At 35.9% G+C, this 72,089-nt stretch overlaps 3 protein-coding genes and 3 pseudogenes across 4 annotated transcripts; 3 read left to right on the top strand and 3 right to left on the bottom strand.

Annotated features, from left to right (window-relative positions):
* The first annotated feature begins 23,628 nt into the window (after positions 1-23,628).
* LOC125867361 (uncharacterized) lies at positions 23,629-27,205 on the top strand. Of its 2 annotated transcripts, none has more exons than XM_049547831.1 (10): positions 23,629-23,801; positions 23,874-23,932; positions 24,021-24,081; positions 24,173-24,212; positions 25,603-25,695; positions 25,779-25,825; positions 25,946-26,006; positions 26,186-26,277; positions 26,356-26,574; positions 26,868-27,205. In XM_049547831.1, the coding sequence occupies exons 1-10, from the start codon at positions 23,763-23,765 to the stop codon at positions 27,006-27,008; spliced, it is 852 nt and encodes a 283-aa protein (XP_049403788.1). In that variant the 5' UTR covers positions 23,629-23,762; the 3' UTR covers positions 27,009-27,205. The 2 variants fall into 2 exon arrangements, with proteins under 2 accessions (XP_049403788.1, XP_049403786.1); XM_049547829.1 differs by having other exon boundaries at positions 23,646-23,801; positions 25,770-25,825.
* Positions 27,206-30,916: 3,711 nt separating this feature from the next.
* LOC125868628 (uncharacterized) lies at positions 30,917-32,140 on the top strand. The gene is made up of 3 exons (XM_049549241.1): positions 30,917-31,088; positions 31,338-31,532; positions 31,614-32,140. Exons 1-3 carry the CDS (start codon positions 30,917-30,919, stop codon positions 32,138-32,140), a joined length of 894 nt encoding a protein of 297 aa, XP_049405198.1.
* A 10,057-nt stretch (positions 32,141-42,197) lies between these two features.
* On the top strand, positions 42,198-43,547 carry LOC125868627 (uncharacterized; annotated as a pseudogene).
* A 1,969-nt stretch (positions 43,548-45,516) lies between these two features.
* Positions 45,517-47,034, bottom strand: LOC125868626 (uncharacterized). Its single transcript, XM_049549239.1, has one exon. It carries the CDS (start codon positions 47,032-47,034, stop codon positions 45,517-45,519), a length of 1,518 nt encoding a protein of 505 aa, XP_049405196.1.
* Positions 47,035-59,185: 12,151 nt separating this feature from the next.
* On the bottom strand, positions 59,186-60,861 carry LOC125868152 (cytosolic sulfotransferase 12-like; annotated as a pseudogene).
* A 1,372-nt stretch (positions 60,862-62,233) lies between these two features.
* On the bottom strand, positions 62,234-68,792 carry LOC125868151 (cytosolic sulfotransferase 12-like; annotated as a pseudogene).
* Between the last annotated feature and the right edge of the window lie 3,297 nt (positions 68,793-72,089).

Here is a 72,089-nt window from a genome sequence, read left to right as displayed (position 1 = left end):
TTCAAGAATCAAGAGTCATCATACCTTAATTATTGAAGCCCCATGAAATTGAAGAAGAAATCAGTTGAAAAACCATCTTCTAGCTTGGGCTTCATCAAGGTTTTCAATGGAGTTTTTGAAAGAATCTAATTTGAGAGGGAAGGGTCAATTTGAAGAATGGGGTCTAATTTTAGGTTTTGGGGTTTTAACCAACTTAAAATACCCTAAAATAGGTAGAATAACCATTTATAATAATTTCTCAAAGTACCCAAATTACCCCTCACTTAGTTGGACCTTTTTAAATAAGTCAAACTTGAGTTTTATTTTCGTAGATTTCGTCGGGAAACAAGTTTGCGATGCAGAGGTGTTTCCACATGTTTTCTAGAAATTAAATTCGAGACAGTAGAGTCTACGACATGTCCGCGATGCGGACTAAACTTTTGGCCCTTGGTGGAGCTAGTCCGCGACGCGGACATGCCTCCAAGCACAACTTCAAGCTGCCTTGGTAGCTTGCTTGGCCAAGGCAGGGGTCCTCCTCGGGGACCCTTAGGGTGGCCCCCGGGGCATCTTATCCGAACGTTTTGACCCTAAAATTATTTATTAAGACACTAGGGTCACCTCCACTGATTCTAGACTCCAAACAACACATAAAAACATGAACAACATACTAGAACACACCAACACGTAATAGACTAGTTTCCGAACGTCTTGGTCGTCCCTTGACGTTTGACTCCAAACTCTTTAAAGCTGACTAAAAAGGTTATTCTTCATTATTTTAACAAGTTATTAATGCATAAAACTCATGTGAGGCTCTACTTTATCCTACTTCATTTTGAGGGTTGTTACTATATCCCCACTTAGGAACATTCGTCCTCGAATGACACTTAAAACACTTCGGAGGACTCAATGACCCAACTAGCAGCTCACAATACACAACATACAACATCAACATAAGAGCACGCATTAAGGAGGAACATCAACTCCACAAAAAAGGCTCAAAACAACTTTGTGCAATTCAAGAAAGTAGCAACACATCTACCAACTCCTTATGCATCAACTTTATTATTTCCCATTTCATTGGAGGAACTTCCTTCTCCAAATCATCACTATGCTTAAATATCTTTACTTCTCATGAGTATAGGAGGAACTACCTTCTCCATAATCAATGAGCATCAAAATATATACTAAGCAATCAACAAGATATTTCTTTAACAAGACAACATCAAGCATGCTCATTACAACTCTCAGGAAGTCAACATCACACAACATCTATGGGTGCAATTTCAACCATGAGAAATAAAGTTCATGAAAACTCAAAATACAACTTAAGCATGAATTTTTCACAAAAATATGCACATACAAGGAAATCATGTCATAATCATCATTCTCATTTCAAACACCAAAGAAACACAACATGCAACTATCTCATTAAAGCAGGTTATGCAACTTTATCATAAGAAATCATTTAAGCATGCACTTCAAATAAACTCATGCACTACCAGCAAGTTGAAACTTTATTCACCGACTCATAATGCATCAACCACATAAGCCTTTCTCATGTTCATAGGAGGAACTACCTTCTCCTAAGCATGACATGATATTTACCCCTTTTATATCATCATAGGGTCCATTATGCAATGGCTTTCAAGTGCACACATAGACATGATCAACATTTCCACTCAGGAGGCAATTAAGTAATTCATACTAGTTGCACCCTAACATGAGGATTATAGATCATCTACTAGTCTTATCATTTAATCATCATACTATCAAAAACATACATGTCATTACCATGTTTAGTTATGTTCAAGGAGGGACTACCTTCTCCTAGTCACACTATACACATATGGCATCATGAACTCATAAGCAAGCATTATACAAAGGTCAATTCATTTAAGGAGAAATTCTCAACTCCTAACCTAAGCTTGATCATACTCTCTTCCTCATGAATTCAAGAGTGCATTCACCATATAAAGATGCATATTGACATGAGAAACATGAATTTTATTACTAAAATTCCATATTTATGTAGCAAGAATCCTTCAAAACATGCATAACATAGTGTCTTCTAAGACACGCATAACATATGGAGATCATGCAACTCATAATCATATGCAAGACTCCAAAACATGAACATGCTACTAGGAACTCTTTGGTCTCAAGCTTGAATAAGAATATAAGGAAAAGATAAGGATATCAACAACCTTACTACTCACTCATCATGCCCCACTTAGGGTAAACCCATCTAAGAGCACATTAAAGTAACCAAGAGAACTATCACTTACCAATTAAGCACAATGTCCCCCTCTTGGGATCAAGTTATGCACACTCCTTTAATCATTACCTCCTTCATCTCTAAGGTAGCAACCATTCTCCACTAAGTCTTCACTATATTCCCTTAGGTGAGGATTTCAAGAATCCAAACAAATCGAGTATCTATACCACTCTGCTTCATATCTATCACCCAAAGTGGTTCTCAACTTAGAGAACTCAAGGAAGTTCAATGTAGAAATATTAAGGGCACTCAAAACCTTACTATCTAGGCACATTATCCCCCACTTGGGGTAAGCTTAATCAACTCTTTATCACATCATACCTTTATCATCACCTTTGGTATAACTTTCCGCTCAACCATGCCTAGGTATTATCTAAACACCCTCTTTGAATGACCATACTTAAGATCACCCTTACAAGACAACTATCCTCTTTAGAGTTGGTCAACATCTATTCTCTTGTCCTTCCCATGAACTAAGGGGTACATGCAACTCTCCAAGTTAACCTTAGAGCAAAACACTATCCCAACTCATGGAACAAAGCCCCTTTTTCCACTCTTAGGGAAAGCCTACACAAGAACTCTGATTCACACAAGGGCAACCATGAAGCATCACTCATAAGAAAAAGCAACTTTCAACTCACACAAGTTACCACATTCCTTCAAAACTCCTCAAATCTTCACCATGACTTTCTACTATCATTACCCATCACCATAAAGCAACTCATCATCCTAAAAAAAGATTTCATTCTTACCATAACGACTCTTACCATACGAGAAGTACACCACCATACAACATTTTCAATGTAATGTTCCCAACCTCATAGGTCACATATAGCCATGATTGGCATCACAATACGATTTCCAAATCTACTCATATAGTCACCACATCACAATAAGCATTAAAACTCACCTTTTCTTCCCTCGATCCTTGCAACATCACCCCTTCCAAGTAATCACATCTAGAAGACCACCAGACAAGGGAAAATAAGAGAGAGAGATCATAGGGAGTTAAGCTTTACGGCACGACACAAGAGTAATGAAGAAAGTGAAACTCCTATCGTCTTATAGCCTCATGCTCATAGATGTGTCGCGACTCAAATGGATGAACAAGACTCTACTAGACGTGGCTCATGAGATGTTGAATCATAAGACCATTTTCATAACCTTATGCTCTGATACCAAGTTTGTAACGACCCGAGAGCACCCTCTAGCCGTTACCGGTGAATTTGACCTCTCTGAGGTCTTATACAAGCCCTTAGCATTCGTCATATCATTTATCCTAGAAAAATAGCGGAAGTTTAAAAAAATTTCATAATATAACAAAAGACTTAAAAGTCACATCATTTAAACCTTTAATACAAAATCAGAGAACTACGTCACAAGGTAACCATCTTAAAACATGACTACAACACAAAAGGGACACAACCCTTACAATACAAAAGAAACTACTATCTAGTACATAGAACTTAAGGAAACTCTTTAACATACAGGTCCATGAATCTTTAAGGACACACCCGAACTTGGGAATTATAAGCCAAGCTCATCACTTCTAGAAAAGGCCATTTAGCCACCACAAACTACACTTGGTGTAAAAGATAAAGAAGAATGGTGTTAGTACAAAAATGCACTAAGTATGATAACCATGCAAAACATGTTTTTAAAGGGACATTTAGTTGGAAACTATGCATCATGCCTTATTAGAGAAACTTCAAGAACATTTAGCACAATAGGAACAATATAAACCACATACATCATCCTACATATGGAAACCATTCATAATAGCACATAGAACACTTATAACATTTTAGGCACATTCAATGCATACAATACATTACCTTCATCTTTATCTTAACTCCTTTCCTCAAACAACCCTTAGGGAATACTTGGTGCAATGTATCACCTTAAGGTTACCAAGGGTGAACTTACATATAGCCTTCATCAATCCAACCACATATATTCATAGAGTCATAAGCACACCATAAGACATAGTCTTCACATAGGAACCATCAGCTAAGACAACCCCCAAGTCAAACTAGTGTAATGTGCAAGTAGCATCCCATAATACTACTCACACCAAGTATTCCTACGAAGCCACCATAGACTAGGTACATCATATTCAACAAGTCATAACATCTTTATTTAGACATAAGACCAACATACTTCATAACATCATATAAGGACTCATTCATTTACTACACCATTAGTCATAACCCATTAAGTTCATATCATAGGTAAACCACCCTCACAACCCCTTAACAACCTCACTTGTGCAATGTACACACGGAGTCCCATACCCCCACATATACTAAGCAAACCCATTAAGAAGTCATAAGTGTAATTCACATGCATAAACATACTTCATGTCTTGACATAAGTAAAGTCAACCTTAACATGCTTTCTTATTAACATACATAGACCATAGTCTTCATTACATAAAGAGACTAATCATAACCTCCCTTAGACTACACTTGTGCAATGCATAAGTAGGGTCCATAGTCCTACCTACACTAAGTAACTCTTCAAGAAAGCATGACTAGAGTTCAAATTCTTATCTTAGTTCATTTTTTAACTTTCGGGAGACATTGACATCACCGACATAGACCATGTGAGCTACATGGAATCCGGTGTTCTAGTCCCACACCTAAAAAGACAGGGTACAACTTGCCAAAGTAGGACCTACATACATAATAGCTATCTAGTGGATCCACTAAGCTAATACCTACGGGGGCTCGTAGTTATGGAACAAGGAGATTTCTACTAGAAAACCTTGACTTTCTAAGCGTGGAGGTTTCCATCTCATGAGACAATATCTATGTTGGGAACCCGGACTTGCTAAACGTGAAGCCTCCACTCTCAGTTTTCATGTTCACTCGGTGCTAATCTCCAACTACCTTTTTAAACATCTTTAAGCCTTTATTTAACACTACTTCATAAATTAGTCTTTAAGGACTTGATCCATCATATCATATAGCTCAAAGGTTTCTAAGATGAGAATGACCTTCCATCATAGAACCTACATTATGTGAGAATGACCTTTCACATAATCATACCATATTCATAACATAGTCTAGTTTAGAGTACAATTGAGGACACCTTTCAAGAGACTCAGTTTCACTAGATTATCATAAACCTTATTCATTCATTCATGTATGTGTACATATGTGAGAAAGCATTTCTCATAAACACCTTTATACAACACAAATTCATACCTTGCTGACATACACTTTGCATGCATAATAAGATGTAAGGGTGCATATAAGAGTTAACCTTTCAATAGACACCATAACACATCATATTCATAGCTATACACATAGAGTCTGTGTGTGCGCATATTGGTCCTCATAGTTACATATTAGCAACAACATTGATATTGAGTGTTCTTCCCTTAAAGGGATCACAACACATTAACAATGTCCCCAATTCATGAGCAATTCACATATAAAGCCCTTAGGGATTCTAGACCACACACCCACTCTTCATCATAGGAGACATGNACACAAATTCATACCTTGCTAATCATACACTTTGCATGCATAATAAGATGTAAGGGTGCATATAAGAGTTAACCTTTCAATAGACACCATAACACATCATATTCATAGCTATACATATAGAGTCTGTGTGTGTGCGCATATTGGTCCTCATAGTTACATATTAGCAACAACATTGATAATGAGTGTTCTTCCCTTAAAAGGATCACAACACATTAACAATGTCCCCAATTCATGAGTAATTCACATATAAAGCCCTTAGGGATTCTAGACCACACACCCACTCTTCATCATAGGAGACATGGACACATTCAACATTGAATAGGTACTCCTAACATGTATATAATCAAACATTTATATAGGGGTCATACAGGTAGGGGTCATTCCACAATAGTACCTAACATAATCAATCATGTAGACCACACCTTATCCCTAAAATTATCATTCACATTATACTCCTCATCATCAACACACTTTAAACATCATGCTAGCATTGAGGATTTCATAGATAACCTTCATAGAACAACTTTATAAACATAGGCATCATAATCATCAATTCACTTCACATCTATTGCCTTCAAGGCCATTATCTCAACATGCATAGATAGACAAGAAGTAAACACCTCCACCATAAGAGGATCAAACCTCACAACATCAATTCTCATACTATAGACTAGAAGTTAGGTCAACTTACCAATTCTCCAAGCCATGATCACCATGGATCAATCCTCAAAAATTCATAATCAATTGCCATAGGTAGCAATAGAAATCAACAATTTAATTCAATAACATAAACATAATCTAAGTACAATTCTATAAACAAAGGAATCAACCCACAACTTTGCCCAAAAGGCCATAATTCTCAACTCGTCAATATACGAACAATTCAATATGAATAAGTATAGACAATCATAATAAACATCAATACAATCTAATCTAAACATAATTTCAGCAATAGAGATCATATTCACAAAGACCCACATCATAGGCAAATTTTTGAGAATTTGGAGATCATGGGTTCTTCAAGAATTCCTTTGAAAATTGTCTTAAAAACATTAATTCCACATTAATTCATCAATAGAATGATTTAGAAAATCGTTTGACAAGGAACCCATGTTTAGATTGAAAATTGGGAATTTTCGTCTTTGAATCACTTTTGAAAATCTTTGATAGAACCCCTTGAATGAGAGGTTATTCAAGAATCAAGAGTCACCATACCTTAAGACCTATGAAATTGAAGAAGAAATCAGTTGAAAACCCATCTTCTAGCTTGAGCTCCATCAAGGTCTTTAATGTAGTTTTTGAGAGAATCTATTTTGAGAGAGAAGGGTCAATTTGAATAGTGGGGTCTAATTTTAGGTTTTGGGGTTTTAATCAGCTTAAAATACCCTAAAATAGGTAGAATAACTGTATATAATAATATCCCAAAGAACCCAAACTACCCCTCACTTAGTTGGACCTTTTTAAATAAGTCAAACTTGAGTTTTATTTGCGCAGATTTTGTCGGGAAACAAGTTCGCGACACGGAGGTGTTCCCATAAGTTTTCTGGAAATTAAATTCGAGATAGTAGAGTCCGCGACGCGGACTAAACTTTTGGCCCTTGGTGGAGCTAGTCAGTGACGCGGACATGCTCCCTCCAAGCACAACTTCAAGCTGCCTTGGCAGCTTGCTTGGCCAAGGCAGGGGTCCTCCTCGGGGACCCTTAGGGTGGCCCCCGGGGCATCGTATCCAAACTTTTTGATCCTAAAAATATTTATTAAGACTCTAGGGTCACCTCGACTGATTTTAGTCTCCAAACAACACATAAAAACATGAAAAACATACTAAGACACACCAACACGTAAAAGATTAGTTTCCGAACGTCTTGGTCATCCCTTGATGTTTGACTTTTAAACTCTTTGAAGCTGACTAAAAAGGCTATTCTTCATTACTTTAACAAGTTATTAATGCATAAAACTCATGTGAGGATCTACTTTATCCTACTTCATTTTGAGGGTTGTTACAGAAGTGAAGTGACCTTTACTTGTTGTAAGTCAATGAAACACCCAAGTGATATTCACATCGTCTCCACTATTGATGTTATTGATAAGGCGGTGGCTAGTGTGAGCCATTTGATGTGTATGAGTGAACCACTTGAAGTCGTGATTGCTAACTATGATGAATTTGAAATTCAAGGTTATGAAGAAGTAGTAGCTGCTCTTTGAGGCATGGGTGTATTCAAAGACTACATTGAAGTTGTAAATTGATCTAAAAATTTGAGAAAGCCCTCCTGCAAAGCCATCAACAGAAGAACCACCAAATCTGGAGTTGAAAGTGCTTCCCTCCCATCTCTATATGCTTTCTTGGGGGCAAATAACTCTTTACCGGTGATCATTGCAGCTGACTTGCTTGAATGGCAAGTAAAATTTCTCCTTGAGGTGTTGAAAAGGCATATAAAGTCTATAGGTTGGACTATCACCGACATAGTAGGCATTCCTCCTGGTATTTGTACTCACAAAATTCGGCTTGATAGTGATTGTAAGTCGAGTGTTGAACATCAACGGAGATTGAACCCACTGATGCAAGAGGTGGTGAAAAAGGAAATAATAAAGTGGTTGGACACAGGTGTGATCTACCCTATTGTGGATAGCAAGTGGGTAACTCTCGTACAATGTGTATCGAAAAAGGAAAGTATCACAATAGTCCCAAATGAAAATGGGGAGCTTGTATCTATGAGACCGGTGACCGGATGGAGAGTATGCATGGATTACCAAAAGCTAAATTTGTGGATTGAAAATGATCACTTTCCCATGCCTTTCATGGATCAAATGCTTGATCGACTCTCAGATAGAGGTTGATATTGCTTTTTGGATGGGTATTCTGGTTATAATCAAATTTCCATTGCTCCAAAAGATCAAGAGAAAACCACCTTCACATGCCCGTGTGGAACTTTTTCCTTTAAAAGGATGTCGTTCAGGTTATGTAATGCTCCAGCAACATTTCAACATTGCATGTTATCTATTTTTGCTGACATGGTGGAGGATTCAATGGAGGTATTTATGGATGACTTCTCGGTTTTGGGTAACACTTTTGAAGCAAGTTTAGCACACTTAGGAAAAGTTCTCCAAAGATGTGTGGAGACAAACTTGGTCCTAAATTGAGAAAAATGTCACTTCATGGTTAAGGAAGGTATAGTTCTTGGTCACAAAGTGTCTCAAAAGGGGCTGGAGGTTAATAAAGCAAAGATTGAAGTGATTGAGAAATTACCACCACCAATTTTGGTGAAGGGTGTTCGTAGTTTCTTGGGACATGCCAGGTTTTACCAGAGGTTCATCAAAGACTTCTCAAATATTGCACATCCTCTATGCAAACTCTTAGAGAAGGAGGTGAAATTCCACTTTGATGATGCTTGCATGGTGGCTTTCAAGTGCTTGAAAGTAAAATTAGTCTCCACCCCGGTCATCATTAGTCCCGATTGGTCAGAATCCTTCGAAGTAATGTGTGATGCAAGCGGTACGACATTGGGTGTTGTATTGGGGTAAAAACGCAATAAACTATTTCACCCTATTTAATAGGCAAGCAAGACTCTAAATAGTTCTCAACGTAACTACACCGTTACTGAACAAGAGTTACTTGCGGTAGTTTATGCATTTGAGAAGTTCTGGGCATACTTACTAAGTACTAAAGTGGTTGTTCACATTGATCATGTTGCACTGCATTATCTAATGGCAAAGAAGGATGTCAATCCAAGAATGATAAGGTGGGTGCTACTATTGCAAGAATTTGACTTTGAGGTCAAAGATAGGAGAGGTTGTGAAAATCATATGGCTGACCACTTATCAAGATTGGAAGGCAAGGAAAATGACAAGCTAGAGATAGACATAAATGATTATTTTCCCGATGAACAGGTATTCACGGTAACTCTCAAACAACCTCCTTGGTATGTTGATTTTGCCAATTACGTAGTGTACGGATTAATGTCGAACGAACTGAACTTCTACCAACAAAAGAGGTTCTTGTTCAATGTTAAAAAGTACTTTTGGGATGAACCATATTTATTCAGAGAGTGTGCAGACCATATCATTAGGAGATGTGTTCCGGAAGAAGAAGCCATAGAAATTCTCCATGCTTGTCATGCTTCACCGGTTGGGGGTCATCATGGTGGTGTGCGTACAGCTGCTAAAGTTCTCTAAAGTGGCTACTACTGGCCGTCCCTCTACAAGGATGCTCATGAGTTTGTTAAGAAGTGCACTCAATGTGAAAAACAAGGTGGAGTGTCCAAAAGACATGAGTTACCTCTTACTCCCATTTTAGAAGTTGAGTTTTTTGATGTTTGGGGAATAGATTTCATGGGCCCATTTGTGAGTTCGTTTGGTAATAAGTATATCTTGGTGGCTGTAAATTATGTTTCTAAATGGATGGAGGTTGTTGCACTTCCAAACAATTAAGGGAAAAGTGTTGTTCAATTCCTTAAATACTTCATCTTTGATAGATTTGGTACTCCTTAGGCTATTATTAGTGATGAAGGATCCCACTTTTGCAACAAGTGGTTCTTAGCCGCATTAAGTAAGTATGGAGTGAAACACAAAGTAGCAACTCTGTATCATCCTCAAACGAGCGGCCAAGTTGAAGTCTCAAACCGGGATATCAAAAGCATATTGGCCAACACAGTAAATACTAACAGGACTAATTGGTCTCGAAAGCTTAATGACGCGTTATGGGTGTATTGCACCGCATATAAAACACCAATCGATATGTCTCCATATCAGCTAGTTTTCGGTAAATCTTGCCATCTGGCAGTTGAAATGGAACACAAAGCATTATGGGCATTGAAAGCTCTAAATCTGGACTGGACCAAGACTTCAAAAGAGAGAGTAGGGCAGCTAAATGAGTTGGACGAATTCAGGTTCAAGGCTTACGAAAGTTTAGCCCTTTATAAGGAAAAGACTACGAAATGGCATGATTCTAAAATCCTTAAGAGGGAATTCAAAGTGGGAGACTGGTGTTACTATACAACTCTCGACTTAGACTCTTTCGAGGAAAGCTCAAGTCCAAATGGTCAGGGCCGTTTAGAGTGACACGAGTGTTCAAAGGTGCCATCGAAGTTGAAGGTCAAGAAGAACCTACATTTAAAGTGAATGGGCAACACTTGAAGTCATACTTCGGCGAGTACCAAGATATTTCTCTGATTGAGGTGGTGTACTTGGAAGATGCTTGAGATTATTTCCACGTTGTGCCACAATGTTAAATAAGGCGCTTCTTGGGAGGCAACCCAAGTGTTAGTGTATTAAATAATGTGTGTTGATTTTGCAGGTGCAGGATATTGTGCGAGAAGAAGATACTATTAGCGGGTTGCCGAACCCGTTCAGCGAGCACAACATAGTCCGCCTTATGGACTTAAAATATGGGGCTGAGATTCTAGAACATTCGGTGGGATACCTTCATCACTCGGCGAATCATCGATGTGCTTAGGCGACCCGATTTTTCTCACCCTTTTACTTCAACGCTGACAATGTAACTCAATGATTGTTCGGCGATGTTCCAAGTCCATTATGCGAATCGCCGACTTGTTCGGCGACCTCCTGCATCTCCGCCGATTTTCCCCTCTCTGAGAGTGTTGCCTACTGGAGCTAAGGGCAATATTCAAATCATTGGGCACACCGTCCAAGCATTTGGCGACTGATTCATTTTCTCGCCAACTGGGCGCCTAGTAAAGATTCCTCGTCAGCTTGCTCTGCATGTTTACATACTAAAATTTTATCTTTATTTGTTAGTTTTTATTTTTATTCTTGTTTTATTTGCGGGAATGTCCGTTCTCTACTCACATTGGGGACAATGTTGAATGCTTTTAGTGGGGGTGTGTACTTGGTCAATGAATTCCTCTGTGTTCTTGGACCCTCTTGGACCCATTTTTGCCACCTCTTGAATGTGCTTAATTGTGGTTGTTCTTGTGCAAATTTGAGTGTTGATTGTGATCAATACCGATGACTTAAATAGTGCTCTCAATCGAACAAAATGAATGTGCGGCTACGATGAGGCCAAATAAAGTTGCATAGGCAATATGTGAGTTTTTGCATCTCGTTGTTACTGGCCGATTATCAAATTGAGTCTCTTGTGATGAACAATGCACACTAGCAAAAGTGTTGAGTCTTGTTTGACATTGGTGCCAATGCCTTGTGTGATGATCTTACCGTGAACCTTGTGTGATGACACCTAGAATTTGCCTCGTTGGTCCGGTTGACTAAGTGATGCAAGCTCTTGAAATGATCTTAGTGATGCAAGCTCTTGAAATGATCTTAGGCAATAATTTTAAAGAGTGAAACAATTTGACATTATACCTCTTTTATGGCCTACCTTGTGCGTGTGTGACCTTGGCTTGAACACCCTTTGATCCTTAGCCTTTCCTTGGAAGAAACTTGATAAAATTGTGACCTTTCTTTATCCCTTCACCCATAATCCTCATGAAGTGTGGTTTGTTTGAATAGCCAACTTAGGCCAAAAGCCTAAGTGGGGGGTGTGGTGAAAAGAGAAGGTAAATCAAGAAGTGCAAAGAAGTCCGCCTTAGACCCATGGTTTTGAGAAAGATGGAACCCCTCCATACAAAAAAAAAAAAAAAAGAGAAAATGAAAAGAAAAATGAAAAAGAAAAAGAATGAAAAAGTTTGAAATAAAGTTGTGAAAGTGCAAAAGAAATGGGGTGTCTGGTATTTTATGGAAAGTGAATAATGGGGTGACTTTCAAGCATGAATGAAAATGTTGAAGAAAAAGAAAAAAAGTGTTGTTCATACCACATTTAATGAGGATAGCAGCCACTGAGCCTAAATGACCATACCTTTAAACTCAGCCTCGTTACAAGCCTTAAAAAGACCTTTTTTATCTTGAGTGAGCGGAAACAAGTGTTGGTTGGAAAATAAAGGCAAACTTATGGGTGGAGGGATGCATGTGTTCATCTTTGTGAGTGTGAGAGTTGTATGTCATTCCGGAACTATAAATTGTTGAACCATTGTGTGTGAATATGAAATTATTCTTTGTGTGAGGGCATTTGAGTACCTTTATTGAGCTTGAGTTTGCATTTGAAAAAAGTATTGTGAGCTTTAGAATCTTTGATAATGGTGAGTCACAACTCGAATCTTTGAGTGCACAATTGATCCTTGCATGAGTAAGTTGAGTCTTTTTGTGTGCATTCATGATTGAGTCTTGTGTAGCATTGGTTGAGACATCCTTTTTGAACTGCCGAACTTGAGTTTTACTTGAGGACAAGCAAAAGTTTAAGTTGGGGGTGTTGATGAGTTCGAGATTTGGACTCATTTAGGGCTTTATTTATATAGATTTAGTGTCCTCAAATGCTTATTTTGGGCCTACAACTGATGTAAAACCATTGATCTTCAAATACATGAATTGAGGAACAAATCTAGGACAGAAATGGGCAATAGAGACAACACGAGTGAAAAAAAAAAGAAGGGAAAAACAAGCCTGATGATCGCCGATGTCACTCGGCGACTCACCAAGTTACCACTTTACCGCCTAAAGTTACAGAACGATGAGGTTTAATTAGGGGTAGCTTCGGCGAGCAACAGTTCCACTCGGCGTGTCGCTGATTGCTTCGGCGATGGATGACCAGGTCGCCAAAAGTACTGATGGAGATCCAGATAAGTGCTGATGGGCGAGATGAAAGGAAAAAAGGTGCATCGCGGAATCACTCGGTGATCCCGATTTGGCTCGCCTAAAATTACAATGGCTAGACTGAGAAGAAGTAAAAAAATGAAGGCTAGATGAAGGAAAATCGGCGAGTTGCAGAACGGTTGGTGAAGCCCGACTTACCTCATTGATTGGTCCCAAACAGCCACACATCAGACTTGCATAAATTGATTTTTTCAAGAGAGAAGGTATTCAGAAACGTGAGGAACAAAAGCTTGAGAGCAAAAACACTACCATTGTAGATTTCCAGTGATTTTAGCAAGGTTTTTCTTGGAGTTTTGTATAGTGAAGATTTTAGTTAATTAACTTTCGAATTTCTTTGACCCAGCTATGGAAAACGTGGCGGGTGTTGATTTTCATATTTTCATCATGATTGGCTAAAACCCTAACCTTGGGGGTTTGACAATGTGACCAATTGTTGCATTCTACTAATTGGGTGTTACCGATTAGTGATTTGTGGTGTTAAGCTGAAGCGGGTCTAAATTATTATGGTGGTTTAACTTCATTATTGCATCTTTGGTGTGATAGATTTCAGAGTTTTGTGCTTGCTCGAGAGAGAAATCCAACGTAGTATTTTGGCATCCTTAATAGTGGGTCTTGACGGTTTTATCTTGAGAAAGTGAAACCTAAGACCTAGCCTTTGTATCTAGCTCGAAAGAGTAGATTTGATAAGAACGTGGGTTGGTTAGCTTATGGATGATGTCGAGCTTCGAGAGAACTCACAGAAATAAAGCAATTGTTCGAGAGAAAATTATTTTACTTATAGTCCATTCTACCCGAAACGAATTAGCAGTATCGGTTAGGATGTACACCCATTAAGTTTGAATTCGGCAGTTGGTTAGTCAATCCCCCGAGTGTTTTCTAGTTATTTGATTGTTTATTGTTAATACTTTGAAGTGTGTTGGTAACGACATCCTGAAAATTTTATTATTAAACTCTTAAGTGTGTGCTGCTCAGCTGCAAAGGTCATCGTCATACTTTCATATTTGAATTCAAAGAAAGTTACTCTTTGTGGGATCGACCCTAACTCAGTTGGTTGGGTTATATACTAACTAACGATCGTTGACACTTAGAATTGGATGAAGTGTCCTTGAAACGTTAATCAGTATCCACTGACAGTAGACAACAAAATTACACAGTCAATTTAGTTTAATAAATATAATAAAGTGTATTCACATATTATTTATATTTAAATAGAAATAATCAAAAGAGTAATATAAGGTAAATTGGACTCTAAAGTAACTATATGGAGTCTGTTTAAAATTCGTACTTGGCTTACTATAAATAAGAACTTCGTATACGGCTTGTCTTCGTGTCATTATTCGTCGTCACACTCTTCTTCAAAACAATTAAAGCAATAGACATACATCATTGCAGCAATTTGAAATAATTACTAGCTCACACAAAAAAATATGAATATTTTTACACATCTTATGAAAATAAACTTTGATCCATTTACCACCATACATAATTTTTTTCCAATTAATTTGTGATGTTGATTGAATGAACTAAATAGAGAACACAATTTCAAGCAATGAAAGAATATATTCAGACACTTGTTCATGTTGGGGGAAAGACTTAATAACTTGTGAATATTTTTTTTAAAAATTAACTAGTTTAGGTTATGAAAAAGAGAAAGATTATAGGTAAAAAGTTATCATATATTTTTTTTGTATGTCTTGGTGATTGTCTATGTTTCTTCAATAATGAATGTGTGTTGCTTCAATGGTGTTCAAGAAGGGTGCGACCAATAACGACAATGAAGACAAGCCGTAAAAGAAGTTATTTTTAGTAAGTCAAGTAAGATTTCTAAACAAATTCCATATAATTAATTTACAGTCGAACTTATCTTATAATACTCTTTTGTTATTTTATTTAAATATTTAAAAAAATCCTAAACAAAGCCAAAAAAAACGGGAAAATCTAGGCTCTACAGTTACTTCTATGGTTTGGTCCTACGAATCGCATGAATTCCTAACGTCCATAGAAATATTCTATCAATCAACATCTTCACTTTAACTTTTGTACTTTTCTACGGGTATTTTCTATGACTCATAGAACTTTAATGAACTATTCCGGACGTTGACATCCTTTGAGAGGGCGCAACGTTGCGGTGACTCNGAAATATTCTATCAATCAACATCTTCACTTTAACTTTTGTACTTTTCTACGGGTATTTTCTATGACTCATAGAACTTTAATGAACTATTCCGAACGTTGACATCCTTTGAGAGGGCACAACGTTGCGGTGACTCAATTTTAAAAGAGTTGAAAAGAATTTTTAACTCTTTCAAAATTGAGTCACCGGGACGCTGCGTCCTCTCAAAGGATGTCATAACAGAATGGCGACTCCATTGGAGATATAGAGGTTCTAACCATTATGAGTTCATTTTTTTCAAATTGAGGAACATTTTCTTTTATCGTGTTATACCTTGTACTTTGCATATTTTGTTGATTATTTGTATATTGTATTTGTTGTTTATTCATTATTAATTTAATTGTATGTATATTGCCATTGCATTTCATGGCATAATTTCCGCCAAATGGCAAATAGACAAAGGCAGTTACGTGGCTTTCCACGACTGTCCTTCAGAAAAGCACCTTCGAATTATTTTGAAGTGATAAACGAATAGTTGGCTTGTGGATATCCAACTTCGTTTATTATACTACACCTCATAGTTTGTCCAACTCGAGTAACCAGGTCTCTTTTCAAAGCCCACTCTTAGTCAGCTAGTGTAGAGCGAAGCCAAAACCTCGTATTTAGAGCATTTGCTTAAGATGACACAACACTCAAGGTACATTTGTATAAGACATGCATTCATTGTTTGTATGTTATGTGATATACTTGTTATACGTGAATATGTTGTATGATAGTCCATTATTTCAAAGTCATTCTTGCTAACCTAGTTTTAGAATATTCAAGTTCAATCTTTATTCAAGTCAGAATCTATTGAAACTACGTTTGACCTGATTCCTGCTTCAATGGGATATGTAGGCGCCACAACGGCTCGGTCATGTCCCCGTAAGCTTTCCATTATTTCAAGATGGAAACTAGGGCAAATTTTTTTGAGGAGGTCTCCAAAAATTTTACAAAGGAGACAGTTGCTACAAGATTGAATACCAAAGGTTGTTAAAGCTGTAACAGGGGTAAATTTTTTAAGGAATGTCCTCAAAAATTTCATCAAGGTTGTACTTAGACTTCAGACTTATCAGGCATCACTCTGAGTTTGTTTGTACCTTTTGCATTAATTTTTTGTACATGAGGTTATATTCATCTTATTTTAAATTCCATTTAAATTATTGTTTTATTTGTCATTTTTTAAGTTTGGGTTGTCCGCCCTTCAATGTGACTCATTCATTTTTCATTTCAATTACTCCCTTCCAAAAATTAAAATAAAATTGTTTGACATTTTTTTTAAGTTGGATTGTCCGCCCTTCAGTGTGACTCATTGGTTTTTGGTTACTTTTTCTTTAAATAATAAAAAATATTTTTTTTTGTTAAATTTGGGTTGCCCGCCCTTTAATGTGGCTCATTGGTTTTTCATTCCGTTTATTTTCTATTAAAAAAATCATTTGTTATTCAAAAAATATTTTTATGTCATATTTAAACAAACTACGCAAACTTGATTCTCATCAATGAGATAGGTAGGCACCCCTAATTGGGTTTGGTATTCTTTATTGAAAAGATTCTTTATTTTTTTTAATTTCTTTTTAAAATGTTATGTAATTTTTGACTTGGTTGGTGCCAACATAGTTCGAGTGTGCATATGAAAATAATTGTTGAATTGGAGAGGATTGACTTTTTGTTAAGCCATGGATTCTTTTGGTACCTCTCATTCATATTTTTGTTACACGGGAAAATATTCTCTTGCATACATTCAAGATTAGGAAAAAATCAGATTCATCGTTTCATGTGCTTTGTATGGTGAGTTTTTGATTAAATTCAATCGTGTAGCTTTGTTGATCTAGAACTTGGCCTAAATATTTGTTGAGGCGAAATCCCGAGTGATGTTTGATTTGAAAAATGATTATAGGCATTCTTTGACCCGTTTAAGCCTTTAAAAGCCTACCAAATGACATTAATCCTTAGTGTGTCCCACTTTGAGACTTAAGTCTTTTGTTTGAACAACCACATTTTAGCCTATACCCTTTCTGAGTGTTTATACGCACTATCCGCCTTTTGGCCTGACTTTCTTGAGCGTACTGAAGACGTGCAAGTTACAAAACAAGATTCAAAGTTCAAATTTGTCAAAGACAAAGGTTACAAATCCCCTGAAAGTCAAGAATACAAAAAAGACTTCAAAGAAAGAAGAAAAAGTTCAAAATTATTCACAAGTTCAAGCAAGTAAAATTTCAACAAAAGAAGAAGAACACTCCAAACAAACATTGAGAAACTTCAAAAATGATGAAAAGGGGAAAAGCTCAAACAAGCAAAGTTTCAAAGAAGTCAAAAAGTGCAAAGAAAAGGGACAATAAAGAGAATCAAATGCTAAAAGCGTAATATTGAAAGCACCAATTTAGTGCAATGCTCAAGAAAGGAATAAGTCACTTTTTATCCCAAATGACTATCCTACCCGTCCCTAAGCCTACATAAGCTAATAACAAGCCCTACATGATTTCATTTCAAATGTTCTCACATTAGTGGAGATATACATGAAGGTCAAACCTATGGTATCACAATTGCATGTGTTGAACATTTTTTCCTGACTGTGAGTGTGTTTTTCCAGATGTTCCCAAATTAAATTACTCTCAATGTGTGCAAATTGGGACTTTCTTTGTAGTGAGGGCACGTGAAACCTAATTTAAGGTCTAGTTCAAAACTTTTGTTTGTAGCAAGATGGATAAATATTGTCGTTACTTGAGTACATTTGAGGTACCACTTGAATCCATAGGAATTACCTCGCAATCAATTTCAGTTGAAATAGAAAGGATTGTGAGAAATTTTTGTACAATACTATTGATGGCGCTAACCAAGTTAAAATATGTTTCATTGTTTATAAAATAAAAACGGGTTGAAACCCACTTTTCAATATTTGTCCATACCAACTTTGTAAACAGTTTCATTGTTGATATTTGTCCAAACCAATTTTGTGGACCATTTCATTGTTGATACTTGTCCAAAGTGACTTTGTAGACCGTTTTGATAGTTAAAATTGTATTTTGGATCGTCATATCCTTCAAAATGCCATCTTTTTATCTTTGGATCATCATATCCTTCAAAATGGCATCTTTTTATTTTAGGTCATCATATCCTTCAAAATGACATCTTTTTAAATTTGGATAGTCATACCTTTCAAAATGACACATTTTAAAGTTGATTTGTTATCTTAGATTGTTTTTATTTTTAAAAAAAAAAGGTTTATCATGCCATTCAAAATGATGTTTTTTAAAAAAAAATAGGTTGTCATCCGTTCAATATGACGCTTTTTATTTTGTTATTCCATTTCAAATTAACATTTGTTTAAAATTATTTTATTCATGATGTTATTAAGTTCAAATTGTCCCATCAGTTAACTACCTTGTTCATATGAGGCCATGTTTGCATATTTTATGTTGCTTTTATGTTACATTTGTTACTAACATTGTTATTGCAGATTTTGTGATACACCATTCATATTCAGTTCAAGATTGGGTTATCATCTCCCTTCAAATGGCATGTTAAGTTCAAGTTGGGTTGTCCGCCTTTCAAAGAGACACGTTGGGTTGTCACCTAGTTCAAAGTGACATATTAAGTTTAAATTGGATCACCTGTCTTTCAAAGAGATACGTTGGGTTGTCACCTCGTTCAAAGTGACATGTTACATTCAAGTTGGATCGTCCACTTTTCAAAGAGACATAATGGGTTGTCATCTCGCTCAAAGTGACATGTTAAGTTCAAATTGGGTCGTTCGCCTTTCAAAGAGATACGTTGGGTTGTCACCTCGTTCAAAGTGACATGTTACATTCAAGCTGGGTAGTTCGCATTTCAAAGAGAGTCACATCGTTCAAAGTGACATATTATATTCAAGTTGGGTCGTCCACCTTTCAAAGAGACACGCTGAGTTGTCACCTCGTTCAAAGTGACATGCTATATTCAAATCGGGTCGTCAGCCTTTCAAAGAGACACGTTGGGTTGTCACCTCATTCAAAGTGACATGTTATATTCAAATTGGGTCGTCCGCCTTTCAAAGAGACACGTTGGGTTGTCACCTCGTTCAAAGTGACATGTTATGTTCAAGTTGAGTCGTTTGTCTTTCAAAGAGACACATTGGGTTGTCACCTCATTCAAAGTGACATGTTATGTTCAAGTTGGGTCGTTCGCCTTTCAAAGAGACACATTGGGTTGTCACCTCGTTCAAAGTGACATGTTATGTTCAAGTTGGACCGTCCACCTTTCAAAGAGACACGTTGCGTTTTCACCTCGTTCAAAGAGACACGTTATGTTCAAGTTGGGTCGTCTGCCTTTCAAAGAGACATGTTGGGTTGTCACTTCGTTCAAAGTGACATGTTATGTTCAAGTTGGGTCGTCCGCCTTTCAAAGAGACATGTTGGGTTGTCACCTCTTTCAAAGTAACATGTTATGTTCAAGTTGGGTCGTTCACCATTCAAAAAGACACGTTGGGTTGTTGCCTCATTCAAAGTGACATGTCATGTTTAGATTGGGTTGTCTGCCTTTCAAAGAGACGCGTTGGGTTGTCACCTCATTCAAAGTGACATGTTATTCACATCATCCTCCTTTCAAAGAGGTACACTACATTCATTATGCAATTTTGCACGTAACATCGAAGGTANATTGGGTCGTCTGCCTTTCAAAGAGACGCGTTGGGTTGTCACCTCGTTCAAAGTGACATGTTATTCACATCATCCTCCTTTCAAAGAGGTACACTACCTTCATTATGCAATTTTGCACGTAACATCAAAGGTATGTGAATGTTTTCAGTTTACAATCAATCTCTGCAATTTGTTTTATTATTTTCAGCCTAGTCGATGGACGTAGAGTCTTCCTCAAAAGCTCTACTAACGTCTCATTTTGTTTTATTCAAAGTTTATCAAACCAAATTTGGGTTCGTCAACTTTGTTTGACTAGGATCTCTTTCATTGATCCTAATCAAACAAAGGGGGCAAGTTGTTGACACCAAATTTTGGTATGATAGTTCTAAAGTTAATAATTTTTAAGTATTTTATTTTTTAAATGGTTCAAAATATATGTTTTGTCATTTTAATGCAATTTGTTGATAATTATCTTTATTCTCAAAGTATTAAGATTTTTATCGATTAATTCTGTTTATATTATTTTGTCATAGTTGATTGAATACGTTCAAATATTTGTTATTTTTTATAAAATCATTATTTCTGCTAAATTACATTTTTTAAATGTCATTGGTTACGTTCATTACATTTTTCATATTCATTTTCTCTGTTACATTTGTTAATATTTATTTTGATATTTTGCATAGTCCAGAAATTCATTTTCATATAGATAATATTTTATACACAAATATTTTATTAAACGGTGATTTTAGCCCACGATTTTAAGATAGTAATATTATACTATTGATAATTTTCAATTTCTAATTTAAAGAATAATTTGCTCATTAGGCTAAAAGATAATGGATAAAATTTAGGGATAATTTTTAGATTTTTCAAGTCTTAAGAAATTCTCATAATTTTCCGGTGACAAGCTCCGCCGAATCCACCATCCAAAAAACCCCCATTTTTTTTTCTCTCATTTTTCTCCAGCAAACGAAGACCAGTAGCTACAAATCACTGCCACCAGCCCTTCCTTTTCCATTTCCGTTTCCGGCCAGCAACCATGACCACCAAACACCCATTTTACTTTTCTTTCTCCCCAAACAACCAGCCCTCAACCCCCTGTTCTTTCTTCTCCGTTCCCCTCAATAAACCCCCAAACCACCAGATCTAACAAACAACAACCAGACCCCAACAATCCAAATTCCACCCGATTCTCCAACCAGACCTCAAAGCTCCACCAAACACCAACGAAAACCAACCAGAAAACAACCAACCACCACCACTAAACCTCCGGGAAAACACCTGAAACCGGCAGTCCCGAGCTCCAGCGAGCTTTTGGCTCCAGCAACTATCAGCCCAACACCAAAACGACCTCAAAAACCCAACTGTTTTCCAGCGACCAACGCAACAGAACAGCCAACCAAACGATTCATCGTTCTCCCAAAACCCATCACAACAACAGCAAACCAAAACAACAGGACCATCCATCCTCTCGCCTTTTCCCTTTTCTATTTTTGATTCTTGTTTGTCTTTGCAGGTGTTCCGTCAACGCCGACGAACCAAAACTCTAACCAGCGAGCTATTTAGCTCTGAAAACCAGTGAGCCCCGAGCTACACATTGGAAAACAACAACCCCAAACTCTAGTTTCGGCGTGGCTCCATATCCAACACAAACCAACTCCGGCGTGACTCCAAGCCTGGTGACCATCTTAATTTCACATTTTAATATATATATATCTCTATCTATTTTTCAGCATTTTATTCTTATTTGCTTTTGATAAATATTTTCATGTTACTGTTTGTAGTTATTTTATTTTATTTTACTAAGTTTGTTGTTTTCATTCTTGGGCTCCTCTGTTTCACTGTTGTTGTGGTTGGTTAGTTGCTATTACTTTTATTAGTTTTATTATTATTATATATATTATAGTTGATATATAAATGTTGCTCGCTACAACCTAGGTTTTATTGTTATTGTTATTATCCGTCAGTGTTGCTTCAATTTAATATATTATTATTGTCAAGCTTCAAACCCAGTGGGTTGTCTTCTGTTGCTATTGATTATCTAATTTTTTTTATTTAGATTTTTTGTTTAAACAAGGTCCGATGATGAGTCTTCAGTTATACACTGTAATTTGCTTCTAACTTGGAAAATATTTGCAAACCCACCGTTAATGTTATTTTTATATTTACTTTGGATTATTTTCTTATCTTAATTATTTTTGCCAATTCATTATTGAGTAGTTGTTGAAATTGGCCAATGAGAAAATCTCTTCGTCGATTTTGGAGTCCTCCCCATTCTTTATATGTTAAAATTGGCTGATAAAAAATTATTGTCGATTTTCAAGGTCTCCCATGTTAATAAGACGGGTTTTTATTTTTTAAGTTATTATTCGATTCATTTATTTTTATTCATATTTATTTAGTACTAACACTTTTACTAAGTGTCTTTACAGGTACATGGAGTTGCTTCCCATTGAAGCTAGTCGAATGAAGTTTGAATTATACTTTTTTCAGTATTTTGTATATATCGACGTTAGACAAATTTTAAGCCAATTCTTGTATTATCGTTTTATTTTATTACTTGTATATATTGCATGTTTATTTTACTTTATATTGTTTTTATCTCCTCCTCAATTCGAAAAAATGAATTCAGTCGGGATGTTGAAGTATTTTTTCAGACTCTTGTCCCTTTTTTTAATATGTCTTGGTGATTGTCTCAATTGCTTCAATAATGTATGTTTGTTATTTCAATGGTGTTGAAGAAGGGTGTGACCAATAACAACAATGAAGACAAACCGTAAAAGAAGTCAATTTTTAGTAAGCCAAGTAAGATTTCTAAAAAAAATCCATATAATTAATTTATAGTCCAACTTATCTTATAATACTCTTTTGTTATTTTTATTTAAATATTAATAACATGTGAAAAATAGTTTATAATATTTCTAAAATAACATTTATTCTGAGTGGGTATTGGGTAATTTCTTATGAATAATAATTCTCTTTCAATTCTTAAAACCTGGTATATAAATAAAAATAACTTGTATTTTAAGAATTTTATTATTATTTTATATACCTAAGTGTTAGAAGTGTGTTACCACGACTAAGCTAGAGTTTGGCCTCAAGTTCTCAAATATTCTTGACAAATAATATTTGGGCCAAGTTTTTGGTGAAATTAAACCATGTGTTTGGCCCCAAGTTTTCCCAATAATATTTGGCTAGTTCAAAAAAATAATATAATTTATACCCATAAGTTCTTAAAGCTATTAAAAATATCCATAAATTTGTATTATCTATTTATAGTGAATATTTTCCATTAAAAAATAACCTTATAAAATATAAAAGTTTGGAGTGATTTTCAAATTTTTTTTAGTATTAGGGAACTTGGATTCTTGGCAAATAAATTTGCCAAATTACGTAGCCAAGTTTTTTCCAAATTTTATTTGGGGCTAAACAGGTTCTAATTATGGTTAACAAGTTAAACAATACACTTATGTAAAGGAGCAAAGAGGCGCAGAATTATGAAAACGAAAGTTATTTAAACCCTACTATTAGCCGTTCTACAAAACCTTTCTCCCAATTAACCTTTGCATTGTTATTGTTTTGTGATCATGGATTCAGATTCTTTTGCAACGAAAGCACCTAGAAAGGTAAAAACTTTTCAATATTTTCTGCAAATTAATTTTATGTGTGATTGATTGATTGATGGATGATTTTTGTAGGTGAGATTTGCACCGAAAGGTCCTCCTCGTAGAGCGCAGAAAACTGTTCTGCCCAAGCCGTAATTATATATATTCTGAAACTTGTTGAAATCCCCAAACGACGGTATTCAGTTTTTTCTTATTCGATCGTAATTTTGGTACTTGCAGAGAAAACATTGAAGCTGATGGTGATGCCGCTAAAGCAGAGGAATTGATGCGGCGCTTCAATGTATGTATGATTTTGTCATTTTAATGATTTCGTTTATCCTCTAACTTAAATGTATTCATTCTTAATTCTCATTCTAATTAATTAATTGTAGGAAGCTTCTGCAAAAGTTAAACATAAAGTAGAAAAGAAAGGTAAGTACTATGAAACTCTGTTGCCTCTCTTCATTATTTTTAGAAAAATAAATCCGAAATTTATGGTTTACTATCTGAAAATCCAATAACCCATTAACAAGTTCTCTGTTGTTATTTATATTTTTGTTATAAGTTAGATTTTATTCATTCTGATTTCTGGCCTTGATAAATTTTATAACCTATGGAAATAATAAATTAAATAATACTACCTACAATTAGACATTGCTATTCTGGTTTTCTATCTAAATGATTGGACCACCACTAAGCAATACCCTTTTGAAGTTTCAAATCTACGATTTGGCTGGTCCCAGCATCTAATATTGGAAATTAACAATTCAGTGTATTCAATACCTTTTCCTCCCTCTAGGGGTATGTTAATCAATTAATTTACATTTTTATTAGGAATGCAACGGGGCGGGTTTAAGGCTATGTGGGGCAGTCTCTAAGTGGGTATGGGACGGGGTGGGTCAAAGCCTTAATGTTTTAAAATTATGCGGGTGCGGGGCGTGTGGGCGTCTCCTCCCTTCTTGTGCTCTACTGCTGCTTGTTTGATAAAATTCTCAAATAACATACAAGTTTTCTTCCCTGTATCATTTTATGTTTCACCTGCCAAAAATTTAGGAAAAGATTTATATGCATCTAGCTATGGCTGGTACTTTGAAAATTTTTCTGTTGCACAAACTATCAAGTGAAAAGTTTCAAATTTTGGAGAAAAAGGTTTAAAATCCAGTGATGAGCAAAAACTTGTTTGATAAGGCCAAACTAGTAGATTTAGTAAGTATTTATGATTTCAGGAGGATGAAAAAGTCAAATTTTTAAAGTCCTAATGTGATAAAACAGAGGTCGTTAACTTGTTTCAACTTTTCTTTCAACATCAATGTGCAAAATTCACATTTGCCTTTAATTTGTTCAAGTAAAATCATTAGTATCTCTCGTTAGTTCAACAAATTTCGTGGTATTCTAACAATTTAGTTTGGACTTCAAATTCGATATTTTACGCTGGTCTATAGTTCAACAAATTTCATGGTATTCTATCAATTTAGTTTGGACTTCAAATTCGATATTTTACGCTGGTCTATAATGTTAGCCAAGAATTTAATGACAATATAACTTACTTTGTGTATGTAGCAGCAATAACTTAAGTGGGGCAGGACGGATTGGGTTTATGCGAGGCTGGTTAAAAATTGAAAAGAATGAAATGCGTGGCATCCCTAGTTTTTACTTCTTAATGGTTTTAGGAACATCTATTTCATTTGTAGTGTAAAGAATGACCAATAAAAATATGTATGTTATGATTTATGGAAAGTGTTGTTTGTCAATATTCTTGCTATCAATACTACTAATAACAGAATGATAATTCTTAGAATTTTTCTTCCTTGAATTTTTCTAGGACCTACTCAAGTTGCATTTGGTTATGGAGGTTCATCATCTTCATTGAAATCATATGGCCATTATAACAAGGTTTCTGGATCAATGTCCGATGGCAAGTATTTTCTCTAATCATTTTACTTTCTTTCTGCTATATGGATGTATTGCAGCTTGTTTGACACAAAGCAGGTTCTGCAGGTGGTATCGGTGGGGAGCGAGTGCAGAAGGAATACACCGAGCCATGGGTTGGTTTTAAAGAATTTGCCCTTTTGTATTAAGTTTCTAGTTTCCTTGGCTGAATTCTCTCTCATTTTCCATGTAAGCTTTCTTCTGCCTGAAATTTTGTCTCTCATTTTATATCTCAGGATTACTATACCAACTATCCTGTAACGCTTCCCGTGAGGAGGCCCTATTCAGGAAATCCAGGTAAATTCAACAAATGCTTTGAAAACCAAATCGCCATCTTTCAGGAAAAAATACAAAGAACACTTCATATTGATACCTATTAAGCAATTGATCTCTTTCCAATTCTGGTTGTGATTTGCATATTTCGTATTCTTTAATATGAAAATCATTACCATTGATATGTACCTTTTACCCTGCAGAACTTCTTGACGAGGAAGAATTTGGGGAAGCTTCCCGAAGCTTGACTTATGATGAGAATTCCATAAAACCAGCAATGGATCTTGGTCTAATGGTTAGTAAACTGGTTGATGGTTTGACTTCAACTTATTACTAAGTAGTTTCCATGAATCCTTACGTGAATGATTGGTAGGAGGAGAATCTGGAGGAAAAGATGTTCTTGGTGCAATTACCAACCCTGCCAATGTTGAAGCAATCTATTAAAACAGAAGGCAGTGAGATGGCGAACAGCTCAAAGCCTTCAAAAGCTAAGGCCTGCAGTTTAAATGAGTTACCTGCAGGATTCATGGGTAAAATGTTAGTGTACAAAAGCGGCGCTGTTAAGCTGAAGCTTGGTGAAACCCTTTTTAATGTAAGTTTGCTTCATTATATGATTTTCTTAAGGCATATGTTAGTTTAGATACATGTCAGATTATTTGTCCTTGCGGATAAGATCCCACCTTTTTTTGCTCCCTTAGTGACTCGATCCCACGACCTTTAAATAAAAAAGAGAAACCCTTTATGCTGATGGTAAATAGCTTAACACATTGAAATACTGATCTTGTAACTGTTCATTATGAAAACACTAATTTATTCAAGTGCATTATTGGTAGAAATCTATGCGGGCATTGTTATTGGCATCTGACATCTCAAAATGGACTGCAGCTTTCTCCAGGTATGGATTGCTCGTTTGCCCAGGATGTTGTTGCGGTTAATACAGAAGAGAAGTATTGCTCTAACATTGGGGAGCTCACTAAGCGTATCATTATAACACCAGATGTGGATTCACTCTTGGATTCTATCTGATTATGTTGGTGTAGTTGCTATTTATTAAGCTTTTAGTTATACATATAGCAATTAACTATTCTTATTTGAAGTTAGCACAGCTTTATACCCCTTGTAAGCACTTATTTAGCCCTTTTCAATGATGAACAATTAGCATAATACATGAAATTTGTTTGTTCTTTCATAAGACTAATATCCATGGTTGAGGTTTGCATTTACTGTGTCAATCAAGTTGATATGGCGCCAAATACATGAAAAGTCACTCCTACCATTTGGCTAGGGGCTCAATTTTTATCTAATGATGAATGAGTAGACAATGCAATTTAGTTTTCAAGAGAAATGTGATGGTGATGGTGATGATAAGTTTGTAATTGATGACATTCATAGATTATATCACTCGTTGTATTTGGTATTCAGGATTAACTTTTCTAGTTTTAAACAACTGGATATAGACTTGTAAATACAGTGCACCAGAAGGAAAAGGGAGAAAGTGTAACCCCTGGACAACTGAACATGTCCAAAGAGTCTTTACTGGTAGGAATTTTTTTTCTGGAGTTCAGTTGAAATAAGGTGCATCTCCTAAGTGGTTTTTATGTGAAGAAATACATTATTGTTAGATGTTACTGAAGCATAAGGATCAGTGCTCATGTCAAACCCACGGCCAGCATTGTAGAACCAGGCGGGGGTTCCACAAAACCCACCGCTTCTGGCTCCAACATGTGAAAACAAATATCAATAGGGTTGAACATATATTTCATAACCTACAATTTTAATCACAAACTCATGATGTCAACATCCCACATTTCCCACATCTTTGTGAAATTCAGGGATCATTCCTTGTGTTTGTGAAATTAGCATTACAACAAATTCCACTTAACACCACCAGGCTAAGGATTCCTTCCAAATCAACTCATTTTCCTCAAATCTAAGGAAAATAACTTTCCTTCCAAAATTAAGAAAAACATTTTCCAAACTCTACTTCATCCTTTTATTTTTTTTCTTACCCTACTCATACCCCGTACCCGACCCTCCTTGTTCAAAAAAAAAAAATTAAAATTTTTAAATTTTCTTTTTTTAAAAAATTCAAATATATTTTATTCCTATCCTCAAACCAGCACCCCCCNCCCCCCCCGGTGCCACCCCAACCAGGCCACCCAATAATTTTTTTTTTTTAAAAAAAATTGTTTTGAAAAATATTTCAAATTTTAAGGAAAATCATTTTTTATGCCACCCCCAACCCACATCAACCTCCAACTATTAAATTATATTAATTCCATGACTAAATTATAAAATTTAAGACAGTTTAGGATATTCTTTCATTTTTGTCTATAAATTCACAAGTTTTTTGTTTCATGAAATCTCAATTCAAGATTTTCATTGTTCTTTGTAGCATTATTCTATTATCAAATTTATGCTTTAATTTGACACCATGAAGAGGACTCTTGAATGTTGATTCATTTCTATTTTTATTTATTTTCTTAATATAAGGTCCTAAGGAAGATCTATGTGTTTATGCTTTCTCCATGTAACATTTTTAGTTTGAATTTTTATATTTTTTTTATTATTGAAAGTCTGTAATTTGTTTAGATGCAAATTAGTTATTGTAACTTTGTGTTTAACTAAAAAATTTTATTATTGCAAGTCTGTATTTTTGTTTAGATGCTAATTAGTTATTATAACTTTATGTGAAATAATACTAACTATTAGCCAAGGTTCAACAATACTATTATATTGTACAGAAAACTATTTATGTTTTCTTTAAAAAATTTTCTATTTTGTCCCTATAAATTCATAAACTTTTTTTTTATGAAACCCCTACTCATATTTAAAATCTTATTTTCCTTGTATTATTATTGTAGTAAAGCATGACTCAATAAAGAGGGCTCTTGGATGTTGATTAGTTAGCCCGAGGGAGTGTTGACAAGAGCTCAAATAAAGTTGAATAAGAAAACTGTGACATGGCTCTCTCTATGAGCTTCAATCCTATTTCTCTTTTTTGTTTGTAATTTTAAAATACAAAAAAATCATCTAAATATTAAAAATTGTAATGACCTGTTCCGGTCGTTATAGAAAAGCCATCGGGGAAAGAATTTGGGTCATAAAACTTTTTCGTAGTAACTTGAGAATTCCTAGCCCAGTCCAGATTTGAACGAATTCGGAGTCATTAAGGTCTAGGGAAACCTGCTAACGAATGAGAGATCGAATTATGATTTTGATCACATGAGTAGATAGCCAAGGCGTTAAGGAACCCGTACGACTTTACAGAATCAAATTGAGGCGAGTAGAACTCCCGAAACTGACCTTAGCACACTGAAGCATTTGCCCAGTGGTCAATGCGCACCCATCGAAATCGTTCGCCCTCGCGGAATTTGGGTTTGAATCCTGATAGGCCCACTGTTTTTTTTAATAATTTCTAAATGCATTTTATATTTTTAAAAAATAGAATATCGGTATAGGTGGGTTTATATAAATAAAAAATAATTGTTAAATAAAAAAAAGAAAAGAAAAATAGTATTTGTATCGTACTGTGAAACTACAATATCTGACTATTACTCACATTCAAAAAGTTTAACTCAATTTTTTTTTCAAAAGTTAGGGTTCTAACTTTTATTGTTGATCTAATTGCTGCTATCCAACATCTGGCCTCCGGTGTGTACTCTTGTCTCTCCCTTTTCATTTTTTCCTTATTCGTTTGTTTTGACATTGTACAATTAGTTATTCAAAAATTAATTTTTAATCTTTGATTCTATTATCCAACATATTGATAATTGATTATATTAAATTAATTGTTGTTTGCTTTTTAAAATTTTAACTTTTGATGGCATTAATGGTTCAAGATGATAGTGAAACTAGTAAAATATATGCTTTAGGTGCCAAAATATTAATGCTGAATTTAATAATTTTAATCTCACTTCGAACAATATTGAAGATTATACTAAAAATGTTCAAAATTTTAATTTTAAAAAAATATTTATCTTTTATTAACCATATTTTAGAACTTTAAATTAAATTACTCAAATCTTTGTATTATCAAATTAAGTTTTTTACAATAACAATATCTAAGGTAATGTTTTCAAACACATGACTAACATCTCATTAACATAATTTATGTTTTGTGGTTTTTTAGGATTTTTAAGAAAGAGTCAATATGATTACAAATTTTTTTTCATGCCTCAAACTCATTCAAATACTGCTCCTACCTCTCCTTTGTCAAGTTTGGCATCGCCTGTTGATCTTGTTGAAGCATTGGATAATGACAAAGTGTTAACCAATTTGGATCTTAAATTCGATCTAGCTGAAAGAACACAAATTTCAAAATTATCTCCTAATATACGTGACCAAGTGAGGAGATATTATATACAAAAGGGACCTTGTCAACCTATTTATTTTACTTTTCCAATAAGAGATTTTGGAGGAACACCGCGTCACTTTAATTGAAAATTGTTTTAAAAACCTCCATATTCTCAATGGCTAGAATATAACATTAAAAAGGATGCAACATATTGCTTATGTTGTTACTTGTTTAAAAATGAGATTGGAGGATATGGGAAAGTAAGTGATTCTTTCACAACGAAAGGTTTTCGAAGTTGAAATAAAGCTTTAGAAATACTAAAAAAGCATCTTGGTGAAACCAACAGTGTTCATGTTCGTTGTTTCAAGATGATGCAAGATTTAATGAATCAAAACCAATCTATTCTGGCTTCATTTGACAAGAAATCCAAAAAATCAAAGGTGAGTATCAGATTCGCTTGAATGCTTCAATTGATGTGGTAAGATAATTGTTGAAGGAAGGAATGCTTTTTCGAGGTCACAATGAGGGCGTAAAGTCTACCAAGAGAGGTCATTTTCTAAATTTCTTAAAGTGGTATGTGGATAGAAAAGAAGAGGTAAAAAATGTTGTATTAGAAAAAGCTCCAAAAAATAACAGTATGACTTCTCCAGATATCCAAAAGGATATTGTAAATTCTTGTGCAAAAGAAACAGTGAAAGCAATTATTGAAGACTTGAATGGAGATTACTTTGGAATATTGGTTGATGAATCTAAGGATGTTTCTCATAAGGAACAAATGTCCCTTGTTCTGCTGTATGTCAACAAAGAAGGTAAGCTTATTGAGAGATTTCTTGGTCTTGTTCATGTTAAAGACACTTCTGCAAAGTCATTGAACGAAGCAATCTACTCTTTGCTTATAGACCATTCTTTGAGTCGATCATAAATACGAGGCTAATGTTATGATGAAGCTTGTAACATGCAAGGAGAGCTTAATGACCTTAAAACTTTGATTTTGAAAGATAATTCTTCGGCATATTGCATTCATTGCTTTGCTCATCAATTGCAATTGACTTTGGTAGCTGTTGCGATAAAACATCGTGATGTGAATAATTTTTTTGACATTCTTTCTAATGTTTTAAATAATGTTGGAGGTTCTTTTAAGCGTAGGGAAATGCTTCGTGGGGATCAAGCTGAAAAATTAGAGGAATTATTAATGCTTGGTGAAGTTCATACAGGAAGTGGATTAAACCAGGAACTCGGACTTCAAAGACCAGGTGATACTAGGTGGAGATCTCATTTTAAGACAATACATAACTTCATTTCCTTATTCTCATCAATTGTCTATGTACTTGAAGTTCTTGAAAATGAGGGAGTAAATTATCACGAGAAAGCAATGGCAAAAAGTCTAGTGGGAGACATTAAATCTTATGAGTTTATCTACATATTGCATTTGATGTTAAAGATTTTGGAAATTACATATGATTTGAATATGGCTCTGCAACGAAAAGATCAAGATATTGTTACTGCCATGAAGCTTGTCGATCTTGCAAAGAAACAATTGCAATCGATGAGGGAATCTAAATGGAATTATTTGGTAGAAGATATATACCTATTTTGTGAAAAGAATGATATTATGATCCCTAAAATGGATGAGAAATATGGTCTTGGAAAGTCGAAGCGTAAAAGTTCAAGTGTTACATATTCTCTTCATTTGTGTGTGGAAGTTTTTTATGCTGTTATAGATTTGCAGCTTTTAGAACTTAACAATAGCTTTAATGCAGTGAATATTTATCTACTTCTAGGAATGGATTTGAGTCCCGATAATTCCTTTATAAATTATGATAAAAAGATCATGAAGCTTGCAACGTATTATCTGAATTAATTTGATGCTTCCAAGATTGAAGAGATTAGTTTTGATCTAGAAACTTATATTTACTATGTAAGTAAAGTGGACAACGCTTTCTCAAATTTGAAAGGGCTTGGAGATCTTTCGATGGCATTGGTAAAAACAAATATGCACAAGACACGGGGACTTGTTTATTTGCTTTAAAGTTAAGCTTGATAATACCCCTGGCTACTGCAACAGTGGAAAAAAGCTTTTCCTCAATGAAGTTCGTTAAAAATGACTTCCGAAGTAGAATGGGCGATGACTTTTTAAATGATTGTTTAGTTTGTTATATAGAAGATGAATTATTTGAAAGTGTACCTATTGATGTGATCATTGATCGTTTTCAAAAGATGACAACTCGTTGAGTGCAATTGTAATGATAATGCTTATATATATAATGTTTAAGTAGTTCGCCATTTTTATTGAATTAAATACTTGTATTTGTTCGTTAATTTGATGATTGTTACTTTAGGTTAAGATCGTTGTTCTTTTTAAAAATTTAGAACCCCTGACATGAAATCCTGGCTCCACTTTTGGTTGAAGGTGTGTTGTGAAATGGGGGTTTGAAACTCAACTTTTCACTCTCTATTTCCGTGCAAGCCGCCAGGGCAGAATTAATCCCGCAAGGGCGGGGCCACTGTGGCGGGTTGGGTCCTGCTATGGCGGGCCAGTCGCGAATTAAGTCAGAATTAAACCCTAAAAACATTATTTTCTTCAAGTTTTATTTTTGAGAGCTAGGAGACAACCCCAGGCGATTTCCAGACAGTTTTCCACTATTTTTTGTGCTAAAGGTAAGGATTTTACTCCCCTAATCCATTGTTCGATCTGTAGAATTTAGATTTATGGGTGATTATCAATGGGGGAGGGTTTTGACCTAAAAACTAATGGTGAAAAAAGCCCTAAGTTGGGTATTGGGATCTCGAGTTTGGCCTAGGGTTGATAATTTCGATTGTAATTCGGGTAATTAGACCTTACTTATTGATCCTCATATTGAACTGATTGTTTGTAGACCTAGAACAAGTAGAAAGAATCCGAAAAGGGAAGAATCAAGTTTATTAGGAGGATTCATGCTTATTTTCGAGGTAGGTGATGGTTTGATTTCATGTTTGTGTGATGTATGCTAGTATTTGCTTTATTGTAGTGCATGTATGTATGTGAATGTTGCACTATTGATCACATCTAATGAAAATGAGTATGAATGAATGATTGTATGCCATGAATCAACACTTGATTGTATGATTATGAGAATGTACATTGTGATTGTGATTATGGCTTGTTGAATGGACCGGGTGTTACGTTCCAACACATTAATTGGGATCGGATGTCACGTACCGACATACATATGGGAACAAGTGTCACATTCCGACACACTAACTTGGATCGGGTATCACGATCCGGCACACTAACTTGGATCGGGTGTCATTTCGGCACACTAATAGTTTGGGTATGGGTTCCATAAGAGGACCATTCCAGAGGTTTAGGGAGGCCGACACTTGCGGCCCGACCAATTCAGTCTGCTATGCCCGCATCCACATGTAGTTTCTCGGGAACTCCACCTTAAAATTTGATTCAAGATAGCTAGAGAGCCGCACCTTCGACAGGCAGCAGACCATCTTTTGATCGCAGTTGTTATAATTGTGGAGAACCTGGGCATATGAGGATAGATTGTCCCCAACCGCGCATGTGGATTCCATGCAACAGTAGACTAGAGCAGTGGTACCCTGGGAAATGGTAATAATGATCGAGGATGTCCACAAGCTGGGCGAGAAGGAAATGAGCGAGGCCACAGAGGTTAGGGAAATTGTAACGCAGGCAGAGGTACGGCGCAACCAGGCAGGGAAGTCGCCCGTCAAGATGACAGGGCTCAGTGTTACGCCTTTCCAGGCAAGAGTGAGATAGAGTCTTCTAACGTAGTGATCACATCTACCATTCTTGTCTGTGACCAGATGGATAATGCGGTATTTGATCCGGGTTCTACTTATTGTTATGTGTCCGTTCATTTTTCCTTGGGATTTGATATGATTTGTGAAATGCTTGATGCCCCTATCCATGTTTCTACCCCAGTTGGAGAGTTTGTCATAGTCACCCATCTTTATCGAGCTTGTTCTGTTATGTTTATAGGTTTCCAAACTTGGGCTGATTTGGTTATTTTAGATATGATGGACTTTGATATAATCCTAGGTATGACTTTGTTGTCCCCCTATTATGTTGTGCCTAATTGTAACACTAAGTCTGTGACTCTAGAAATTCCAAGTAGGGAAAATTTAGAGTGGGAAGGGATGTACAAGCCAGCTAAGATCATATCCTCCATTCGGGCTAGAAAACTGGCGGGAAATGGTTGTTTGGCATATTTGGCTGATATTCGGGATGTTGAAGTTGAGTCTCCCTCTATTGAGTCTATTCATATGGTGTCAAAATTTAGAGAAGTGTTTCCTACTGATTTGCCTCATATGCCTCCGGATAGAGATATAGATTTTTGCATTGATTTGGAACCTGGTACCCGCCCCATTTTCATCCCTCCGTATCGCATGGCCTCGGTAGAATTGAGAGGGCTTAAGGCTCAAATCCAAGAGCTTCTTGATAAAGGTTTTATCCGTTCTAGTGCTTCCCCGTGGGGTGCTCCTGTCTTGTTTGTTAAGAAAAACGATGGTAGTATGCGAGTGTGCATATATTACCGGCAATTGAATAGAGTCACCATTTGAAACAAGTACACATTGTCTCGAATATATGATCTTTTTGACCAATTGCAAGGTGCATCAGTTTTCTCTAAGATTGATCTAAAATCTGGTTACCATCAGTTAAAGGTTAGGCTTGGAGATGTACTCAGGACGACATTTAGAACCCGCTATGGGTACTATGAGTTTCTCGTTATGTCGTTTGGGTTGACAAATGTGCCTGCAACTTTCATGAGTTTGGTGAATGGTGTGTTCAAACCATTTCTCGATTCGTTTGTTATAGTTTTTATTGATGATATTCTAGTTTATTCAAAGAGTAAGGAAGAGCATGCCGACCATCTTCGTATTGTTCAGGGTGTTCTTGAGAGACAAAAGTTATATGCCAAATTTTCTAAGTGTGAGTTTTGGTTAGATTCAATTCCCTTTTTGGGGCATGTAGTTTCAAGAGAAGGGGTAATTGTAGATCCCCAAAATATTGAAGCGGTTAAGAATTGGGTTCATCCTAGCTCTGTGACTAAAGTTAGGAGTTTTGTGGAGATCGCTAGCTACTATCGTCGATTTGTGAAGAACTTTGCTTCTATTGCCACGCATCTGACAAGGTTGACCAAAAAAGAAGTACCTTTCGAATGGATCAAAAAATGTGATAAGAGCTTTCAAAAGCTCAAGACTCTTTTGACCACAACACATATTCTAGCACTATAGGTGGAAGGTAAAGATTTTATTATTTATTGTGAGGCCTCACATTCGAGTTTGAGTGTTGTATTAATGCAGGATAAGAATGTAATAGCTTATGCATTGCGACAGCTGAAGGTGAATGAGAGGTTTTACCCAACACATGATTTAGAGTTGGCAGCGGTAGTGTTTGCTCTTAAGATCTGACGACATTACCTATACGGTGTAAAGTGTTAGGTGTTCACTGATCATCGTAGTCTACATCATATGTTCACTCAAAAGGATATGAATTTGAGACAACGAAGGTGGATGGAGTTACTTAAGAATTATGATGTGACCATCCAGTATCATCCAGGTAAGGCTAATATAGTGGCAGACGCGCTATGTCGGAAGGCGGTGAGTATGGGTAGTCTAGCTAGAGTGTATCCAAGCGACCTTTGGCTAAGGAAAAACCTTGGAATCTAAGTTCATGCAGTTGGGTATCTTAGAGAAAGGTGGGGTGTTAGCTAGCATTGAGGTAAGGGCCACGTTCATTGAGGAGATCAAGACCAAGCAGTTTGAGGATAAGAATTTGAAGGGGCTTAGAAAAAAGACAGTGTCTGGTAAGACACAAGATGCAACTTTAGATGCGGGGTGTGTGCTCAGTTTTAAAGGAAGGATTTGTGTCCCTTGAGTAGATGACTTGATTCAGAATTTATTGATAGAATCTCATGGTTCGCGGTATTCTATTCGTCCGAGTGTGACCAAGATGTACCGAGACTTGAAGCGACTATATTGGTGGCCGGGCATGAAGAAAGATATAACATAGTTTGTGGCTAAGTGTCATAATTTCCAATAACTAAAATATGAGCATCAGAGGCCGGCAAGTTTGCTTTAGAGAATGCCAATTCCGGAATGGAAGTGGGAAAGAATAGCTATGGATTTTGTGGTTGGTCTTCCCAAAACTTTGGGAAAGTCTGATATTGACTAAGTCAGCCCATTTTATTCTAGTCAGAATAGATTATATTGCACAACAATTGGCTAAGGTGTATGTAAATGAGATAGTAAAGCTGCACGGGGTGCCCCTTTCTATCATCTCAGACCCAGTACCTAATTCACATCCAAGTTTCGGAGGAAATTACATGATGAATCGGACACCCAACTCACTTTTAGTACAACTTTCCATCCATAGACGGAGAGGACTATCCAAGTGTTGAAGGATTGAGGGCATGTGTGATGGACTTTGGAGAACATTGGGATAAGTTGACACCAAATTTTGTTCCTCCTTTCTTCTACTTTATTTCGTTGTTGCTAAAAAGTCGAATACTTTATAATTCGTTATTATTTACATTTATCACTATTGCTATCGTAATTATGTATTACTTTAGTTCATTATTATCATATTTCTATCATCATTTTCACTATTTTAAAAGTATATTTTTACTATCAACATTATTATTAACGCTTTATTGTTTTCTTCTTTAAAATAGATTGTCGTTACTTTATTTCAAATTTTGTTACTTACTAAACTGTTTATATATTATACTAGTTATTCAATTAGAAGCTCAAAAAAATTAATTTCAAGGAAGAAAAAGGCCATGAAAATCTATCCATTTTCCAGACCATTTATAACCCAAATGAGTAGCCCATACGACCAAATCATCTAAGCCCATTTAATCTCTATTGATTCTATCTTAGCATCAACCCATATCATTTTCCAAATACAAAGATAAGACTTTACCTAATCCCTACATACAAATAAAGTACTGCACCATCTTCTTCCCTCTTCCACTTTTGATAGAAAAATAAAACTTCTCCTTGTCATAGTAAAAATCTGTCTTGCCATTTCGGTGTAATAACCAGACCCCTTTCTAGCAAACTTTGTTTTCTTTCCCATACTATTTTTATATTTAAAAAATAGTAGGATCTAGGGAAGATCTTCCTTTTCAAGAATTGATTTCTTAGAATCAATAAAGTCTGATAAATCTGACATTCACAACAACTCTATTTGACCAATATTTCAAAATTCAAATTCAAAAAATCTGGCTCAAACTCTAAGCTCTGAGCTTTATCTTTTTCTATAAATACTCCCATATATCTTCAGTTGAAGGAGAGAGCTTCGGCTTACAAAATAAATCACGAAAAGACTTGAACACTCGAAAGAACACCACTCTTTTACTTTCAATATCTTCAACTTTACTTTCTGTTTTGCTTGATTTTATTGGAGAAACGACAGTAGATCTTTGATCGACGACTCAATTCACTGCCCCGCAATAGGTGACATTCGCCTCTTTTGTTTTCCTTTATGTCGTCATCGCTGTGAAATATCAGACTTGTTTTAAGTATTCATGTCTTGCAAGTATTTTTTTCTTTAGTTTATTTATGATAACTGTTGATGCCGAAATGTATTTAGATTACTTTCGAGATTAGTTTAGCTTTGAAGTTGTGTTTCCATGGAGTATTGAACTACATAATTATATTACTAGTAAGTTGTAGACAATAAAATTCGCGTCGAGAAAACAATAATCAAGAACGAAAAATTATAGCAACAATCGTATTTATTATTTCAAAGTGCGAGTGTTACAATCTCTATGATTCCTCTGAATTCACCTTTTCAAATATGATTCAAGGGCTTGAAAGCTTGATCTTGAATCTTTGATGAATTTGAACTTTGAATTCTATCTTGATCTTGACTTTTGCTTGAATTTAAGGGCTTCGAGCTTGTTCTTGAACCTGATAGTCTTGATCTTGATCGTTCTTCAACTTAAATGTTTGAATTCTTAAACTTGTAGCTTTATAGAGAATTTTATGGCGTTTGTACCACAGATTTTCTCTAGCTTCTTGTTTAGAATTTTCTATGAGGACCCCTATTTATAGTTTTAGAATAGAGGAGTTGTGATTGGAATAGGATTCCCTTCGACGAATCAGATTTAAGTGACATGTCATATGGGCTTTATGGGGCGGGCTTGTCATCTTTGACACATGTCATGAGCCTATTGGCTTATTTGTTTGACTTGGCATGCCACGTCATTTGCCACGTGGCACCAAAAGAATGGGCCTCTAGGATAAGATGACATTGGATTTAGCAAATTGGGCTCATCTATAGCCCAAATCAATTAATTTTGACTTTAATTAAATTCATATTTATTGGACTTGAATAATTAGCCCAATTATATTAATTCATAATATTTATTTGGACTAATATATTCATGAATTTAATATAATTTGAATCATTTTATAAAATTATATTTAATAAATTTTAAATGATTACAAATGCCCCCTGCTTCAAGTCTTGTCGAGATATTTTTTTTTAAAGACTAGACTTGAAGTAATTAATGAAGATCTTCTTTAATATGTGGAATAATTTTGAGTTGCTCCATGTTTAATGAGAAATTATGATTTTAATTTCTTCATAATACTTGTGTTTCCTTTTTAAAAAGGAGGCCAAATACATGCAAAATAAACCCACGTGGGTGCACCTATATAGCAAGTTGCTTTATGGCTTGATTTTTTTTCATAAAAGGCTCAAGTATATGACTTACTTTTAGTCAATACATGGGCTGCTTTAGTTAACAGTATCACCGCCTCAAATAATGAATTCAATTAGGAGTAGAATTATGATCCAATTGAAGCCGTACTTTTTTTTTTTGTCTTAATTCCAATAGTAGTAGAATTAAGAAAGCTTCCTAGCCCCACCGACCCTATACAAATAACATTTTTGAATTCTATTAGGAGTCTAATTGGGGTCTTAATTCTTATTCCACTAAGAGTTAAAAACCCCAATTTTTTTAAGTCTATAAATAGGCCTCACGTCTCCATATTTTCTGAACACATTCAGAGATCGTGAAATCCCTCTTCACAACAGAGAGATTCTTGTGCTAAGGTATTTTATTTATTTATTTTGTACTCTTTTTTTGTGTCTTTCGTTTCAGAGACCAACAAAAATAGAGACCTTCATCGCGCAAGAGTCTGATCTTGAGGTGTGAAGGAATGTGTTTAACGTCCCGCCTTGAAAAAAAATACTACTCTCAAGGTTTTACAAGGTCCTAAATACTTAAGCATAAGGTGTGAAGGGATGTGTTTAACGTCTCTGCCTTGAAGATCACCGACTTGGGGCTTTACTAGAATACTGTGTTTAACGTCCCCGTCTTGAAAAAAAATACTACTCTCAAGGCGTTACAAGGTCCCGAATACTTAACCAACTCGAGGCTTTACTAGAATACTGTGTTTAACGTCACCACCTTGAAAAAAAATACTACTCTCAAGGCGTTACAAGGTCCCGAATACTTAACCAACGTGAGGCTTTACTAGAATACTGTGTTTAACTTCCCCGCCTTGAAAAAAAATACTACTCTCAAGGCGTTACAAGGTCCCGAATACTTAAACAACTTGAGGTTTTACTAGAATATTGTGTTTAACGTCCCCGCCTTGAAAAAAAATACTACTCTCAAGGCGTTACAAGGTCCCGAATACTTAACCAACTTGAGGCTTTACTAGAATACTGTTTTTAATGTTCCCGCCTTGAAAAAATAATACTACTCTCAAGGTGTTACAAAGTCCCGAATACTTAACCAACTTGAGGCTTTACTAGAATACTGTGTTTAACGTCCCCGCCTTGAAAAAAAATACTACTCTCAAGGCATTACAAGGTTCCGAAAACTTAACCAACTTGAGGCTTTACTAGAATAATGTGTTTAACGTTCCCGCCTTGAAAAAAAATACTACTCTCAAGGCGTTACATGGTCCCAAATACTTAAGCTTAAGGTGTGAAGGGATGTGTTTAATGTCCCCGCCTTGAAGATCCCTAACTTGAGGCTTTTTCAAGATCCCTAATGCTTAAATTATTCGCCCCTTCTTAACTACCCCTTTTTTTCAAGTTTTATCTTCTTTCGTGCATCATCATAAGTAAATATTAACACTTTTGTTTTTGCAGTTTGAACAATGGTTTTCTTCAAGGATTATACTTGCCCATCTTCTCAACTCAAATATCTCATCGTTGGAACAGAGGGTAGTACCGTGGAGACTATGTTTTTGGTCCAGGATTCTTTTGTTGGTCGTTATGTTGATCCATGGCCACAATTGAGGAACACGCTTCATATGAGAAGTTGGACATCCGAGTACGATCACAAATCTAATAAAGCCTCAAAAGCGTGGTATCTTGAGAAACCAAATCCTCAACGTACAAACATTGCGAGCACTCTTTCAAATTTAGGTCGCCGCATGATTCTAGAGGAACTACGTTGGGGAGACAACATTGTGCTTGAAGGTGAATATCACTGCATTCCAGGATACTAGGAATGGACAGAAGATGTCTTAAGCAAAAATGGGCAAAGTCTAAACAATGTTTGTATTTCTGATGCTATATTTGCTTCTCTTTTTACTTATGATCGGAACTCCAATATTGTACAAGCCTTTTGTGAGGCTTGGTGCCCTCAAACAAATACATTACTTACATCTATCGGAGAAACATCCATATCTCTTTGGGACTTGCATATTCTAGGTGGTTTGCCAATTAGCGGAGTCCCTTACGAAGAAGTGATACCTAACTCCACGGAACTTACACGTTTGGATGACAAGAGGGAAAGATTTCTTCCTCGAACTTGTGAGTGTATGTTTGCTGCCTTTCATCATCTTAAAGAGAAAAATAATGGTAATATGAGGGTCTCTTTTAATGAATGGATACAATTTTGGTGCAAGAAAGATCGCAAATATGAGCTAGCTCCCCCAAAGAAAGAAAAGAAATCTCGACGTCTGTCATCTACTCATAGTCCAACAGGTGAGATACCTACTGAGATAAACACATGGTCAAGTACTCAAGAGATGGCATTTTCTAAGCTTGGAGCGAAACACCAAAAATATGAGACTTATTTGACGGCCTTTTTGTCATGTTGGTTATGTGCCTTTGTATTTCCGTCTGAAGAAGGAATTTCATTCGGCCTGAAACTTTCAAGATAGCAAGCTTAATGGCGAATGGTAAAAGGGTTAGCCTTGTGGTTCCGGTCTTAGCAAGCATATATCATGGCTTAAATAAAATTTCAAATTCTTCACAGTTAGACCATATAAAAGTTTGTTTTCCCATCCACTATGTTTATGATTGGCTTGCTTATTATCTCAAGACACACTATCCGCTTACTAGTGGACCTTCTCTTCCACGAATGGTGGTATATTATGGGGAAGGCGCTGCAAAGTACTTTGACAAAGATGAGGCAAGAAAGCNNNNTATATCATGGCTTAAATAAAATTTCAAATTCTTCAAAGTTAGATCATATAAGAGTCTGTTTTCCCATCCACTATGTTTATGGTTGGCTTGCTTATTATCTCAAGACACACTATCCACTTACTAGTGGACCTTCTCTTCCACGAATGGTGGTATATTCTGGGGAAGGCGCTGCAAAGTACTTTGACAAAGATGAGGCAAGAAAGCGTGTTCATCGAGGGGAAAACATTGTATGGAATGCAACCATGCTTAGTAGGCCTCACCCAACTTATTATATTGATGATGGAAAAGCACCAGAGTTGGAGCTAGCTTATTTTATGAGCCTTCATTTTAATTATCTTCCATTGAGGAAGGGAGGTTCCTTTGTCATTGAGACATATAGTCCGCACCGATTTAGTCGCCAATTTGGTTTTCATCAAGATATTCTTGGCTATTTAGAAAATGAAATTGTTCTGAGTCGCTTGATGAAGGCCTTAGATATTGGCGTATTTGCATATCACGTGCAACTATGTCTAAAGCGACATTTCCTCCTGCGGTAACTTCCGCAAAGAAGCTTTATACTACCCAATATTCATCTTGGTGGGAGAGATCCTATGGAATGGTTCTTGATGATAATTTGGATGTTATGGTAGAGAAAGCGAGGTCGGAATTTGTTACCTTTTTAGAAGACAAAAGTCAAGATATCGAGAACACAATTTCAAAAGTCAAGACACCACTTGCTCCCCAACATCAAAGTAAGAAGCTTAACTCCTCTAAGGTATCTAAGAAAGAAGTAGTTCATACTTCTACTGATAAAGAGAAATGTCCCCAATTTCTCTTCTCTAGTAAACGGGCCCTTCAAGAAACAAGCAAAACTAGCAAGGATCGATGTTGGAAGAGGTAAAGGGTTGAACCATCTGGGGCTGAAGTTGTTGATTTAAGAGTCATAGAAGTTCAGAGTGTCGATAGTTCTTCAAGATCAATGACAATTCAAAGTGACAAGGTTTACTTTTTTTTTTTTTTTAATAAAATAACTTTGCTAACCCACTCTTTTCATGTGTAGGTTAACGCTACTAGACATCCACTAGGATTGCCACATGAGATGCCACAAGTTAGCGATGAGTCTACTGCAATATCAAGACCTAAGGCACAACCAATTTCAAATATTGAGCAAGAGCAAAAGACATCACTTATTTCTCGTGGCCAAGCTTTAAAAGGGTTGACTCCTAATTCAAATGAGTTTTCCCGAGTTCTTCCAAAGAGTAATGGAGCTATGCCTGTCTTCGAAGGAAAAGGTGTTGTGTTCAACCACAAAAGAAAGTACATCTTGGGTCTTTGGGAAGAGATTTGTGGAAAACTTTCCAGAACTTTTCTAGACAATATTTCATCTTACAAAGATGATATTTGTGAGATTTTCAAGGAGATGAGTGAGATGAATTTATTAGATCTTTCACCATTGAAGAGATTGGTAGATTCTCTTTTTGATCATGCTACTTCTTATGATCAAGAACACTCTAATTTTGTTGACAAGGCACATGAAGATAAGAAGATGGAGTTGATTTCCAATGCCAAAGTGCGTCTTGAATTGTTCAAAGTAGAAGAGGGTGAGAAGGCAAAACATGTTTCTTCTAACAAGAAATCACTAAAGAAGGTTAAGCGGAAGCTAGCAACTTTACAAGGAGAGCGAGAGGGACTTGAAGCTATTTTAGAAGCTGCTATGAAGAAGGTTGAAGAGGTTTTAGCTACAGAAGATGAGATATCCTCGTATGAAAATATGAGTTTATTAACGCTTGAAGATTCAATTCGTTTGGAACAAAAAAGAGAGTGCTTGGAGGCTAGTCGTCAAGATTTGACTAACTACAAGTTACGCTTAGATTAGGCTTTCTCTTCGTGTTTCCCTTTTTTTTGTTTCTTTAGCATTTGATTGATGTTTTAGACAATTTTATAGTAATGAATTTCTTTTTTTTTTATATCATGCATTTTTATTGCATAATCCAATTTGAATTTGCTCTTTAATTCTTGATCCCAAACTTTTAGTAATTCAAAGTCATTCCATATTTCGCATGCCAATAAGAATGAATATAGTGCAAGTTCCACATTTTTAAGTTTGCACATTCAAACTTGCCTTATCAATTTTGTGGAATTTAACTCGTAACAAGTTTTAGGGCCTTAACTTGTAAATTCATAGAATTCGAAGACATTGACTTGTAACTTGGTTGATTTAAGAGTCTAACATGCAAACTTGTAGGACCTATCATATTACTTTGTCGGATTTGAAGATTTCAACTTGTACATATAGAGGATTCAAATACTTCAACTTGCATACTTGTCTGAATTTAAACACTTCAAGCCTACTGTCAAAGAAGCTCATATTTCATAAGGGTTTGCCTCCATCTATTGACCATTCAATACTTTGTACAAGTCTACAGTTTGATGAGACAGAAGATAAAACAAAATACTTATTGCTTTGACTAACATGTGACAGATCAAGTGGGAACATGCGTTTTTTTGACACTCATGCAACATAACTTAGGATATATTTTAAGCACCTACGTACCTCGGCGAAGAGGATCAAGTCACAACGTAGTTCTGGGGATTGAGTGATTTTTTTTATTTTTTTTGTGCCGTACACAGTTTATACTCTTGCGGGCCAGGAGTAACATGCAGTTTAGGCTCGTACCTTAAGGAGCATCATCTTACTTCAAGGGTAGTACCTCTTTAGGAATTTTGCATTAATAGGACCAATCCTTACGCCATCTGCATCAACAAGCTTGTAAGCATCATGTGAATATGCTTCTTGTACTACATATGGTCCATCCCATTTTGAGGTAAATTTTCCCCCAGACTTGTGCGAAGTAATGATGGGTCTTCTTACAGGGAGAACTTGGTTTCCAACTTGGAAACACTTCAAGCGAACTTTCTTATTGAAAGCACGAGATAGACGAGCTTGATAACATTCAAGGTTTTGTTGGGATTCTAGCCTCTTTTCGTCAAGTGCTTCTAACTCAACAAGACACAGTCGAGCATTTTCTTCTTCAGTGAGCCTTTCTTGAATAGCAAGTCTTAAGGAAGGTACTTGATGCTCGAGTGGCAGGACTGCTTCAACTCCGAAAGCAAGTGAATATGGTGTTGCTTGAGTTGGTGTGCGGTATGTTGTCCTATATGCCCACAAAGCTTCTTCCATTCTTTCATGCCAATATCTTTTGGACTTGGAGACAATTTTCTTCAGGAGGTTGCATAGAGTCTTATTGAATGCTTCGACAAGACCATTGGCGGCAGCATGATACATAGAAGATTTATGCTGCTTGAAACCAAAGAGATCACAAATTTTGTTCATTAACTTGTTATCAAATGGCTTGCCATTGTCTGTTATTATGTAGCGAGGGATGCCAAAGCGATAGATGATATTCACTCGGATAAAATTTGCAACATTCTCTTTCTTCACTTCTTTAAGAGCGACAGCTTCAACCCATTTTGAGAAGTAATCTGTTGCAGCCAAGATGTACAAGTGTCCACCAGAAGATTTTGGTAGTGGTCCTACAACATCCAATCCCCAAGCATCAAATGGCCAAGATGCGATAGTTGGGTGCAATACTTCAGGCGGTTAATGTATGAAATTTGCATGAAATTGACAAGCATCGCACCTCCGAGCATAATCTAAGCAATCCTTCACCATGGTTGGCCAATAATACCCCATCATTTTTATGTGAAAGTGAAGTTTCGATCCAGATTGATGTGATCCACNAGGCGGTTAATGTATGAAATTTGCATGAAATTGACAAGCATCGCACCTCCGAGCATAATCTAAGCAATCCTTCACCATGGTTGACAATAATACCCCATCATTTTTATGTGAAAGTGGAGTTTCGATCCAGATTGATGTGATCCACATACTCCTGAGTGTGCTTCTTGCAGAGCTTGACTTGCTTCTTCCTCTCCCAAACATCGTAATAGTACACCCTCAAATGATCTTCTATATAATGTGTCCTTGTAGTAAAGGAAGCGAGGTGCACGACGACGAATATCAATGGATTTTCTAGAAGTATCCCATAACACATGTAGTCAATAATGGGCTGTCTCCAATCTTCCTTTACGGCTTCAGAAATAGCAACGAGATGCTCGAGCTCATTTTCTATATATTCTTCCTCATTTGGCGGTGGTACTATCCATCTTTGACAAATAGTAACTTGTGTTTGATCAGGAAGGGTTAGAGTTGAAGCCAGGGCAGCCAATGCATCAACTTTCTTATTTTCCGTTCTACGCATATGTTGAAGGGTTACATCTCTAAGCCATCCTATCAACTTTTGGGCATAGCCATGATAAGGACACAATTCGGGCTTCTTCACCTCATAACTTCCCAAGAGTTGGTTGATCACCAACTGAGAGTCACCAAAGACTTGTAAGTGTAATTGTTTCATGCCGACGGCCATCTCAAGTCCAAGTATCAATGCTTGGTATTCAGCGACATTATTAGAGCAACAATGCTTCAAAGTAAAGGAGAATGGTAGAGTCTCTTCTTGCAAAGTGATGAACACTACGCCAACGCCAGCTCCGCCACGATGTGCAGCCCCATCAAAGTACATTTTCCAAGGAGGTTGAATTTCAATAGACATCGCATCTTCATCAGGAAGATCATCAATTAACTCCCAATCATCGGGTATCGGATGGTCTGCCAAGAAATCTGCTAATGCTTGTCCCTTCATAGCTTTCTGAGGGATGTACACAATCTCAAACTGTTGGAATTGGAGGTACCATCTTGCTAGTAGGTCACTAAGGACAGGTTTTGACATAACAAACTTGATGGGATTTGCTCTAGAAATGAGGCGGACAACATACGCTTGAAAATAATGCTTCATCTTTTGAATTGAGAAGACAAGTGCCAAGCACAACTTTTCAATTGGCGAATATTTCAGCTCATTCGGTGTCATCGTTCTACTTAAGTAATAAAGAGCGTTTTCCTTGCCTTCACGGTTCTCTTGAGCTAGTAGGGCTCCTACAGACCTTTCTTGTGCCGCAATGTAGAGAATCAATGGCTTTCCAGGTATAGGGGCTGCCAAAACCGGAGGTTTCGCTAGATACGATTTGATACTTTTAAAGGCATCGCTACATGTTTGATCCCAATTAAAAGGAGCACCTTTCTTCATGAGATGACCGAATGGTTGGCTTCTTCCCGCTAGATTTGAGATGAATCTCCTCAAGTAGGCTAACTTTCCTTGGAGACTTTTTAACTCATGAATATTTCGAGGCCCAGGCATCTTCGATATTGCATTAACTTTGGCTTGATCAATTTCAATTCCTCGATGTCTCACAATAAAGCCAAGGAACTTGCCAGAAGTAACTCCGAAGGCACATTTCAATGGATTCATCCTTAGTTGATATCTTCGGAGCAACTCAAACAACATTCTTAAGTCTTTCAAATGATCACCCCTCCTTCTCGACTTCACCACCAAGTCATCAACATAACATTCAACATTTTTATGGAGCAAGTCATCAAATATATTTTGCATAGCCCTTTGATATGTGGCACCAGTATTCTTTAAACCAAATGGCATCACTTTGTAGCAATAAATACCCTTAGGTGTACGAAATGCAATGAGTTCTTCATCCTTTGGAGCCATGCGGATTTGATTATAGCCAGAAGAACCGTCCATCTTTTATCGCAAATGTCTTTAACTACGACTAACTTGAATGAAATTCTAATTGGTTATTAATTCTCAAAGTCGCTCCCTTGGGACACGACCCCAACCCTGGTTGGGTTACAATATTATTGACGATCGTAGACACTCATATCGTAGGATAGTGTCATTGATCACGATAAGCATCAGCGCTCTAGCTGGGGTAGCGCACCAGGCCCCTGCCTTGAAAACTCCTCACTTTCTTCTTCGTTTTTCAACTTTAAAACCCCTAAATTCACTTGGTTCTTTCTCCAAACGCTTAAAATCGACTATATTCTCATTATACACAAGATTCAACTCCAAATCACACCTAATTTCATGAATCAAACTCACGAAACTTCAACAACAAGAACCCACAAGATTTCAAACGAATTTATATCAAGAACTCATAACAATTGCTTTCAAACAACACAATTTCGTTGAATTGAATCATGATTGGCACGTGGGTGAACTAACCCAATGCTATGTGATCTCACATACCTCGTAAGGATTAACCCTTGGCGAAATCCACACGAAAATCTTCAAGAAATCGACGAATCTTTAACTTCCTTCTCCTTTCTCTTCTTTTCTCTTTTCTCCAAGCCCTAGCGTGAATTTCCCATTGACTAAACTTATCTAATTCTGATTAGACCCCAAATAAACTCCTAAAAACGAATTAAAATAATTGGGTAAGGAAAAGACTAAAATACCCTTCCAAAATCCGGTTTAGACTTTCCTTATTTGAACAACCCAACTTCAAATGGGCATATCTCACTCATACGAACTTAGAAGCGCGCAAACTCGGCAGCGTTAGAAAGATAATTCCAGGATATTTCCTAAGGTATCTGGAATCACACCTAACTCATCTTGATATAGGAGTTATGGTTGTTTAAAGTTGACCAAAATCTCAAACTTAACATAACTTAACAAATTTCCAGATTTTTCATTCTATCCTAAAATGATTCTTTCCAATTCTAACTCTTCCTTGTTCTTTCAAATAGCGAGATGTTACAATATCTCCATCTTGGGAACGTTCTTCCTTGAATGAGATTACTCTTAATAAGGTAAGTGTGTAACATCTATCATTCGGTTTAAACACCCAACGATCAAATCTAACACATCAAGTATATAAATTATAGAGTACTAAGAAGAAAATTAGAACCTTAATTTAGGACATCTCTGGATTCAAAGAGGTGTGGATATCTCATCTTCATATCTTCCTCAACTTCCACGTAGCTTCCTCAACAAACTGGTTCTTCCAAAGGACTTTGACTGATGCTACCTCTTTCGTTCTCAACTGGCGAACTTGGCGATCTAGAATATGAACAGGAATCTCCTCATAAGATAAGCTATCCTTGATCCCAATATCTTCAGTTGGTATGATAAGTGAAGGATCTCGATGCACTTCTTCAACATGGAAATAAGAAATATACGACGAACTGCTTCTAACTCTTGGGGTAGCTCTAGCTCATAAGCTACCTTACCAACCCTCTTGGATATTCTGTACGGACCAATATATCGGGGACTAAGTTTTCCCTTCTTACCAAATCTTATAACACCCTTCATGGGTGAAACTTTCAAGTATACCCAATCATCAGTGTAGAATTTCTGACGACTCTGCGCCGTTTTCAACCTCTCTTGAATGACTTTCACCTTCTCCATAGCTTGATGAACTAAGTATCGTCCTATCAACCCAGCTTCACCAACTTCAAACCACCCAATAAGAGATCTGCATCTTCTCCCATAAAGAGCTTCATAAGGAGCCATTTGGATGCTAGAGTGGTAACTANTCTAACTCTTGGGGTAGCTCTAGCTCATAAGCTACCTTACCAACCCTCTTGGATATTCTGTACGGACCAATATATCGGGGACTAAGTTTTCCCTTCTTACCAAATCTCATAACACCCTTCATGGGTGAAACTTTCAAGTATACCCAATCATCAGTGTAGGATTTCTGACGACTCTGCGCCGTTTTCAACCTCTCTTGAATGACTTTCACCTTCTCCATAGCTTGATGAACTAAGTATCGTCCTATCAACCCAGCTTCACCAACTTCAAACCACCCAATAGGAGATCTGTATCTTCTCCCATAAAGAGCTTCATAAGGAGCCATTTGGATGCTAGAGTGGTAACTATTATTGTAAGCAAATTCAAGAAGAGGTAGGTGATCATCCCAATTTCCCTTGAAATCAATCACACAAGCCCTCAACATATCCTCTAAGGTCTGAATAGTGTGCTCTGCTTGACCATCTGTCTGAGGATGAAAGGTAGTACTTATGTTCACCTTTGAACCCAAGCCTTTTTAGAATGACTTCGAAAACTGTGCAGTAAATTGCGTACCACTTTCTGAAATCACGGAGATCGGAACCCCATGGAGTCTAGCCACCTCTTGAATATACAAATGAGCATAATCTTCTACTCAATGGGTAGTCTTTACGGGCAAAAAGTGGGCTGATTTGGTTATTCTATCAACAATCACCCAAATAGAATCATACTGCCTGCCAGACCTTGGTAAACCTGTGATGAAGTCCATATTGATCATCTCCCACTTCCATTATGGAGGTTCTATATTTTGAGCCACACCACCGGGCCTTTGGTGCTCTACTTTAACTTGTTGGCAATTCGGACACTTAGCAACAAATTCTGCAATGCCCTTCTTCATACTACTCCACCAATAAACTTCTCTCAAGTCACGATACATCTTTGTGGAACCCGGATGAATGGAATATATAGATCTATGAGCTTCCTCCATGATCCTTTCTTGGAGCTCATCCACCTTTGGTACACACAACCTACCTTGGTATCTCAATACACCAACTCCCCCTTGTTCAAAAGCCAGTACTTTTTGGTTACGAACATTTGCCTTCAATTTAAGAAAAATAGGATCTTGGTCTTGCTTCTCTTTTACTTCTGACACTAATGATGATTCAGCCCCATTCATCACCACTACTCATCCTTCTGTGGAATCCATTAGCTGAACTCCCAATCTTGGAAGTCTATGCACATCTCTTTCTTATCTTCCTCAAAATGGGCGGTACTAACCATAGACAACCTGCTCAAGGCATCAACAACAACATTAGTGTTACCTGGGTGGTAAAGAATACTCAAGTCATAATCCTTGAGTAATTCTAATCACCTCCTTTGTCTGAGATTAAGCTCTTTCTGAGTAAACACATACTGAAGACTCTTGTGATCGGTGAACACATCCACATGAACACCATAAAGATAATGGTGCCATATTTTCAAAGCAAATACTATGGCAGCCAACTCTAGATCATGGGTTGAGTAGTTCATCTCATGAACTTTCAACTGTCTAGAGACATAAGCTATAACTTTCTCATTCTGCATTAACACACAACCCAAACCAACTCTAGACGCATCACAATAAACAACAAAGCCTTGTGTGCCTTCTAGTAAGGTTAATACTAGGCAGTAGTAAACCTTTTTTTTAACTCCTGAAAATTTTTCTCACAAGCTTCAGACCATTGAAATTTCACTATTTTCTGAGTTAACTTGGTCAAAGGGGATGAAATAAATGAGAACCCATCTACGAACCTTCTATAATATCCAGCCAACCCCAAGAAACTCCTAATATCAGTTGGAGATGTGGGTCTAGGCCAATTCTGCAATGCCTCTATTTTCTGAGTATCAACTTTAATTCCCTAATAGACTCCCTAATAGGTTTAGAAACACAAAAGGGCTCACAGAGTTTCTTAGTAAGAACATCAAAATTATTTGCAACATAAGGAGTCACAAAAGATAATCTTACTCCTTGGTATAGCAAAGCATAAACATAAAGAGTAAAGACTTTGATCATACCAGTGACAACATCTAGAGAATTCTCTTGCTCTTCAAGACTAGTGATCACATAAAGGCAGTTTGCTCCTCCGCCAGTATCGAAAGTAGCTCCTCGAGGTGCAGCCCCATCTAGTGGAGCAACTAATGAAGATTGGGCTCTATTTCCCTGATTCCCAATACCTTACCGGTTCTTAGGGCACTCTTTCATGAAGTGACCCTCTTGTCCACACTTAAAATAACCTGTAGAGCCATCGCGACACTTACCTGGGTGGGTTCTACCACACTTAGCATATGTAGGAGCCTAGTTACCTCCTTGTGCCACACTACCCTGAGACTGTGCAGGTCTAGCTCTGAAGTGTTGGGAATCAGGTCCCTTATACTCACCTTTGTTTCTAGGTGCAGGTGCACTAGTAGATGATAGAGCAAGTACCTTTTGCTTTTGTTGGAAAGAAGACCAGTTCACATTATTTCTTTGCTGCTCGGACTCATTCCCTGACGTCTTAGTCTTCTTATTTCTGAATTCCTCTATATCCCTAAACTTCTTTTCCTCAACCTACTGCGCATAGACCATTAACCTCGCTATATCCATATACCCAATTAGCATGGTTGCCTTACCTTTCTTACTCGATAGACGAGATAGCCCAGCAACAAACAAACCCATTATACTCCTCATATCTGCAACTATCTCCGGAGCATAACGGGATAGTTGGGTGAACTTCAACCTATACTCATGAACAATTAGTGAATCGTGTTTATGAGTGAGAAACTCTTTTACCTTGGCCACTCTCAGTTCTCGGGGAAAGAAACGCCCCAAGAAGCCCTCCTCAAAACAAGCCCAACTCGCAGGTGGTGTTCCCTCAGCTCTACCCTTCTTCCACTGATCAAATCAGGTCAGCAACTTTCTTCAGTTGATATGCAGATAGTTCTACTCGCTCAACATCAACAATGTGCATAACTTTAAACACCTTTTGGAGCTCCTCAATAAAAGTTCTCTGGATCCTTAGAAGTGCTTGAACCAGTGAAACTTGGAGGATTCATCCGCAAGAATTCTCGAATCCTCGAAGTATCAATCACTTCCTGTCTAGCTCCTCTTTGTTGTCCAACCTGGTTAGTCGCAACTTGCTTTAGCATTCGAATCGCCTCTATGAACTAACCATTGGTAACTTCTCCTTGGGGTTCCACTTTAGGTGCATTGGGTACCGCTTGCTCCTCAACATTACGCCAAGCAGGACGACCTCTGACACCTCTTTGTGGAGGCATGATTAACTGAAAAACACACGCAAGTAAAAATTAGAAAGAGACTTTATAGAGATGAACTCTATCGCACGAAATGAGTGTGAAAGAAGTTAGATAATTTCCTAGTGTTGCAGCCTCCTAATTATAGATGTGGCACGCTTCACACCGATAACTAGGACTCTACAGACAAGGCTTCATAGAGTCCCTAGGATTCTTGAACTGTATGCTCTGATAGCAAGTTTACCATGCCTCAAGCCGACACTCTGGGCAGGACTGGCACTCGAGAACCATTGTTGGCACCAAGCGAATCCTTGGCCTAGCTTACTTACTCAGCAGAAGACATAAAAGAATTAATACAAAGATTCAATGCAACTCTACTCAACTGTTTAATAGAATAACTTAGAATATTTAAAATTCAAAATATTCAACTTGGCCAAAATGGCAACTCAAGTCTCAACATAAGAAATAACAATGTAAAGACAACTAACCTATTAACTATCTATGAAGCCTCTAAAACAAGAAGGGATGTCGGGACAAGACCCCCTATCATCCTAACAACTAAAGTACTAAAAACAAATGATAAAAAGGATCTCTCTGGAAAGCAAAGAGGTTCACCAACTAACTCTGAGTGCTCAACTCGATCAACGAGGCACTGAATACTAATCCTAGTTACCTTTGTCTGCATCATAAAATGATGCAGGCCAAATGTCGTCAGTACATTGAATGTACGAGTATGCAAGCGGAAAACTAAACATAACTTAAGCTTGAAAGGAATTTAAAAGAACCACTTACCTTGACTTTACTCAACTCATGAATAACTTAACTCAAATGCAAAGTACACAACAATAATAGTGCAGTTTATACAAACCATTTAAAACGGTAGGTGACAACTCAATGTATTAAAGAAAATGCAATAGCAACTAAATTGAATATAAATTAATATAATACTGTGGGAGTTTCTCTAACCGATAACCATTAGTATGAGCCTAAGTGGTGATACAACATCTTGCCCACGTTGCCAGAACTGTCTTATACTTTGCCATCATATAGAAGCCATAACTAAGTTGATCCACTAGTCTATGCTAAAACTCCAGACACAATGTGGCCTAAGAATGCCACATACTCAAGCCAAAACTCACACTTAGAGAACTTGGAATACAAATCCCTATCCTTTAGAGTTTTGAGAACTATTCTAAGATGACTAGCATCATCTTCTTCATTCCTCGAATAGATTAGTATGTCATCAATGAACACGATAACAAACATATGTAAATAAGGCTTGAATACTATATTCATAAGGTCCATGAATGTTACAGGTGCATTGGTCAAACCAAAAGACATAACTAGGAACTCATAATGACCATAACGGGTCCTGAATGTTGTCTTTGGAATATCACATTCCCTTACTCTTAACTAATGGTAGCCCGATCTGAGAGCTATCTTAGAGAAATAAGTAGCACCCTGCAGGTGATCGAAGAGATCATCAATTCTTGAAAGAGGGTACTTATTATTGATGGTAACCTTGTTCAACTGGCAATAATCTATACACATTCTAAAGGAACCATCCTTCTTCCTCACAAATAAGATCGGAGCGCCCCAAGGTGAGACACTTAGTCGAATAAAACCTTTCACTAGGAGATCTTTCAACTACTCTTTTAACTTTTCGATTTTGCTGGTGCCATTATATATGGCGGAATAGATATAGGACGAGTATTTGGAAGGACATCTATACATAAGTCTATTTCTCTCTCTGGAGGGACTCCGAGAAGATCATCTGGAAAGACTTATAGAAACTCTTTTACTACTAGACCTGACTAAATTGGAGGTATCTCAACACTAGAGTCATTAACTCGGACTAAGTGATAGACACACCCCTTGGAAACTAACTTTATGGCCTTAAGGTACGAAATAAAATGACCCTTAGGCACTGTTGAACTACTAGTCTATTCTATAACTGGCTCATTAGGAATTTGGAACCTAACAACTCGAGTACAATCAATGGAGGCAAAATAGGCATGAAGCCAGTCCATACCAAGAATACATCAAAATCTACCATCTCTAATTCGACTAAATCAACCATTGTGTCCTTGTGATTGATTGAAATGACACAATCACGATATACTCGCTCAACTAGATTGGGGCAGCCTTGGGGTTAGGCTTTAGGGTCCCCATCAAGGACCCTTGGTTGGTCCCTGGGGGGTCGTACCTTGACGTTTAACCCCTAAACCCCTCAACCAAAGCTCGGGAATTTATTTTACAACTTATAACACCACATCAAACTCAAAACAAACTCGTTAGGCTCTAGTTTCACTTACTAGTTTTCCGGGTCGTTACATGAATTTTTGAAGGATTTGGAGTTGAATTGGAGAAGAAGCAAAGAGTAGAAGAAAAAAATGACTAAGGCAGGAACCACCAGTGACTGGCGCACTGGTTGGCGCGGTGCGCCACTGGTGGAATTTTAGAGAGGATTTTCAGGCGTACTGCTAGGCGTGACGCGCCAACACCTGAATTACTAGAACACCTTTTAGGCACGCTTAGATAGGTGACACGCCAAGGGAAAATTCAACCACTATGACTGGCGCTCTGCTAGGAGCAGCGCGCCAAGGTGGAAATATCATAGTGCCACACTAGGCGCGATGGGAGGCGTGAAACACCACCCTTGTTCCGACTTTCAAGCATAAACATGATTAAATAGGATTCCTAAGTGAAGTAGACTTTGACTCCAATTTTTCCAACTCTTATAAATAGACCGCTACGGCTCCATTGTTATGGTTTGACTTTTTATTGGTGTGCAAGAGCAAGTTTCATTGATTGTAATAGGTTTTGATCTTCTAACTCTTCTATTTACGGAAATCGCATGAACAATTAGATTTTGTGGTTTTCTAATAGTATGAGCGGCTAACCGCTCTTATTCTAGGGCTGTAGCTATGGATTAATTGTTGATTATTTAAGGTCCATGAATTAATTCTTGGTTGTCATTATAAGTTAATTCTATATTCTTAATTTTAGTATTTTATGTTTGATCACCATAAGATAAATCTATTGTCTAATCTTAAAATTGAGAGAGGAGGGGTTAGATAAACCAGAGAATATAGAGAGCTCGATCGACCCATTTAGTTGAGGTGATTTGTGTCCAGGAGTGACGCCCGGACGAACAACTTGCTTGGTTACGAAACAGGATGAAATATAAATGCTCGCCAGTTAGGCTTGTTTATCCCCACTCAACGATGTAGTTGGACAGCTAACTGGGGTAGGTGACTAGAGGTTTGATACCCGACTCATACAATTAACCCTATAAATTAGTAACTTGACAACTAAAATTAGTTCTAAGCCGAGAATATGATACATGAGATTCATTACATGTTGCAACCCTGGAATTGTCTTTTACTTGCTTGAAACATCATCTTAAAGTCGTTCACAATTAGTTACTTTTATTTATTGTGTAATTAGTAGTAGTAGTAGTTAACAACCACCACCATCTCTTAAATGGTTACTTTTATTTTATTTGTAGAATTGAGTGTCAAATATAAGTTGATCATAAGTCCCTTGGAAACGATAACTTATTTCTTGAAGAATTTATATTACTTGCGTGACCACGTACACGTGCGTGTGCAATTGGGAGCAACATATATGTATACTGAAACAGAAACAGATTATACAACTGTTTTCTTTTGTATATGTATAGCGAAATATATATATTTATGTTTGCTATGGAGCGCAATTATGCAAATATAGTTATAGCATACAAATAGGATTTTTATGTTTGTTATATGTAAAAATTGCTCTTTTCTTTTCCCTTTATTATTGTACTAGCAATTGAATAAAGGAAAACTTACATAAATATACTATATTAAAAAAATATTTACCATTTATAGCAATAACATTTTTTTTTTCATTCGATCACTTTTAATACATTTATAATACAGTTTTAATATATATTATAAAAAACAATTCATTACTCACATATAAACAAGTATTATTGATGGATAATACATTTATCACACATTTTAATATATTTATAATACAATGTGTCAATTTCTTACCAAACAAGCCTAATATTATCTTTTTTAAACAGTTGTAATACATATATATTGCATACATAATTCACTTTTAATACATATTGCAGATTTAATATAGTATTGTTATGTACTGATATAAATTATAATAAATAAAAAGTATCGTTAAAATCAGTAATTATTTATTAAAAGGTACCCATCCATGTGATTTTTTCTTGAATAAACTTACACATATTTTTGGGCCTCTCATTTGTCTCGACAAAAACTAAAGACCATCATATTTGAGTAACTTTTTCATTGGTATATCACTCTAAATCGTTTTGATCAATTATATAAGTTTGAGCCCTAATACATGATTTGACATTTATAGTAATTCTTGTGGAATTAAATAATCTCAAATTCAAAACGAATATCAAATGTCTCTTGTAACGACCCTCTTAGTAGTTTTATGAATTTTAATAATTATTTTTATATTAACCTTTTTAGTAGCTTTTATAAATAAGTTATGACTTATAAGAATGAGTGGCATGATTTTCAGATTTAATAAAGGATTATTTTGTTGTTACTAATAATGGAAAAAGAAAACAACAGAAAAGGAAAATAAATAAATAAATAATAATTAAAATAAAAAAGCAAAAAAAAAGAGAAAAAGAGTAAGGACAAAATCCCTAAAGTTGAAAGTCAGCGCAGCTGACGAGGAAATTTTCGCAGTAGAAGAAAAGAAGAGAGGGAGAAAAAGAGGGGGAAAGGGAGGAGAAAATTGAGATTTTCATCCCAAAGCGTTAAGTTAATGCTTCTCGTCCTTTCCATTAAATTTTTATGTAGTTATGAACATATTTTTATGGTAGAAACAGGTATAATATATATTGATATAAGAAAATATAGGTGTAGGATTTTTAGAATAAAAAATTGATTTGAGGGTCGAATAACGATCCGTTTTAGCTGAAATTTTACATGCGAGTTTGTTTTATCATGGGTAACCATAACCTGAAAGAAAATTTTAGATTCAAATTTGGTGACTCGGGATGACTTTTTGACCTGATTTTCGAGCTGAAACTAAATATAGTAATATGGGTGTCATTAGATTCGTATTCTTATAAGGGTTATATATTTGATAGATTGGAAGTACTTTGAAGCTTTATGAAAGGGGATGGCTCAAGTCCCGTAGTGAATTCTTGATTGATTGAGGCAAGTGGATTTCTAAACCCTTGTTAAGTGTATGAAATCGTGTATTTCCTTGTGGTATGTGTTGGGGAGTAATGAGACTTGGTGATGGATTGACTTGTCTATATTGAATAATTCTAATGATGAAAAAGGGGTAATAAACGGCAATGTGATTAATTGTTGGTGTGTGATGTGTTAAGAATGGTTTGAAAGGATTATCGACTCATTGTTGATGTTGTATCACGATTGTGTTGTTGTGAATTGTGCATTGTTATGAAAATGGTCATCTCCTCATTATTGTGAACATGTCATTTACATTGTTTTGATACATGGTTGTGACAAGTGTTATGTGAATTGAGAAAGAATAAGAGATTAAAGAGAATGTACTATATTTTGAGGGGCGTGTCACGCCGTGATGGATATTATATATCTAAGGACGTGTCGCGCGCCGCGATGGATACTATTATCGAGGGACATATCGCACGCTGCGACAGACGCATGGACAGCTATGTCCCCCATAGGTCCCAAACTGAGAGAAAACGGGTGTGTATCGTTCGGTCAGACATGCATCACTATACTTGACATTGCATTGCACATATTTATCATTGATGAACTTGATATTGTGTTTTGTTGATCTTGTGAGTTCCTTTCTGTGGAACTTTTGATTGATGAATATTGAGCTTATTGTTGAGGATATGTAATTGTTAGAGTGTTGTTGAGGTGTGTGTTATGTAAATTATGATTTGTTAGGTTGGGCTAGTTTTTATGTAGGTTGTAGTTGTGGAGGTTGTGATTGATGAATATTAAGCTTGTTGTTGAGGATATGTAACTATTAGAGTGTTGTTGTTGAGCTGTGTGCTATGTAAATTATGATTTGTTAGGTTGGGCTGGTTTTATGCAGGTTTTAGTTGTGGAGGTTCGATTGGGGTATAAGGAGTACCCGTATCCTATACCCTTAGCTTGTGTATAAAAGTTTACTTGTTGGGTACCGTGTAGTTTGCTACTCACCCCTTGCTTATACATTTTGGTAGGTTACTAGCCCGGATCTTCTTGATACTTTCTATTCTCTTCTTGTCCGAGGCTTCCTGTGGAGATTTGTGAGGTAGTTGTTGTCATCTCAGTAGACCCTCTTTTTCCTTATTTATGATCTTGTTCTATTCTAGAAACAATGTCTTATGAGACTTGTATTTTCTTTTGATTCAGTTGTAATACTTTAAAGGCTTGTACACGTGACAACCAGGTTTTGGGGGTTGTATTAAGTTGACTCAATTATCCGACTTATAATATTTTGAGATTTCAATATGTCTTACTTCCGCATAGTTTGTGATATTTGGGTTTTAGGCTGACTTATTTTGGTGGAAAAAGACGAGTGTCATCACATCCATTTCGGGGTCGTGACACCTCCAACCTCATTGACACTACCATAGTACTAACAAAAACATGACTTCTTGTGACAAAACAAAGAAATATGAATTTACTACTAAATTTGCAACAAAGTTGAGTAATGAACGTTTTAAAATAGTATCAATACAACAATATGACTTTTGTTGTCTATTCTTGTTACATTACTCTCAAACATAACTCCTTCAACATTTATTTTCAAAATATATAATTGCATTCAATTGACACGATAGCATATTAATATCTAATCAAACATATGAAAACTTTAAACCCAATCCTTGAAACTTTTCTTCAATGATATGATTGAATTTATCGCTCATATCGGTAGTAAGATAATTGTTAGTGAAAAAACTTACAAGATAATAAAAAATACAAAATTACAATTGAAAATAAAAATGAAGAGATAAATCTCTTCAGGCTGAGGCGCGGATATCTCATTCTCTTTAAGGAGATTCAAGTCCACTGCAGCAAATGTTTTCACCGGTCCAGCAGTAGTCCTTCTTGACTTGTCCCCTTCAGGATACAACAGCCTAATCACAAAATATAACTCAACAACTCTAGACAAGAGTTGAGTCCAAAGCTCCACAAAAAGAACACCTCCCTTCAACTAATAAGAACTCTCTTTTTGACTAACTCTTTCACTCTATATTTTTCTTGTGTGTAGTGTGTCCCAAACCAAATGAAGACTATCACTATTTATAGTTGAGGAAGTCTTCCTACCTATTGATAGGAAGATAATGGGTAGTAAATAGTGAAGATAAATGGCCTTAGGAGTTACATAGGTTACAAGGTATAATGGAGGAGTAATGAAAAGAATTAGTGGTCATAGTAGACCACCTTCTGCCACTAACGGCAACCTCAAGTTGAACGTTTTGTAACCACCAAATAATGAGTAATAAAACACATGCACAGTGAGCAACCAAAGTGAGTAATTAGGCATAAGAAAAGTCCACTAACGGACAACAAAAGAAATGCCATAATTTCCAACGTTCTCTGCACATTCACTAAGGCTGCAATGCAATTAAGCCTAGGGCACAATTATGAGACTATTTTAATAATAAATATATATTAAAATGCTCAAAAAGACCAACAATAATTCCTCCAATCTCCAATTTCTCCTCGACGAAAGAGCACTTTATTTCCCTCTCTAGTTGATAGCTTTCCATTTGTATTCACCTCCAAATTTCTCAAATTCTCAAAGCTGCACATTCTTAATATTTCATTCACCACTCCACAATTTTCTTCCTCTATAGAGAATGGACATTCCAAAAATTCAGCCAAGCGTTTAAGCTGAATTTTTGGTTTCTCTTTAATTTCTTCATACATCAAGAAAAATACTTTATTAGGATTTTCTATGCTTTGTTTCCAGTAATCCAACTCATGATTCCAAAACGGACCATAAAGGCTCAATCCGTCACAAAAAAGATCAAACATTTCATGAATGGAACTAGTTTCTTTGTGATGAAGTCTTAAATTGTTAGCAAAATGCCACATAGAAATAAAAGTGTCCTTAGGATTTCTACATAAGTAAATAAGTTTGGTTCTTGAATCCATGATTGATTTTGGCAATGAAGCAAAAGGAACATGAGTTGCCATGAGTCTAGGTGAAGTGAAAGTTGAAAAATCAGGAACTTGACCATCAACATAGAGTGTATGCTCCAAGAATGGAACAAGAACATGCGGATTTTTGACAAATAGTTCCTGATTTTGGAGTTGTAACAAGAATGATATCACTATCTTCAGCTTGAAATTGTTGTTGACATGCAATCACACCTTGAAGCAATCTTGGTGGTGTCCAACAACCTTGATAATTGTAGATATATGACCCAACCCATCCTTTTTCTTTTGGTAGGATAGAGAGCAGTTTCTTACACTCTTCACTTAGGCTATCCTCTTGTAAATACTTGGGAGGAGAAGTTTTCATGATTTTGAGGATTGAGTATTTTCTTCAAGTTTGGGGGTTTTTATAACAGATACGCACGAATACACTTATTACTCATGTGAACGTTTAGTCATACACTTCATGTGAGCTCAGCACTTCACATTTTCATGTCTTTCTATTAATAATAATTATTTTGATTGACTTATTTAACTTTTTAAGAGAGTACTGTAAATGTGAGTGTGTCAGAATAGTTAGCAAAATTCATGCAATTTTGTCCTATTTTTCAAATATTGATTTTAATTTCAAGAGTAATTCTTTGGAGTTTATTATATCACTATTGTTTAATTTATAACCAAGAAAATCTAATTTAAACAACAAAATAATAATCTAATTTAACTACATACTTTATCCATTTACTTTTACTTATTCATGATAATTTTTGCGCTCTTTCTAAATAAACATAAATAACATGAAAATTTTAATATAATATTATATTAATTTATATATAGTCTTAATGGACTTTAGAATGGTTTGGAAAAATGTATAGTTAATGTTTAAAATAAAATAAAAAATTATCTTTCTCTCTCAATATGCTAAAGTAAACAAATAAAAGTAAAAAAAAAATATTACTTTTAATATAAGAAACAAGTAAAAATGAATGAAGAGAGTATATAATACTCAATTTATAGAGTTATTTAAACTTGCACGTATTTAAAGTTTCGTATTTTCTACCATGCTCTATGAAAACATGCATGAGTATATATAGAGTGTTGTGCCTTTTTTTTCCTAATCATTTAATTATGAGAGTTCCCTTTTTGGAATAATTTTTAACTTTATTTTCAAACGAAAGAAAAAGTTGAGAAATGGCTATGTCGATTATTAGAGTCAAACTCAAAATTTGAGCGCAACGGGTGCCTCTATCATTAGTACGTCAATATAAAACTCTTAAAAATGATAATGATAGTAAAGTACAAACTTCTATATGATCGAATAAAATTAATTTGGTATAATATAGTATAACAAAAGTACATCCTTTATTCATAGTTGAACTTGACACATTTTTATATTTTACAAACAATCAATAATAACGAAATCACATTAGAAGTACATTCCATTTAAATTAATACATCATTTGCAACAATTCGAGTAATAAACATTTAAAATAATATATATTATTGCTACAATAGAGCTCTTTTTATATGTTCTTGTTACATCACTCTCAAACACAACTACTTTTACATTGATTTTGAAAATAAATAAACTACATTCAATTCACATTATAACATATTAATGTCTAATCAAATATATGAAAATTTTAATCCAGATCCTTGACTTTTGTTCAAAGGTATGATTAAGCTTATCCTTCATCTCGACAGTAAAATAATTCTTCCAATCTCCAACTTTTGTAGTAGTTTGTTACATCACCCTCAAACACAACTACTCTTACATTGATTTTGAAAATAAATAAATTACATTCAATTCACATTATAACATATTAATGTCTAATCAAATATATGAAAATTTTAATTCAGATCCTCGAAACTTTTGTTGAATGATATGATTGAGTTTATCATTCATCTCGACAATAAAATAATTCTTCCGATCTCCAACTTCCCCTCGACGAAAGAAATTTTTATTTACCCCTCTAGCTAAAAATTTCCCATTTGTATTCACCACCAAATTCCTCAAATTTTCAAAGCTACACATTCTCAATATTTCATCCACAACTCCACAATTTTCTTCCTCTAGGGAAAATGCACATTCCAAGAATTCAGCCAATCGTTTAAGCTGAATTTTAGGTTGCTTTTTAATTTCTTCATGCATCAAGAAAACTACTTTATCAGAATTATACTTTCTTTCCAATAATCCAACACATTATTCCAAAATGGTCCATAAAGACTCACACCCTAACAAAAATGATCAAACATTTCTTCAATGGAATTGGTATCTTTGTGATTATCAAGTCTTAAATTGTTTGCAAAATTCCACATAGAAAAAAAAGTGTCTCTTGGATTCCTACATAAGTAAACAAGTTTTGTTCTTGAATTCTAAACTGATTTTGGCAATGAAGCAAAGGGCACTTGAGCTGCCAATAGTCTAGGTGAAGTGAACGATGAAAAATCAGGGACTCTTGACCATCAGCATATAGATCAAGTTCCAAGAATAAAACGAGATCATGACCGTTCTTTAGAAGTAAAGGGTGATCTTTTTCAAAAATAGGATGGTTATTTCGATTCACTAATGCAATTAAAAGTGATTTTAACCAAACGGTTCCTGATTTTGGAGATGTAACGAGAATGATATCACTATCTTGAGCTTGAAATTGTTGTTGACATGCAATCACACCTTGAAAGATTGCAAAAATATATAAAAGAGATGTGCTGAATGTTTCATATATTTATCCCTCTGTTTAACACATGTATATATAGCAAAACTTGAAATAATAAACTACCCAACTATCCTTTATATTAGCAACCTTAAACAGCATACTAGTCCTATATACTAGCTACCTTAAACAGCATATTTGTAGTTACATGAAGTAAAAGTGGAAAGAATCACAAACTACCCAACTATATCCTAATTGTTAGTTACCTTAAATAACAAACTACAATTTACATGGAAGTAAAAATAAAAATAAGGATCTGTAATTTCCAGATGGAAAAAAACAAAACTACAACTTAAAAGAAAAGAAAAGAAAAGCTGGTGTGATTCTACTATGTTAGTAAACTTTGTGTCGTCTAAAAACATAGTACCTTTTAACCTTTTTCATTCTTCTTTTCCACAAAATCATCATCCTCAAGCTTCTTCATCGATGAGTCTTTAATAAATCCAACACCCCCTCTCAAGTTGGACGGGGAGGAACGAACACCCAACTTGTTCAATAGGAAATGATGAGAAGTAGCAGGTAAGGGCTTAGTAAACAAATCTGCTACTTGGGATGAAGATGGAAGAAAAGAAAGAGAAATCAAACTAGTGAGGTATTGTTGACGGACGAAGTGACAATCTAAGTCAACATGTTTCATCCGCTCATGAAAGACAGGATTTTTAGCAATATGAATTGTTGCTTGGCTGTCTGAATGGAGAGAAATTGATAGTGCAGGAGGCAGAGACAAGTCGGAAATGAGACGAACTAACCACGTCAGCTCAGCAACAACCCTTCTCATTAATTTGTACTCGGCTTCTGTGGATGAAAGGGAAAGAGAATGTTGTTTCTTTGATTTCCATGAAATAGGACTGCCTCCAAGACTATAAAAAAAATCACTAACAGATCGTCTAGAATCTAAGCAAGTAGCCCAATCAGAATCGCAAAAAGCGAGGAGAGTTAAAGAAGGAGAGGAATTGAGAAAAATCCCCAAACCATGATTAGAAAGAAGATATCGAAGAACATGGTGTGCAGCTGCAAAGTGTGCTTGATATGGAGACTGCATATATTGGCTAAGGTGCTGGACCAAAAAAGAGATATCAGACCTTGTATGAGTTAAAAAATTTAATTGTCCAATGAGCCGTCTATAAACAGTGGGATCCGGAAGAGGAGAATCCATATTTGCTTGCAATCTTAGAGTGGGATCCAGAGGAGAAGAGGCAAGTTTGAATCCAAGGCAATCATATTTCAGATAATAGTTCCAGAATGAACTTTCTTTGAGTTAGGATCAAACTGTGAGGTTCTCGAATGACTTCAACGCCCAAAATATAGTGTAAATCACCTAGATCCTTGATCTTAAATTCTGAATTAAGGAAAGATTTCAATGCTTCTAGTTCTGCCATATCATTACCTGTGAGCAAAATATCATCCACGTATACGGCTAATATAGATACAGAGCTACCAGTGCATTTATAAAAGAGGGAATAATCATTCAAGGAGTGTTGAAAACCTTTGAAACTCAATGTAGCAGTTAGCCTTGAGTACCATTGTCGCGAGGCTTGTTTAAGGCCTATAAAGATTTCTTTAGGTGACAAACTTGAGTAGGATCAGAAACCTTAAAACCTGCCGGGAACTTCATATAAACTTCTTCATCCAACTCTCCATGTAAAAAAGCATTATTTACATCTAATTGGTAAAGACCCCACCCTTTCTTAATAGCGATTGCCAAAACACACCTTATAGTAGTAATCTTCACAACTGGACTGAAAGTTTTAGTAAAATCAACACCTTCCTTTTGAACATCACCCCTAACAACCAACCGAGCTTTAAGTCTCTCCACAGAACCGTTAGAGTTGAGTTTTACCTTGTAAACCCATTTATTGGGTAAAGCCTTCTTTCTCGAGGGCAATGATACGACTTCCCAGGTGTCATTGGTGATAAGAGCATCTAATTCTCTTGTCATAGCCTCCAGCCAATCCGGATATAAAATGGCTTGGGAAAAATTGGTAGGTTCTTTAATATGTGAAAGAGAATTGATATATTGTTGATTAGACGTGGACAAAGCATTAAAAGAAAATGACGTAACAGAGATAGGAGAAGAGAAACAAGTATCAGACACATTAGAAAAGTGTACAATATTACAAATGTAATCTTCTAAATATGCAGGGGTCTTGATAGATCTGGTAGATTTTCTCAAGGTGATAGGATTGATAGGAGGGATGGAAACCAAAGGTTGTGAAGGGAGAGTGGGTATGGAAGCTACAGGAGAAAGTTCATTAGTAGGAAACGAATAAATAGGGGAAGGAGAAGATGTAACATGATAATCAGGATCAGGTATAATTAGTGAATCTGTAAGAGGAAAAACAGAAACAGGAGGCTGAATAGAAGAAAAATGGTATATATCTTCATAAAAAACAACATTTCTGGAAACAAAGCACTTTTGAGAATGTAAACTAAGTAACTTATACCCCTTTTTCCCAAAAGGATAGCCAGGATCCAATTTAGATCTACCCTGGGAAAGAGTAGAGGCAAAACCAAGACAACCAAAACATTTCAGGTTAGAGTAGTTTGGAGGATGACCAAAGAGTTTTTTATGTGGTGTTTGAAAAGATAATAGTTTAGTCGGACATCTATTGATTAAATAAGTGGCTGTCATAAGACAATCCCCCAAAAATTTTGATGGAAGATGAGATTGAAAAACCAAAGCTCTACAAACTTCCAAAAGATGCCTATGTTTCCTTTCAACCACACCATTTTGTTGTGGTGTGGCAACACAAGAAGTGTGATGAATGATGCCTTGTGTAGACAAAAAATTAGAGGTTTCTAAACTTGAACCTAATTCCCAAGCGTTATCGGACCGAATGACCTTAACTTTCTTATTGAATTGCCTTTCTATCATTGCAAGAAAAGATTTGAGAATAGAAAAAGCTTACTTTTAGTGGTTAATAAAAACGTCCAAGTTCCTCTACTAAATTCATCCACTATGGTTAAAAAATACTTATAACCATCATAAGTAGGAGTTTGATAAGGCCCCCAAGTATCAATATGGATTAAATCAAAAATCTGTCGAGACGAAATATGACTAATAGGAAAAGGAAGTTTGGATTGCTTTGCTAATGGAAAAATAGAACAAGGAACAAAAAATTTCGAACAAAAAGAAATAGGAATGCCATTGATATTCTGCATATTTGATAAAGGCATATGCCCCAACCTTACATGCCATAACTTGCTTTGAATAACAGAAAGAGAAATACATGACAAACTAGATTTATCATCCTTTAGGGAATCTAAACTAGAGCTAGACTTAAAGCAGGAATTGACAGAATAAGAAGCAGCTGGAGGCCTATTCTTGAAGATGTAGAGACCATTTTGGCTTTCACCAAGGAGCATTGGGCTCTTCATGGAAGGGCCCTGCATGAAACAATAAGAAGGTGTGAAGAATAATATATTAGAAAGTTGTCGACATAACTGGTGTACAGACAATAAATTGAAATGGAAACTAGGCACATACAACACATTATGAATGGTTAAATTTGAGAATAGTTGGACAGATCCTGAATGAGAAACCTTAACTTTTTGTGAATTAGGAAGCCTTACAGAAGTAATCCTAGCCAATGGTTTAAGATCGAGAAAAAAATATTTATTGTAACTCATATGCTCAGTTGCACCTAAGTTTATTATCCACGTCTCATTAGTGAACGTTTTACCATCAATAGTGGAATTTAGAGAGAAATGAGGCTTAAAGGAATACCAGCACAATTGGCAAAAGCTATGACATCAGAATTATTGGCTTGATCCTTAGTTTTCACCTGTTGAAGCATCTGCATGACCTGTGTCAATTGCACCTGTGTGAGGAGTTTCTCATGCTCCTCTGATTCTGCGCTAGTCAGGAAAGAATCTCCAGAAAATTCATTAGAAATCACAGCATTGCTCTTAACAGAATTGTGAAAAAAAATTGACTTAGTAAATGTAAAATCAGCTGGAAATCCATGTATCTTATAACATTTTTCAATGCTATGTCCTGTTTTCTTGCAATATCTGCAAACAAGATTAGACTTCTTGTTATCATAAGTCCCTTTTTGTCCCTTGAAATCAGTAGAAAATGATCGCGGACCATTGTTAGCAATGAATGAAGAAGATTCACCAGGAAACTTTGGTGTATTCAGGACCTCCCTTTGCTTCTCCTATTGCATCAACAATGCATAAGCATTTGGGATAGAAGGGAGCGGTGAAATCATGAGAATATTACCTCTAGGTGCACAATAAGAGTCATTAAGTCCCATTAAAAATCGAACGAAGCATTCATCTTTCTTGGACTTAATGTTTTTTTCCTTTGCTCCACAAGAACAAGAACAATTACATGGAATGAAGAAATCCAAAGCATCCAATTCATCCCAAAGACGTTTCATCTTTGTGTAATAAGTCACAATATCAGAGGAGCCCTAAACAAGGTCACTTAGCTCTTTTTGAAGCTAGAAAAGCTTAGCACCTGAACTTTGTCCAAACATGGCTTCTAATTCTACCCACAACTTTTTAGCGGTGGAAGAGTATAGAACACTTTCAAAAATTTCTCTAGAAAGAGAGTTCAAAACCCAGGAAATTACCACGTTGTTTGCTCTCGACCAGGCATTGTGCAGGTCTGTACCAACAGCAAGTTCATGAGTTGATCCAGCAATAAAACCCGACTTGTTTTTCGCAGTCAAGGCTATGAGCACGCCCCTCTTCCATCCCCAAAAACTTTTGCCATCAAAAGTCGTATTAACTAACAACATACCAGGAGAATCGATAGGAGAAATAAAAAAAAGATGAGAAGAGTTTATGAGCAGAGTGGCCGCATTAATTCCAGCAAGAATGGGAACTTGAGTCTCAGAAGACGTGGGGACATGATCTCCCATTGTAACAAATTAAGAGCAGGAATAAAACTGAAAACAGGAGGAAAGATTTAAAACTCGACTTCTGATACCATGAAAGATTGCAAAAATATATAAAAGAGATGTGCTGAAAGTTTCATATATTTATCCCTCTGTTTAACACATGTATATATAGCAAAACTTGAAATAATAAACTACCCAACTATCCTATATATTAGCAACCTTAAACAGCATACTAGTCCTATATACTAGCTACCTTAAACAGCATATATGTAGTTACACGAAGTAAAAGTGGAAAGAATCACAAACTACCCAACTATCTCCTAATTGTTAGTTATCTTAAATAACAAACTACAATTTACATGGAAGTAAAAATAAAAATAAGGAATCTGTAATTTCCAGATGGAAAAACAAAACTACAACTTAAAAGAAAAGAAAAGAAAAGCTGGTGTGATTCTACTATGTTAGTAAACTTTGTGTCGTCTAAAAACAAAGTCCCTTTTAACCTTTTTCATTCTTCTTTGCCACAAAATCATCATCCTCGAGCTTCTTCATCGATGAGTCTTTAATAAATCCAACACACCTTGAATTGCTCTTGATGATGACCAAAAACCTTGATAATTGTAGATAGTTGATTCCATCCATCCTTTTTCTTTAGGTAGGGTAGAGAGAAATTTCTTACGCTCTTCACTTAGGTCCTCTTGTAAATATTTGGGAGAAGAACTTTGAGATGTTGTCATTGTTTTAAATTGAGTGTTTTCTTCGAGTTTGGAATTTATATAACATATATACGCACAGATACACTTATTATTCACGTGAATATTTTAGGCATACACTACATGTGAGCTCTCTACTTCACACTTTTCATGTCTTTCTATTAACAACTTTTTATTCACTTTTCTTATTAATGTTTATGAAGATTCAAGAGTGGTGTTATTAACGTGAGTGTCTTACAATAATTAGTGAGCCACATCACACTTCATGCTATATTTTTGTGAGTGCAAAAATAATTTCTCTTTAAAGAGGTGTTTCGTTATCCTATGCAAATTTATAATTTGTTTTAGACTTTTTAAATTATATATTTTTTTAAAAAAAAATTGATATCCAACCAAACAATGTCACGTTATTAATTGAAACAAAAAGAGCAATATAATAGTGGTAAGTGTATAGTAGTGTGACAATGAAAATTGAAAAAATCTTAGGAACAAGATATTGCATCTTGTTATCCAATATTAAAGAAAAAGAAAGAAAGAATTTAGAGATGAGTGTGAAGATAATACAATAATAACAATATTAATTTTCATGATAATTTGATAAAGGGGGTTTGAGAGAGTAGTTATATATAACCTTACCCCTTTGATCTTGTGAAGGTAAATAAATTTATTTTTCTTATAAACCCTAGGTTCAAGTAAAGCATATAAAATTTGGTATGAAAAGAAAATACATGAGTAATGGAGAAGTTATGTTGAAACAATGGAAAAAAGGATAATATCAACAAAAAGTAGTACGATAACCGAAGCAAAAGAAAAAACATGTAATAATAAGATCAAAGAATAATATAGCATGAGAGTAAGAATAATAATAATACTTTTAAGAAAACTGAATCACATCCTCGGTAAGGTAATCCTCAACTTCCATATCCTCCTATCTAGGATCACATCTGCGATAACTTCAAATTTGTCGTGTCTTGTTTAATCACATTTCGATAATAATTTTTGACCTACCTTTACCTCTTCTTAGACCCACCATAATACCCTCTGACACCTCCTCACTAGGGTACATGTGAATCTCATCTTTACATGTTCGAACCATCTCAACCTCAATTTCCTCATCTTATTCATCACGGGGGTCATTTCACTCCTTCCCGGATATCTTCATTCCTAGTTTTATCTCTCCAACAAGTATACTCATACATCCATCTCAGCATCCTCATTTCAGCTACTTTCATGTTATGAATGTTTGAGTTCTTGATCGACCAACAATCTACCCATAGCATAGTTGTTCTATAACAATCACTTTATAATAACTTACCTTTAAATCATGGTGGCACATTCTTACGACACAAAAAATCGGATGCCATCCTCCATTTCATCCACCTCGCTCCATTACCATGTATAGGTTATTCATGGTTATGGTTAAAAGAATCAATCTGAATCAAACCGACTAAAAAAATTGATATTTGGTTTGGTTTGATTAGATTTGGTTTTAAATTTTGAAAACTGGTACTATTTGGTTTGGTTTTGGTTTTACTAAAAAACAACTGCAAAAATAACCAAACCAAATTGATAAATTAGATATATAAATTTTATAATTATTTATATATAATTCATAAATAAAAAATAAATATTTTGTTAAATTTTAATCAACTTAAGTCTTTAATAAGTTGTATATTTAAGTTTCTTGAACTTACCATTTTCATAAGCCTCATACTTAAATTTTAGCCCAACTATTACATTCCAAAGTTCAAATATATAGAAATTCATTACTTTAGTCTTTACCTACCCTACCTCATATAAAATAGTCACACTTTCTCTTAATTGAATCACTTTGTTCGTGTAATGATAACCCTAGTATTGCTTAATTGGACCAATGATAGATTTTCATGGGACTGTTCATGTATTAGGTGTTTGTGTCTATGGAGATACGTATGTCCTCAAAAAAATTATTATTTTCAAACGGAAAAACCCAGAAAAACTAAACCAAACTGAACCAAACCGATAATAACCAAAGCGACGATTATTTTTTCGTTTGGTTTGGTTTAATTTTAGAAATTTAAAAACCAACTAGATTGGTTTGGTTTTGATTTTAACCAATAACCAATCCAAACTGAACCATGAACATGTAACATCCCGCCTTAGAAAGAGCTAGATTTAGAAAGAATTAATTTGGAAAGAGTCAAATTGAAAATTTTGGCAAGTTATGCTAAGCTATGAGTTTTGGGTCAACTTCAAACGATCATAACTTCCAGTACAGGATGAGCTAGGTGGCCCATAAGATATCAAATGAATGTTCTTGGAATATATTTTCAACGCCACTGAGTTTGCTAAGTTTCGAGCTCGAATGAGGGAGATATGCCCGTTTGAAAATCTGGTTGTCCAGTTAAGGAAAGTTACCCAAATTAATGAGGGGTATTTTGGCCTTTTCCTTATCCCATCAGCTTAAAATGAATTTTGGTAATATTTAGGGGCCTAGACTGATTTGGTTCATTTTTACAAATCCTAATTTACGCTAGGGTTTTGAGAGGAGTTCAAGAAGAGGAGAAAAGGAGAAGAGTTCAAGGAGTTCTTCAAGTTTTCCTGCGAATTGAGGATCATTTCGCCAAGGGTTTGATCCCTAAGAGGTATGTAAGCTTTCATAGTGTTGGGTTCGTTCACCCACACTCCAATCATGCTTTACATATTCGAATCCATCTATAAAGATTGATAAATTTGAGTTCTTGATGAGTTTCTTGAAGTTTGTGATCTATTGTTTAAGTATGAGGTTTCGTTGTGTTCTTGCAATGAAGATCTTGTGTTTGAGTATTGTTCTTGAGTATTTTAGAGTGTATTTCGTTGTAGTTATGTTGGGTCTAAGAATCCAAAGAGTATGAGGGAAATCTCTCGAGTTTAGAGGAGTTAGAGAATGAAAAAAAGCAAGAAAATTCGTCGAAACCTGAGCAGGAGCATAGGGCGCCGCGCCAACCAGTGCGCCCTAATTAGTATTCTGTAGTTTGGGGCCTAGCGCCCTGCGCCAGCCTGTGCACCCCAACTACCCCTCAGTAGTTCATGGGCTGGCACCACGCGCCACTCAGTGCGCCAGGGTAGCCTGCCCCGTCACGTCTTCAGTTGTGTAACCCGTCTGAGTTCCTTTAAAGTTATCTTTCAATTCCTATTGATTCTAACTACTCTAAAATACTTCTAAACATTGAGTGATCATTCATTACATGAATCATAACCTTGAATCCATAATTCAAATTCAAGGTAGAGAGTCAAGTCTTGAGAGTTCTTCCGAGTCATTTGAGAAGTCTTTTACAATTGTTTTAAACTTATTTTAAGACT

The sequence above is a fragment of the Solanum stenotomum genome, chromosome 6 (assembly GCF_019186545.1).
Source record: "Solanum stenotomum isolate F172 chromosome 6, ASM1918654v1, whole genome shotgun sequence".
NCBI classification, from domain to species: domain Eukaryota; kingdom Viridiplantae; phylum Streptophyta; class Magnoliopsida; order Solanales; family Solanaceae; genus Solanum; species Solanum stenotomum.
This window is presented reverse-complemented; position numbering and strand designations above follow the sequence as displayed.

What these genes read in the sequence shown, in the direction of transcription:
- LOC125868626 (XM_049549239.1), bottom strand. Translation starts at nt 47,034, where the DNA reads ATGAATCCATTGAAATGTGCCTTCGGAGTTACTTCTGGCAAGTTCCTT.
- LOC125867361 (XM_049547829.1), top strand. Translation starts at nt 23,763, where the DNA reads ATGGATTCAGATTCTTTTGCAACGAAAGCACCTAGAAAG. An exon ending in CAATGGATCTTGGTCTAATG is followed by an intron (nt 26,278 to 26,355) that starts GTTAGTAAACTG and finishes AATGATTGGTAG; the next exon opens with GAGGAGAATCTGGAGGAAAA. An exon ending in TTGGTGAAACCCTTTTTAAT is followed by an intron (nt 26,575 to 26,867) that starts GTAAGTTTGCTT and finishes AATGGACTGCAG; the next exon opens with CTTTCTCCAGGTATGGATTG.
- LOC125868628 (XM_049549241.1), top strand. Translation starts at nt 30,917, where the DNA reads ATGACTTCTCCAGATATCCAAAAGGATATTGTAAATTCTTGTGCAAAA. An exon ending in GCTGTATGTCAACAAAGAAG is followed by an intron (nt 31,089 to 31,337) that starts GTAAGCTTATTG and finishes TGACTTTGGTAG; the next exon opens with CTGTTGCGATAAAACATCGT. An exon ending in ACTCGGACTTCAAAGACCAG is followed by an intron (nt 31,533 to 31,613) that starts GTGATACTAGGT and finishes ATGTACTTGAAG; the next exon opens with TTCTTGAAAATGAGGGAGTA.